Source organism: Camellia sinensis, chromosome 7 (assembly GCF_055761805.1).
Source record: "Camellia sinensis isolate YWXY chromosome 7, ASM5576180v1, whole genome shotgun sequence".
NCBI classification, from domain to species: Eukaryota; Viridiplantae; Streptophyta; class Magnoliopsida; order Ericales; family Theaceae; genus Camellia; species Camellia sinensis.
Genome location: NC_138967.1, coordinates 175,264,974 through 175,337,062, shown reverse-complemented (window position 1 = coordinate 175,337,062; position 72,089 = coordinate 175,264,974). Strand labels below are relative to the sequence as shown.

The 72,089-nt window shown below is 37.1% G+C and overlaps 4 protein-coding genes across 4 annotated transcripts in view; 2 read left to right on the top strand and 2 right to left on the bottom strand.

The window, feature by feature from the left end:
- LOC145795461 (uncharacterized) overlaps positions 1 to 598 on the bottom strand; it is a 10,578-nt gene extending 9,980 nt beyond the window's left edge. The window contains exon 1 of the mRNA XM_082879918.1: positions 482 to 598. The gene's annotated coding sequence lies outside the window, so the exon portion shown is untranslated. The remainder of the gene's footprint in view (positions 1 to 481) is intronic.
- Positions 599 to 13,144: 12,546 nt separating this feature from the next.
- Positions 13,145 to 27,377, bottom strand: LOC114279702 (uncharacterized). Its single transcript, XM_028221987.2, has 8 exons — positions 26,952 to 27,377; positions 26,734 to 26,842; positions 17,558 to 17,653; positions 16,231 to 17,394; positions 15,935 to 15,998; positions 15,512 to 15,651; positions 15,106 to 15,417; positions 13,145 to 13,702 (listed from the first exon to the last, which is right to left on the bottom strand). The coding sequence occupies exons 1-8, from the start codon at positions 26,993 to 26,995 to the stop codon at positions 13,397 to 13,399; spliced, it is 2,235 nt and encodes a 744-aa protein (XP_028077788.2). The 5' UTR covers positions 26,996 to 27,377; the 3' UTR covers positions 13,145 to 13,396.
- An 18,284-nt stretch (positions 27,378 to 45,661) lies between these two features.
- On the top strand, positions 45,662 to 51,472 carry LOC145796301 (protein FAR1-RELATED SEQUENCE 5-like). Its single transcript, XM_082881386.1, has 3 exons — positions 45,662 to 46,033; positions 46,322 to 47,304; positions 51,315 to 51,472. The coding sequence occupies exons 1-3, from the start codon at positions 46,029 to 46,031 to the stop codon at positions 51,470 to 51,472; spliced, it is 1,146 nt and encodes a 381-aa protein (XP_082737512.1). The 5' UTR covers positions 45,662 to 46,028.
- Positions 51,473 to 53,696: 2,224 nt separating this feature from the next.
- Positions 53,697 to 55,759, top strand: LOC145796300 (uncharacterized). The gene is made up of 4 exons (XM_082881385.1): positions 53,697 to 53,716; positions 54,023 to 54,345; positions 54,429 to 54,634; positions 55,568 to 55,759. Exons 1-4 carry the CDS (start codon positions 53,697 to 53,699, stop codon positions 55,757 to 55,759), a joined length of 741 nt encoding a protein of 246 aa, XP_082737511.1.
- Positions 55,760 to 72,089: the final 16,330 nt, after the last annotated feature.

The following is a 72,089-nucleotide window of genomic DNA, read 5'->3' as shown; positions in this document are numbered from 1 at the left end:
CAATATGTCAAACGAAGACTTTTAGCACAGGGCAAAGCTAGCACGTCTGTCAACGACTTACGAGAACGACCTGGCCGCACTCACTGCTAAAGGTCTCACTCTGCGCGACTTGGGTGACGTCCCACTAACCCTAACTCTGTTCTACCCATTATTAAGCACTAACCCAAGAATAACATTGATTATAGCTTGGTTTTATTTTATCTTAATTATGACATATATGGTCTCATAATTTACTGTGCTGGAGGGGGAGGAGGCTTACTAACGGCTGCCCAGGTAACTATCTGCTCCTGAATCTGATTTTGTATTCTGGCTATATGGTGATTACAATCTTCTACTTGCTGGAGACCCCAAGGGTCATTAGGGAAAATAGAAAGATAATTTAAAGTATTATTTTTTCTTTCTATATAAAATTCTAATAATTCATTCAATATAGCAAGCACATAAACAGTCATGCATAAAGGAATACGAAAGGAATACTTACAACCAGTACTGTAATCTTATTATACTTCAAACTTTGAACTATAATAGTACAAGCCTGAAAGAGAAAGAGGGAGAGCGTACAAGCTTATAAACGGGAAAACTAAAAATATTAATGTGTGCCTTCAACAAGGGTGAGGTATCCCTTAAATAGAAAAGAAAAGAAAATGGATAAGGATGAGCGAGACAAGTGGCGTGTCCTGGTTGGTTTGGAGTCGATCGTCTTATCTCCTCGTGATTCCCTTATCTCTTTGTGTCGGTAGAGAGGCAGGATGGCCAGCTGTTATGATAACGAACAAGGAATCTACTTTACCCAAAAGTAGATTTGTCATGACATGGAGATGGAAAGTGATGCTGAATTAGTGGGAGACAAAGAGGCACGTCATCCCTCTTTTCCTTTTCCTTTCTTGTCCTTTTCTTGACTCATTTTGTCGGCAATGAAGCATGTCAGAGAATCCCAAAAATCTCCAAAATTTGGATCGGCATCTGCTAGATCTTGTGATTCACCTACCAATACTGTGAATTCATTATCATCTTCATAAGCATCAGTATGGCCTTCATCTTCTGGATCTCCATGACTGGTACCAAACTTTATGCTAGTATCATCACGGTTAAATGACTGGAGAAATTGTTCTTTCATATAGTCCATGCTTTTGATGACTAATTATTGTTCTGAAAGTGTTAGATATTTTTGTCGTAATTCATTTTGATTTTGGACAAAAGGGTTTTGGACTATAGGTGCAGCTGGAATGAGTTTAGGAGTTGCATCCCAGCAAGCCTGTGTATGACCTTTAATTTTCTGGAGTAGTTCTTGATGAGGTTTTGAATCATCCATTTTATTCCACCATTTATAAAAGAAGACTCTTTTTAAACGGGAAACTTTATTCTGGAAATCACATTGGAAATCCCATTTCCAAATCCATGGAATTCCAAAGCGAATTACAAAATGAACTGTAGATTTGGACATAGAGATGTCCTTATATCCTGGAAGGTGACTATATGCAATTTGCCATTCTTTGAATGCATTGCGAACATCGTCTGGAAAGGCATCGATTTGAATACCAAATTTATCCCACCAAACGAGAAACCAGTTTGGGAGATCGTTTTGCAAAAAATCGGGAAGAACACGAATAAACCAAGAGTGATTCCGTAGGGGATTCATATAGTAAAAAACTTGGGAAAAAAGCATCAATATAATCCCAATAGCTGTAGCGAGACTCCTTATTACGGATCTTAAGAGTTCTGGTAACATGGGAATGCATACCCCAAGCCGTCATAGGCAAAATTTGCTGGATAGTAGCCTTGCTGTAATTAATGGAACTGGTTGTGCGATTTGGCTCAGCAAGAGTATGTTTTCCATAGAAGCAGTATCAACAAGGATCTGCTCATAAATATATCGGTATTGGTCAAAGTGAGGTAAAGAATGTTGAGTAGTCAAATACCTCCTTTTAATTTTCCATGGATCTTTCATCCATTGAATATCAGAATTTTCAATATAGAGGATTGTTTCCTCGATGATAAAATTCTGGACATATGGTACTGGAGGAGCTAGGAGGACATCTTTAGCCGTTTGGCTAGATTCCCATTTTTTACTGGAAAATTCATGTAAGCCGGGAAATGCTGTATGATAGGGATTGGAACCCCTTCCGCGGTCCCGTCTGCCCGGGCCTCGGCCTCTACTGGACATTGGTGGGTCCCTGCAAATATTCGCGAGTTAGAAAATCTGGAAAAGAATTATGTTCTCCTTTGATATATTCAATATCAAAATCAAATACTGAAAGTTGGCCCTGCCATGTGGCAAAAATTTGTTTTTGAGCCAGATTCTTGACATCTTTTTTCAAAATCTGTTTGGCTGCAGAACAATCAACTCTAATTAAAAAATGTTGATTAAGTAAATCATCCTGGAATTTAAAGACACATTTAACAATAGCTAAACATTCTTGTTTAATAGTTGGATAATTTTTAGCAGCTTGGTGCCAAATACCAGAAGTAAACCTTAAAAGTTCTTCTTTTTTACTGTGAGGATTAAATTGTTTAAGGATGCCGCCATAACCAAGGTTGGAGGCATCAGTTTCAACAATTTTCTTCCATTCTGGATTTGGCAAGGAAAAACAAGGTAGAGTTTTTACTCTAGCTTTAATCTTCTGAACAGCTTTTGTATGTTCTGGACTTCATGGAGGAGGATTTTTTCGAAGTCTGGAATATAAAATTACTGCATCGGTAGCAAGGTTAGGATAGTAATTATGAATATAATTTAAACTACCCAAGAATCTCTGTAATTGTGTTTTTTCTTTAATTTCGTCAGGAAATTTAGATGCAAATTCCATGCTTCTATTAATGGGAATTATGGTACCATTATGGATGTTATGGCCCAAAAATCTGATTGTTGTCTGAAAAATTGCAATTTTGGTGCAGAAATCACTAATCCATTTCGAATGATAACATGCTTAAAAATATTAAGATGTTTTATATGTTAGTCAATTGATGAGAAAAAGATTAAAGCATCATCAATATAACAGATGGAAAATTCTGTATAAGGATTAAAAATATCATTCATTATATGTTGGAATTCAAATGGAGCATTTTTTAATCCAAATAGCATGACATTCCATTCAAAATGCCCAAATGATACTGTAAAAGCAGTTTTATACCTATCTTGTTCAACAATTTGGACTTGTCAATATCCTGATTTCATGTCAAATTTAGAAAATATGACTGCATCCTGGACGCGATCTAAAATATCTTTTTTATTTGGAACATGATACCTTATCCATTGTAAGGCTTCATTTAGAAGTTTATAATTAATTACCAATCTTGGCACACCTCTTTCTATTTCTGCATTTTTATTAACATAGAAGGCAGTACAACTCCAAGGAGATCTACTGGAACGAATCAGTTTTTTCTGGAGAAAAGTACTAATTTCTGTTTTACAGAGTTCTAAATACTCTTTTTTCATTTGACTTGGTCGAGCGCGAGTTGATATTTTCCGCTCATCATATCCTAGTTCATAAGAAAGAGTATCGATATGTTTCTTCCTATCCCAGAAAGTATTAGGAATATCACTACAAATTTTATTTTGAAATTCTTGTTCGAGTGATTTGATTTTTTGCTGGAAAGAAGGCTGTTGAAGTCTTTGTTCTGTAGTTAAAAAACTAATTTCTTTCTGTAAGAAATTAATTTGTTTCTCTTTGAAGTGAACTAAATGCTTAATCTGATCTAATTCTTTGGTATAAGGTTCGATAATAAACTCAAAAATAATCGACTGATTATTTAAGGTTGTATGTATGCCAATTGAGTCGATTTTAGAAATTGGCATAAGTAAACACAGAAAAGGTGTCCCTAGGATTATGGCCTGAGACATGTTCTTAATTAGAACAAAAGAAGTTGGAAGGCATAATCCTTGGTTACAAATTAAAACTTCTGGAAGCTTATACTGGATATATAACGAATTACCACTAGCACTTGTAAGTGATTGGGTTGTTTTATGAAAGTATTTAGTAGGAATTAATCTTTCCTGGATACAATTCATATCAGCACCACTATCAACAAGAGCAATGGCATCTTTGATGATAAAATCGGGTTTATCATGAAGGTTATTCTGATATACCATTTCTGGAAAGTAACGGTATTCATGAGCATGAGATAATCAGGCTCTTTTGATTCTGGAATGGATTCTGAGGTGGATTCATTAATAATGATTCCTTTTTCTTTATGCTGTAATTTACTATTAATCTTTTTGATTTCAGAATTAATAGCAATATTGGAAGTTTGTAAGTGTTTAATTTGAACTTTTAAGGCATTAACTTCCATTTATAAATCCTGGATTGTTAAGGGTTTTTCTTCAATAAGAGGTTGAAGTCTTTGAAAGACTTCCTTCATACTGTAATGCTGCGGCGGAAGAATTTCTTCCTTCTTCTGTTGTTGTAAACATAATTCTAGAAATTTTAATTCCATTTCAGGACTAGAAATCTGATCAGTAATACTGGGTCCTCCAATATCAAGTCCATTCATTTCAACTATGGTTTTCCAATAGTTGACTTCATCTGAAATTTGATTAAGGTGTGTTTTACAATCACAAACTTCTGGAGAATGATCAGATTCATTATCAGTATTGGAAGAATATAGTGCTGCAATTTCATCTTCATCATCAGAAGAAGTATGGGATTCATTAGAAAGCATTCTGAGAATCTGTTGTTGAATTTCATTATCGAAAGATAATTCATTAAGCTTCTGTTGTATTTTAGATTTACAACGATTGGCATAATGGCCTATCTGTTCACGTTTATTACATTTAATTGTGGATTTATATTTTTTTCTGGAATATTTTTATTTACCTTTGGAAGGTAATTGCTGCTGGAATTGATGTTTAGGATATTTATGTTTGCGGGATTTTTTTGGAATAATACTTTGAAGATTTTCCAGTTTTATGTTTTTTCTGTTTATGGGGATACTGTAATTTTGTGTCATAGGCAAATTGTTCACAAAATTCGCCTAATTCTTTTCTTCCTGTAAGATGCTGTTGTTTCATTTGTTGCTGTAATTTAAGGTCATTGCATAAAGCAAGTCCTTCATCAGTGATAATACCTTCGAGCTGACCATAGGTATATCTATTATAAGGAATGGCTAATTGGTTATGACGATCTCTTAACTTCTTTCTAACTCTGTCAGCAAAAAGAGTAGGAAGACCGTCAATAAATTTAGCTTTCCAATGGTTTTAATTGGCATCAGCTCTGCGATGTACTTTCATCAATACCTGTTATAGCACCGACAAGGTGGAGAACTATGGTGTTTACAAGAGTGTAAACAGCATCCTGTTCAGTACTTTCAGCTCTAGTGTCTGGATCAATCTTAATACGAGTAGAGCCTAGGATTTCATTGTTTTGGGCTGTACTAAGGATGTTATCCCACCATCCTTTAAGAAGACCAGTAAAGCCACTAACAATAAATCTGGTTACTTGGTGATCAGTATTTTCATTTTGTTTGCACACTGTGGCAAACATGAGCATATGTTGAAGTACTTCAAATATTTGATATTCTGAAAGACCATCAATATTCCATTCATAAATGGTTCTACTGTGGTAAGATTTCTGACTATGGAGAAAATCTTCTTCATAAAGAATATCCATAGGACTAGGTCTGGAATAATAATACCTACTAGGTGCAGTATAAGCAGTTCTGTCTATATTAGTTCCATAATGGACTTTATTTATAGACGATGGTTCATTATGAAAATTAGCCTGAATTTCAAATATTTGATGAGGTTCCAAATTTTGGTAATTTTCATCTGATTCCTGAAAATGATTTCTGGATAACATATTCACTTGTGAGGATTCTCCTGTATTAATATTAAGACTTTTAATCTTATTTATAAGATTATCCATAAATTCTGTATTATCCTTTTTGGGTTTTAAATTGAAATTTGTTCCTGTAGGAGTAGGCTTGAAAGCTACAGGTTGGATATCTGGAGATTTAGGTTGAAGATGACATGTGTTCTTAATGTGATCAACAGTTTCTTTGATTCTAGTTAGCTATTTGCCCATAGTTTGACAGTAAAGGTCAGTATAATTATTTTGTTTAAGAATAGGAATAATTTCCTTAACTGTCAAAGCATTGTTGCTTTTTGCTGGAGGTCCAACAAAAGCTGTGATAACGAGAGGCTGATTGGATGTAGAATCACTTGGAAGTAATTCTAAAGATTTTGAAGGAGGGTGTATAGATGTAAGGATATTACCATCAGTAGTCACCCAATTCTTTTTAATGTTTTCTAAAACATTTATTTGGCAATTCTGGATATGACCATTTTCCATAAACCATACTGGAAAAGGTTGAAGTTTTTGGGTTTTACTCAAATTTTGATAATACTGGATTTTAATTGCTTTTAGCTGTTCTGGAGTATGATTAGCAAAATACCATTCTCTGAATTTTGCATAATCTTCCTTGTAAAAATCCTGATTTAGGATTTTCCTATTTTTACTTTCTGGACTAAAATCCATTAAACTTCAAAATTCATGTCACTGGCGGTAGGACTATAAGGTCCTTTGCTACTGGATTCCCTTGGTTCATAAACTCCATGTGGGATTCGATTTGTTGAAAATTGTAATCCTTGGACTACTGGATCCATTGGGTCTATGTGGTCAGGATTACTTGGTGGTCCTGATGGCATGCCTTGTATGACAGATTCTAAAGGCTCAGCAGTAGAATGTCTAGATGACTCAGGAAAATCTACTCGATAAGCTTCTCTAAAAGAGGGAGTAGATCTAACACTTATGGTTGACATACTTCTGGATAATTGTCTCTGAGGACGCTGGAAACGGAGATAGACATTACCTCCATCAGTTTGGATAACATCATCCAGATTTTGCTAGACAATTGGCCTTGGTGGAACAGCATTAGTTATCTGCCATCTTTCTAGAAAAGTAATGTTTTGCCATTCAATCATTTGGGCATGGCTACTTGGCTACTGTATAAATTTGTGTCAATAAGCACTGTGTGACCTTGATCACTCTGCTTTCTAATATAAGGATTTAATGTTGATAAAACCTTTAAATAAATTCTGGAAATAACTGTGAAAGGTGGTGATCCAGGAAGATACTCATAACCATGAGATAAAACTCTCAATTCCAAAACTTTAGAGAGGTTTTGGTCTTAAAGGGCTACACTCAGGTTTGGATATATATCAAAATATACTGGACCATGAGCTAAGTTAGTTTCTATGGCTCCCATGAGCAAAGCTCTCCAATTGGTACATTTACCATCTCGTAGTGTACACTGGATACTGGTATTTTGATCTAAAAGGGTCAATGGTTTAAAAGCAACCTAGACAAGTCCTATGTGGACGTATTTATATTTCTGTAAGAAAGGGTAGAGATCCTAGATATGTATTAAATACATAAGTTCATCATTATTCTGGACTGAGGCTGCATGCTCAAATGTTTTGATGATCTTCCTGCTGGAAAAGTCTAGCATACCTATCTTATAGATGGTATCTGGTTTAACCTTTGGTATAGTCCACTTATCAAGTGCTTCCACTTATCAAGTGCTTCCTTAACATCTTGATAAGCAACAAGTTCTCTGGCTTCTGATGTAGAAGCTACTGTATTGACCACTGTGTTGGCTATTGTAGATGCTATTTCTTCTGTAGGAGCAGTAGACATATGGCTGTATTGTGACCATATATGTATAATTAAAATGAAATAAAACTAACTATAATCTACATTAAACTTGGCTCTAATACTAATAATGGTGCTTGGCACAAGTTGAGAACTTAATTTTAAGTTTTAAAAAGAAAAAATTACTAAAAAAATATGAATTCTTAATATTTTTAGAGACAATTATTAATTTATGTATTACTAAATTACTTTATACTGTGAGCGAGATTCACATTATTACATGATATATAATATATTAATGTAAATTATTAATTGTTTATATTTTTTTCTTATTAATAATTGGACTTATATGAAGGTGTCAATGTCATGAAGTCAATAACGACTTGGAATAAAAATACTTCGCGATCTATGGACCCAAATGAAACGGCAAGAATATTTATAATAAAAAAAAAAACAAGTGGCTGTGGACAGCGTCAAAGTCAAATGTCAAACGAAGACTTTTAAAAATTTTGCCTCCAACCCACGTAAGGTTCAAAGAAAAAGTTCTCTTTCGAACTTGAATAGTCAATGAATTCCACACATATTTTCTATATTTTATTTCATGGGTTTCGGATTTATAATTTAAATCATTCATCTTATATATTTAATAGTAAGAATAAATTTTATAAAATATTAATTTCATCAGACATCATTAAATACATAAACAAAAGTGGACAATCATTAGGAATTTAAATTTATATCGTTCATTTTATAAAATAAAATGTAATTTATTTATCTATTTATTGATATTCGATAAAGTTAGTTTTTTACACGGACAATTTTTATTACAAAATGTATAAAATAAACAATTCGAATTATCAGTATAAGCCTAAAGTGGGTCACACAAATTAAAATGTGAAATATAAAAGAAAGTGGTATGAAAAAGAGTCATTCATTTATGACCGTGAATAATTTTTTTAATTTGCCTTTGTAATGTTACCTATAAAATCATTACCAAAATTTTGGTGAATAGAATCAAACCTTTCCTTGATAAACTTGTAAGATCCAACTAGAGCAATTTTGTCGTTGGTAGAAATATCAGTGATAACATCATTATAACACAAGAAGTCATCCATTCTATGTGATTACGAAAATGTAAGATGGATAACATGATCGTGAAAATTGATCTTGAGAGGCTTATGACAATATTTCGTGGCAATTGCTGAAAGAAACTCTTCTTGTGTTTAATTTAAATGATAAGTGAGTGTATTTAATTATGTGTTGTGTGACCACAATGCAGACCTTTATTTTATGAAATGGAGAAGCTCTTGATGAATTTAGGCCTATGAAAGGCCTAAAACAAGGTAACCCCCCATCTCCATACTTTTTTGTGCTTTGCATGGAAAGATTGTCAAATATGATTAGCCTCAAGGCGGAGGAAAAGACGTGGAAAGGCATTTCTATTACTAGAGGACTCTGTATTATAAGGTTGGGTATAGAGTTATCCGAATCACACAATCCATCCGACCTAAACCGATCCGTATATAAATGGGCGATTTCGCAGATACAATGCGGGCAGATGCGATTTGGAATATGACATGATTGCGGATTACGGGTTTAACCCGCATCCGCAAGAACCTGCCCGCACTTAGACTTTTTTAAAAAAAAAAAAAAAAAAAACTGGACCGCTGTTATTTTATTATTACATTTGGAATGAATGTAAAAGTTAATGAAGAGTTACTTTTAAGTAAGTTTAGAATTTTGAATAATTTTACTTTAATTGTATTGTTGGGTAGCAGACAGTAAATGAAATTGATGATCTAGTTTAGGATTTTGAAAGATGTACTTGTGTTAGTTTATGATTTGATTTAAAAGTTTAGGATTTTGAATGATTTGTTTGTGTTAGGAATTGATTTTGTTGTGTTTTTAATTTTATAAGTTTTAATTCATTAATTATTAATGTTGAAGCATTTTAGAAAATGGAAGGAAAATGGTCCAAAATAAATATTTACAAAATGGGGAAAAAAAAACTCCAAATTAAATTTTTAAAGAAAAAAATCAAATCCGCAAACCACCTGCATATCTGCGAATCCTATCTGCACAAACCGCAACCCGCACTGCAGGCAGTTGTGGGTTGAATTTTTCCCAAATCGCATACATGCAGGAGGGTCCAAACTGATCTATAAATTGTCCAAAACCGAATTGCGACCACCCCTACTGTATCACCCATCTCTTTTTTGCTAATCACTTGATTTTATTTGCTAAAGCTGACATAAAAAACTGTGTTACTATTACTGAGATTATGAATGAGTTCAGTTTAATATCTGCACTCAAGATTAACTTTCAGAAATCAAAAATCTTTTTGTCCCGAAACCTTGATCTTAGAAAGGCTAGAGACCTCAGTGCTAGATGTGGTATGCCACTAACATCTGATCTGGAAAGATACTTGGATGTCCCCATTTTGAATAAAAGAGTTAATCGGAGCCACTTTAACTACATCCTTGAAAGTTGCAAAATGAGTTGGCGGGGTGGAAAATGAGTGTGCTTTGAATGGTAGAAAGAGCTACTTTGGTTCAATTTGTTAATTCTGCTACTCCTACTTGCACTATGCAAACTATGGAGATACCTAAAAGAGTGTGTAATGATATTCATAGGATTAACATAAATTTTCTTTGGGATGACCCCAGAGAAAAAGAAACTTCACCTTGTTAATTGAAATGAGATGTGCAAAAAGAAGAAACGTGGTGGCCTTGGCATCAAGAAGGCTAGAGACCATAATCTAGCCTTACTTTCGAAATTGGGCTGGAAACTCATGAATAATGAGGGAGGCATGTGGGATGAGGTGCTGAAATCTAAGTATCTGAAAGGTAACCATTTTCTTGACTGGAAGAAGAATAGCAGAGCGTCTCATGTATGAAGAGGTATGCAGAATTCTAGAAGTATCTTAAGAAGAGGTGCAAAATGGTCCATTGGAGATGGTGCTAATGTTAACATTTGGAAAGATTGGTGGTGTGGAGATAAACCTATTAAGGAAGTCATTCCCTCAACTTCTTTCATACCAGCCAATATTAATGTATCCAAGGTAAAGGATATCATTAATGATGAAGGTGATTGGGATGTGAACATTATTAATCAAACTTTTTCCCCCAATTGTGGCTGCCTCTATTCTTAAAGAGAAATCCCCTAAATATAATACCAATCTGGATCAACTTGTTTGGAAAGGGGCTCCTGATGGAACCTTTTCCACTTCAAGTGCTTATGAGTTGGCTTCGAAATATGATGGCAAAGATGAGGATTGGCAGTGGTTGTGGAAAAAGAAAGTCCCACAAAAGCTAAAAGGCTTTCTGTGGACTATCTTGCATAGAAAACTTCTTACAAACCACATGAGATTGAAAAGAGGTCTTTCAGATAACTCTTGTTGCCCTTTTGCAATGAATCTGAAGATCTTAATCATCTTTTTAGATCCTGCGTCAAAGCTAAGGAAGTTTAGATTGTTGTCTAAAATCAGCAATGGTGTTTGGAGATGATCAATGAAGCTTGGTGGCTTACTCTAAAATGAAAGATAAATTTGGTGCAAAGTATGCGTGGCTGTTTTCATGGTTACACTGGAAAATTTGAAAAAACAAGAACTTAAAAGTTTTTGAAAACCAGTTGTCCAGCCAATTTGAGAGTCTGAAATTTATTTTAGATTACTCCTTTGAAATTAATCTTGCTTTCAGTTTATCCATTATCAATCCTAGACCCCCATTTTGACTAATTAAATGGTCTCTTCGTCCTGCAGATACTCCAAAACTAAATACGGATGGAAGCAAATGTAGCAGGGTACCAAGTGGTTTTGGAGGTCTCCTCCGGGATGAGAGGGGAGCTTGGATTTACGGCTATTGTGAGAGAATGGAAAGTTGTACCAATCTTGAAGCAGAATTATGGGTAGTGTATAAAGGACTCACAATGATTCTCCAAAAAGACTTCAACAAAGTGATTGTGGAAACAGATGCCCAAGAAGTTGTAAAGCTGCTTAAAGAAGGCCCTAGTGAGAAACACTCTTACAAAGGTCTAGTGGAAGATGCGAGGATAATCTTTAATGGATGTCAATGCACTGCCCAACATGTGTTTCGTGAAGGAAACCTCTGTGCAGACGCTCTAGCAAAATTGGAAGCTGAACAACCTGAAACTATCCTAGGGAGTTGTCAGTTGCACATACGCAGGGATGGGTAGGGAGTGGGCTTAATCCCCATTTGCTTTGTTTTATTCCGATGTATCCAAAAAATAAAAAATAAAAAATTTAACTTCTGGTATCCCAAAATTATGTCAGAATCGCATAAATCATGACTTCAAATTAGGATTGGAGCTGGATTTCTTTTATTTTTATTTTTATTGAAACTTGGGATATGAAAAATTACAAATTTATGAAAGTGCAAAATAGATTTATATGAATTGACCAAATGGGCTGAGATTAACTTTTGTCTCTCATTAGGTAGCCAGTTAAGTGAAGGCATCCAACATCATCTAAAGTTAATCACCACGTCACACCCAATACCTGCAACGATTACAAAATTTCAAATATATAGAATATATTCGTTTATTTATCAATTTTGCTTTTATTTGCAGTCAACACCACACATGTTCAAACTTGTTCACCAATCTTATTTGGGCATAATTTTAAGATGTTTCAACAAATTCTGTGCCCCCCTCACACATAACATAGAAAATTAATTAAATATTTAATTTATTTAATTAACCTTGAATTATAATAATGATTAATGTTTTGAAAAATATTGATTATTGCACTTATAAAATTTTAAATTAAAATGTATATAATTTTAAAGAAAAATGCTTGGGAGCACTAATTAGTGCTCCCACTAATTAGGTGGCAGTGAGTCCCGCCATTAGTGATGTGATGTTTTGGTCTTGGAGTTGTATTTTTTTTTATTTTTTTTTACTTTTTTAATGCATTAGTGCTATTAGTGGTACTGTTTTTAGTGGGATGAATCATTGTTGAATTTTAAAACACTTCAAATACACAGAATTACTGTGGTAAATTTGAATCTTATGGTGATAGTACTAAAAAAATAAAATATACCCGGCCTAGAATACGCCAAAATATATCAATTTAATACCATAGCATGCTAAAATATAATATTGGCACGAACGAAATAATATAATCTGCTAGGGATGGCCTAACATTTAAAAGTCGTTCAAAAATCACCATATGGATTACCAAATAAATAAGGGCAAATTACATATACCCCTCAAGATTTAGCAAAATTACAGATTCTCCCCTAAGATTTGAGAAATTACAAATATCCCCTGAAGATACTATTTGCATAACAAATTAAGGGGTAAATTGTTATGAAAATATAAATCTCAGGGAGCAATTTGTTATGAAAATATAAATCTCAGGGGAATATCTGTAATTTCCGAAACCCTAGGGAGATATCTGTAATTTAACTAAACCTCGAGGGAGGTATATGTAATTTGCCCAATAAATAAAGAGAATTTGAACATGCATTGCATAACCTAAGTAAATAATTACCTAATTGTATAATGAAAGAAACTACCAAAAAGTTGACAGCAACACATAATAGGATAAGAACCATTCCATCTTGCCAACCATTGACCAATAATAAAACTAGAATGTAAACCCCACCATAAATATCAACACCTATATACATTATCCTAACATATACTAAAGCATTCTAGGGTTATAACATGACAAAATCCATAATTTTAAGTCTCAACTATCAAATGAAAAACTCAAATCTAAATTTGCATAATGTATATGTCTTGCATGCAGAATTATGCATAACCGATGTCTCAAAATTGCCTTCTTATCAGCAATAATAATTTGCAGCCATGGGCGGCACAGAGGGCACCTGACTGTTTCCATTCTCTGCTATGGGAAGGAATTTCTCGCAGTCTTTTGCCCCGATTTGTGAAAATGTTTGCACAAGCAAAGACATATGGCTAGCCAATGTATCCTTGAAATACTGCGAGCAGCTCTTGTCACCTGCATCAAGATCCTGAACCCCGCCTTTCACGAGACACCCCACTTGAGCACCATCCATGTACGCCTTGCATGCCACTAGAATATCTTGAGCACGTTTGAAGAAATGTCCAATGACGAAGTCCTCAAAATGCTGCAGCCAAAAACGATTTCGAATTATGAGATCATAAATGCCCAGAGAAAGACCCAAAAAAAAAAATACGACCACAAGTACTCTATCCAAATGCACATGCGCATTGAATTTAGTGAATTTTTTAAAGATTTTTCTGCAAATCTCAAACAAAGAGCAACTAAAAATAAATTAAGATATTTATAACATAAAACTCAATACATGTTCTAGCATGAAACTATGTTAAGACTATCAAAATGCTGAATGTTGAACAGTCCTGTTTGTCAATTTTGGTAACACAGATTGGAACTTCCAACTATTTTGTCTTTCTAACGAACTATAAGAAAATACAGCCTAATCAAAGCTTTTTAAAGGTTTTCACAAAGCCCTCATTAGCCTGAATATCCTACCCATTGAATGTATGCAAAGCACATTCTTATGTGTTCAAAACATGAAAATCCAAAATCAATTTGTTTCTTCTCCAAACTAGAAACAATTTTATGAGAACTTGTAAGTTGAAAAAAGAGACTGTCAATCAAAGATAACCTTATTTGGTAAACATAAAATGGTTAAATAATGCTTCGTAATCAAGAGAAACAAACTCCAGCTATTCATGGGCATCTGTAAGACTCATTTGCACTAAATGAAGGGATTACACAATTTTGATGTTCCCCAAAATTGCCCTAAGAAAATTCAATTATATACTGTTCAAGAAATTTCTATATTCATGTGCTAAAGAGGCAAATATGGAAACTTCCACTTCTCCCAAAATTCTGCAACTGCTTTAGTTTTTACTTCAACTCCTTTCCAGTTTTTAGTTGTAATAAAATTTCCTGTGATTTTCAATGCACATGTATCGCATAAGCACGCCCTCTTGTGATATATAATTGCTTCATCCAATAATAACAAGCTTTTCTCTTGGAATCTCCAAGAGGAAATGTTATCGGCATGGTCATTATAACATTATCCATGGGGGATGAATACTAAGGGGGTGTTTGGGAAACTAGTTTTGAGAATAGCCTCAAAAACAAAAAAAAGCCCAAAAGCCTTTGAACCAAAAGTTTTTTCAAAAAAAAAAAAAATAGGCCGGCAGGAAACTGTCACTGTGACAGCCTACCACTGTCACAGTGACAGGTAGGGAAATTACAATTTTGCCCCTTTGAATTTATTTTGAAAAATGTGAAGTTAGGGATAAATTTGACATTTTAACTTCAAACATCATTTCAAAACATTTTTCAATACACCAACTCAAATAAAAATCCATCTCATCTTCCCAAACACAAAAACTAAAATAGCCTACTAAAATAGCCAAAAACCTCTAAAGTAGCCACTTCCCAAACACCCACTAAGTAAACCAATCACTGAACGAAAATGGCTCATAACAAGCACAAACTATTGGCAATAAGGAGGAGCAACAGCAAACTAACCTTTGGTGGCCTCCTCATGGTGTACACCATTGTTTTCAGCGATAGTATAAATGTATTTTCATTGTACTGCTGAGAGTTCTTTTCTCCGTTTGCTGATCCACTCATTCTAGCAAATCCAGGCTCATTGAAGTAGGGCTTTGCATTCAAGATTATCCCCTGTATGGACACCAGAACTTGTAGCATGGTCGATACACCCGGGATCCACTTTTCATTTTGACTACCACTCCAGGTGTTAAGAAGGCTGAGGCATACTTTTCCACAATTATACAAATTTGGATTGATTCGAAGACCACCAGAATGATAGTAGACAAGCTGACACAAGTAGTTCCCTAGTTGTTAGAAATATGATCTACTATAAAAATATGTAACCCCAAGCACAAGCACACTAAGAACCTTGCTTACATACCGGTGGGACATTCGGATAACCACTAGGGAAGAAAACATCAAAGAAGAAGAGACCATCATGGTAGGGAGTCCCCTCCGCTCCTACAATTACAGCCCTCAAAAGGTCCATCCTTGATTCGTAAACCCTGACAAATATTGTATCTACTCCAGTGACAATAAAATAAACAGAAAGTGAGAGACAAGTCCGAATCTATAAATCACCACTGAAAAGTTCCACAAAAAGGATGAGCAAAAATGGAAAGCAGTGGAAAAAGAGAGGCTGGGGGGTAGGCACCAGTAATGGTAAACCCCATCCACATGCAAATGAAAACCAATTTATTGTATTTGTCTACCCAATAAACAACAATAGGGGTTCAGTCATAAAAAATAGCCCCAAAATCAGGCAAAACAATTGATTATTAACAATACCAATATAAAAACTTGCCTGGCAAATCTTTCTCAAGGATCCTCCACTCATCCTGTATTTTCTTTGCCCAATTCTTTGATGGCTGTCAAAAGAAAGTAAATCTATGTAAGAAAAAAAAAGTTACCAGTGTCGGTCCCTTTTAATAAATTTGCTTAATGGGGGTTAGAGTGGACTTTGGGAAGATGATTAGCCTTAGCATTATTTACCCAAAGTGGCTGCTCTCAAACTCCAATCCATGTACTCATCAAACAACAATTTGCTACATAAATAAAATAAAAAGAAATAAAAGGAAGGCATCTTTTATGTGTACATGCCTGCTTCACTGAAGAACCTTTGCTAGAATACTGATGGTCCGAATGATCAGGAACGGTATCAAATTGTTTAAAAAGTTCGAATTTCTTCAGAATATCATCTTCATTCCCATATTTTTCGAGGTTAGATGTTGACCCAAGTGGGACAGTTGAACTTCCTGCAGCAGTTACACTCTTTTGATCTTCAGCAGGATCCTGGACCCAGGGGCCATATAACATTTTTCCAGAATAGAGATGCACAGCATCAGATGAGTTATGGATACCATCACTAACAAAAGGTGGTTGGTTCATAAACGCAGGAGAACCCTGCCATCCAGACATATATGCATCTACTCCAGGAGGAAGACTCATTGTGCCCGTTGCTGGAAATGCTGAAAAGTTTGGATTACCATTACCAACGGGCTTCTTACGTCTGTTGCGAATATGAGATCCCCTACTAGATGGGTCCATTCCAGAAGAGAGCTTCATAATGCCCGGTTGCTTAAGTGAGGTATAATTAGTTGTACTACCAGAAACAGGAGGCTTCTTTTTATTGTGCGAAAATCCTGGCATGCACCAAGATTTAAATCCAGATGGAAGATTCATTGCACCCTTTTCTGTTTGTGAACTCAAATGAGTTGAACTAGTTGACTCAGCTGCTTTCTTCTTATTTTGAGCAGATTCTGGTAATGACCAAGGAGGAGACAGCACCACCCCATAAGGGTGACTCAGAGTGTCCATTTGGGTTTCCAAACTGGAACTGCTCATGGAAGACAACTTTTTTCCAGTCTGGGAAAGTTCTGGTAACACCAAAGAATATGATGGGTGTGCCCCAGGGGAATCCAATTGGATAGAAACAGTTGAATGGTTAGAACTGCCTGCAATAGTTGGATTCTTTTTATCCTGGTCATGATCAGAGAACCAAGGAATGGGAGCCTCAACTCCAGGAGGAATATCCATGCAATCAAAATGGGCTTGCAGAAATGTATATTTGTCATCATATGTTAAATCATCATGATACATATCCATATACTCATCATCACCGTAAGAAAAATCATGACTGAAACCTTCTAAATTAAAAGAATTAGGCGGCCCTGGGACAGAGTTCTTCTTAGAAGACTGGACTCCACCCACTGATGCAGGCTTTGCTGAATTACTATGACTATATGAAATATCGGCCAAAGCTTCCTAAAAAGGGAAGGAAAAGTATTACTCAGCGCATTTGCTCTATGATAACTAAATAAGCAAGTAACAACAGCAGCTAAGAGGGGAACCAACGATTAGCTAGGATATTTTACAGTATAACAGAAAAGTTAATTACAGAAGTAACTATTGAAAACCTTTTATTTACCTTCCCTTTGTTATGTGTATCAACTTTCTCATCAACAAGCATAACATCTCCAGAATCTTCATCCATGTCAATATCAATTACTTCATGGTGAAAAACCTACATTAAATCAGTTCCTTCAGCAATTAAAAAATTTCTAAGAGAAACAAACTTCCAGCACATACAAACATCAACTCAGGTACAATACTAACAATGATGCAAATCCAGATGAAAAATCACATCAACAAAGGCAACCATATGTTATATGGCCTCATGTACAGGTGTCGGGTGCGGGTATGTATCTAGAGGTCGGACTCATCAAACCATAAATTTAAAGATACGTGGACTTGGCAAAAAAATGTCATATTTTTATATTTTTAATCAAGTATGTGAGATAAAATGGTGCAATATATAACTTACGGTATCCAAAAAACAGTTATAGCAATTATACAACAATATGTACATATAATCATTGTGTTATATACAATTATATAAGAAGTGTCCGTTGAAATGTAGTTGCCACACATCCCATATCCTTGTCCGAGTGTCAAGTGTTGAATGTCTGACAATGGTATTTGATTTATTTTGAAGAGTCCAAATAACATAATTGAGAGTAAGTGAGACAAATATATATATATATATATATATATATATATATTTAGATAAATACATATATATAATGTTGAAAGCAACAGGCCATCGATTTTCAGTCACAATCTTTCAACACAACATGTTAGTGAGCAATCTACAAGTATCTACTAAATGAGATCACATAAGTAAATAAGGAGTCAAGCAACCAAAGGACCTCAAGGTTGCTAGAGAAAAGAAACCAGGGAGGCAGTTTATAAAGATGTTCAAACTCAAGACATCATACAAATGTGAAACCAATCCCTATTAAGGTTGCGAGAGATTTCCATAGCTTCTTTTTCTTTAATTTTCAAGTGCAATGAGTGGCTCCAGTTTCGGTCACCGAGCTATATGGATGTTGGCCCAAAGGACGTACCTGGAAGTCCAGGCAAGCCAGGAGCACTACTTTATGCGTTAGTATTTGGGGGGAGAGGACAAGTGTACCTTTGTAGATGTAGACCACAAGGCAATTTCCTGATTTTTTTATTTTTTTATTTTTTTTTTGACTACATAGAAGATTTCAACTTTTTAGAAGCATCTTAGCTTTTGTTAGCTCCTATATAGTATAATCCACTAGAACAATATCATCTATGCACAAGATATAACATGGGACATCATCCCAAATGTGTTTAGTTAATTTATCCATGACTAAGGCAAATAAGTAAGGACTCAAAACTTACCCTTGATGCAACCTTACAGTGATTGAAATTCGCAAGTTTCTCCTACAGGTGATCTAATCATAGTCACTAAAATACATGTCTTTTATCGCATTAACATACCCTTTGGTTACTCATTTTTTTCTCCAACACCCACCATATTACATCACTAGGCAACCTGTCATAAGCTTTTTCTAAATAAATAAAATCATATATAGATCCCTCATTTTCTCTATCCATTTTTCTATTAATCTTCTTAATTAAAATATTGCTTCCATAGTTGATCTACCAAACATAAATAAAAACTCATTCTCTGACACTGTTGTTATAACCCTTAACCGATGCTCAATCACTGTCTCCCACAATTTATTGTATAACTTAATACCTCCATAGTATTTGCAATTTTGGATGTCCTTTATTTATATATATAGGTATTAAAATACTTTTTCTCCACTCGTCACACATTTTTCTAGTCATTAGAATCATAAGAATTTTATTAACCAAGATACACCCTCTTTTCCTTACCTAAGCATTTCCAACCCTCAACTGGGATACAATCTGGCCCTAATCCCTTACCTAATTTCATCTTCTTCAATGCAAATTCTACTTCAAACTCTCTTAGTCAACAATAAAATCTATATACTCTAGTTCCAATAACACTAACATATTCCTCTCTTCCTAAGTTTCCTAAATGTTTTTCATTTAGCAGATTATCAAGATAACTTTTTCACCTTTCCTTAACCTCTCTCCTAATCTTTCACTCTCTCAAATCCTCACTTTCTATACAATCACACGCCGTCCTTGCATAATACGCGACAGGTCTGTGTGGCACTTGTTAGACACCCAACTAGTCCATCAAAACAACTCGTGGTATTTGGAAAGGCAAACAAACACAAACAAGCAAAATAACTAACTAACAAGCAAAAACATATGCCAAACAAGTGACATCAAAATGAAACACTTTATACATCTTTACGAGCTATTACAATGCATGAACGAAATACATTTGACACCCTAACACAACCTTGATTGGGGTAAAATCTATGAAGCACAGGTACTAAAAAATGGGCCGCGTACAAGTATCGGATACGGATACGCATCCGATACGCCAAGATATGTATCGGATACGACATCCCAATTTTTTTTATTTTTTTGAATTTTGGATATGTGAGAGATATGTTCCGGGTACTTTTGAGATACAATGGAGCAGAAAACATAATTTTGAAAACTTTTTTTTGGGTCAAACCGTAAATAAAGAAGTTAAATTGAAAATAATACAAATCAGATCCTTCAAATACACATACGCAAGAACCAAAATCAAAAAAACATAAAGAAGAAGAAAAAACCTAACCTCAATCCACAAATCAAAGAAGCATTGAAGCAAAAATCTGGTTCCTTTTCTCTCGATCGATCGACCACAACGACAACAATAGAACAGGTTTCTCTCTCTCTCACTCTCGTTCTCTCTCTCTCTCTCTCTCTCTCTCTCATTTTCCTCTCTATCTCTCACTATCACGTAGGGGTGAGCAGCGGATATATCGATCCGCCAAAACCAACCGAACCAATCCGCCGCATTTTGGACGGATGCGTGATGACGAACGGACGGTTGCGGATTGATTTTCTCCAATCCGCCAATCTGGCAAACGGATGGCGGATTTGAGATTCCTTTGGCCGCAACCAAACCGCCAAACTGCGAGCACCCCTAGTAATTTATAAGACTTTGCGTTTTTAGTTTGTTTAAATATTCTATTTGTATTTTCAATTAAAAAAGAATTTAAATATTCTGTTGAAAAAAAAATTTCAACTTAAATATCTTTTTTGAATTGAAAAAAATAAACGTATTATTTATTTATATTTTTTGGTTTATAAATCTATCTCTAAAAATAATAAATAGAAAATATGATATATGCTGGTTGGTTTTTATTTTCAAAAACAGATATAGATGTAACAATATAGAGACATACAATCTCTACTACTGCTTTGTTCATGATTTTTGTGGTTTGAATTGCTTTTATATTTTAAGAACCACAAATTGTAATACTTTATGTGGATGAGGCATGCTGTAATTGTAGTATGTGGATGAGACGTGCAGTGATTGTGATATTCTAAAGTTTCAAACTTTCTTACTTTGGATGAGGCATGCAATGATTATAATATTTTTTTAAGTTATTGACTGTAATACTTTCTTTTTTCTTTTTTTTTTTAGGAAGTGCACAAGTTGAATTATGTTGAAAATTTATAAAATTTTAAACCGCCAAACCGATTCGCATCCATCCGCCAAACCGTCAATCCGCTCAATCCACATCTGCCGAATTAGCGGACAGGTGCGGATTGATTTTCTCCAATCCGCCAATCTGGCGGACGGATGGCGGATTGGAAGTTCTGTGACCGCAACCGACCCGCACCCACCCCTACTAACACGTTTCTTGATTTCTTTTTTTTCCTTATCTATTACATTGCCGCTGCTTTATTCATTTTTTTTTTTCCCCCCTTATCTAATGGCTTCTGGTTTATCTAATAGGCTACTTTATTTAATTTTTTTTTCCCACTTTTAGTTTTGGATGTTTTATGAATATTTGAAGACTCCTAGTTTAATAGGAATTCCTCTCTTTATTTATTAATTTGCTTTAGGTTTTATTTTCATGCATATACATTATTAAAATTATAAAAAATATTTTTCACAAACGTATCTCCAACATATCCGTATCTTACTTTTTCAAATTTTGACGTATCACTGTATCCATATCGTACACATATCCTATATATGTATTTGTGCTTCCTAGGGTAGAATAAAGGCGCAGGTAGTATGGTTCAGCACTTGAGTACCCCGTATATCAGCATTCTAAGCTTTTGGCTAATTGGCAAGAGAAAACATCGATTAGAACAACTAAGAACTCATAATGTCTCCTTTATTAATCATCCTAATTATGGAAGCTTTAGTTGAATGATGGATAAGGCAATACGAGGCTTCATGGAGGGTTTTAAGCTGAGCAACATGGATAAGTCATTGCTATTAACATCTCTCTACTATTTACAAATGATACTATCATTTTATTTTTGGTCGTATGCAACACAATGTGATTATTATTATTATTTTTTTATTGGCACCATAGTGTCCGAATCAAAGCCTAACTAATCCCCAAGGATGTACAAGCTTTCGGTAAGGAGTTTCCCGCAAGTGCATCACGGTTAATTCAAAAGTTTTCCCCTAGTCCAATGGCCCTAAGAAATTGTTAGCACCTAAGAGATTTCGATCCCTGAACCTTGGAGAGAGCACACCCCCAAGACCCAAGCCCTTGGAGAAATTATTTGAAGTGTGCGCTTTGTGTTTCGAAGCGTTTTCAAGCCTTCAAGTAAATCTTAAGGAAGTCAGAGTTTATTATTGTTTAAGAGGTGCCTAACATTAATTAGTTAACAATTGTTCATGGTTGTTAAGTGGGTGTGGTAGGCTTACTCTAATTAAAGAGTAATTTATTGAGCGTAACTTCACAATTTATGTTTTTATTCACAATTCTAGCCTTTGTTGCTGCGAGGGAATTTATATCGGGCGGTATCAAAGAAGAGTTCAAATACCATTTTGTAGATTGGAATGTAGTATGTACTTTGATTAGGGAAGGGTTTGGGCATTAGTAATTAGAGATCTTCAATCACTCTTTATCAAGGAAGTGGTTGGAGAGGTTTTCTTGTGAGTAGGATAGTTAGTGAAAAAGGTCGTGATAGTGAAGTACGAGTGTAGTTGTAGGGAGTGACATTTTTGCAGGTCAAGATGCTTCATGGAGTTAATGTGGAAAGGGGTCTAAAATGTTAGGGATAGGTTTGATAATTAGGGAGAGGGATAAGAGTTATATTTAACCCCCAACACTAATTTAATGCTTCAAGATGAATAAGGCAAGTAGGCAAATTCTAAGTTAAAATCTTGCCAAATAACAATAATAGGTTGGTGTTGTTTAATAGGGCATTGTTAGGGAAGTGGTTTTGGCAGTTCGCTTAGGAGCAGGATCATTTGTGGCACAGGGTGGTTGCTATCAAGTATGGGGTGGAAAAGGGGGATTGGAGGTCAGGGGATATTGGGTCTCATGGTCGAGGTTTGTAAATGGGGGTTTGGTTGGGAAAAGGGGAGCTTTGGGATAGGGTAAAGTTTCGAGTGGGATCAAGGAAGAAGGTGTTGTTTTGGAGGGATAGGTGGTATGGAGAGGTTTCTTTGGAGGTGTGTTTCCCTTTGATTTTTAGTATTGCTATGAATCGGGAGGCTATGGGTGAGGATTATTTGGAGGTGGACGGTGTGGTGGTGTGGGATATCCAATTGCGCCGTCCTGTTCAGGATTGGGAGGTGGATCAATTGGAGGAGTTGTTCAGCTTCTTGTATGGGTTGGGGATTACCGATAGGAGGGAAGATATGCTAGGTTGGAATGTTGTGGGTACAAAAGTCCAATTTACTGTTTCGTCATTTTATCGGAGTTTGGAGGGGGTGCTAGAGGAGGCTTGTCCTTGGAAGAGTATATGGGTATCGGGTGCTCCTTCTAAGGTGATTTTCTTTTATGGATAGCTTTTTCAGGACGGAACCTTACTATTGATAATTTGGTTCGTCGTGGACATGTGTTGATCAATCAGTGTTGTATTTACTATGCCAATGCGGAGTCTTTGGATTACTTGTTTCTCCATTGTTCAGTGACTTCGAGGTTGTGGGGGCTTATTTTTTCTATTTTTGGAGTTGTTTGGGCGCACCAAGGGGGATTTTGGAGTTATTGTGGAGTTGGAGGGGGTTTCAAATAGGGTGTCATCGGTGCCGGGTTTCGTTGTTGGTGCTATTTTGTTTGATGTGGTTGGTTTGGTTGGAGAGTAATTGGCACACTTTTCGAGAGTTATATCGGAGTGTGTCGTGGCTTGAAAACTAATTATTAGTTACTTTGTATAGTTGGTTGGAAAAGAGGGGGGAATCCGAATTTGTTTGCTTTTTTAAACCTTTTAGATGATGTTATTGGTTAGGCATTTTTTAGATGTTTTCTAGTTGATTTTAGAGAATTCCCATATTGGGATCTTTTGTATTCTTTTACATCATCTTGATACTTTCTCAATAAAGTCTTATTTATTTATCCAAAAAATAAAATAAAATTTGGAAGTAGATTCAACATGGGAACCAAGAATCATCAAGTCAATGTCAAATAAACCAATGTGTATCCTCTAAAATGTGCACAGAGCTCCAAGATAAAGTTATGATTCTTATTTGTTTTTCGCTCTTTCTTTTAATGTTTGTTTTGTAGTATTTTGGTGTGTTTCAAGCTATGATTGAAACACAAACACCTCTCCGAAGGCAACGTATTGGCGTCCGACATGTGGTAGACACATGTCGGACACTCTATGGGAGGTGTCCCCTCTTTTTTTTTTGAATTTTTTGCAGTCGGACACGTTCGGGACACGATTCTGAACAAAACCCAAACCTATTGGTCAACAAAGAGAGAGAGAAGAGAAAGAAAGTGAAGAAGAACTAGTTGAAGCCCTAGAGCGAGGTATGTCCTCCTTCTTCTTCTTTGCTTCGCTTTTCTTCTTCTTTCATCACTTCGAAGATCCTCTCTCTCTCTCTCTCTCCCTCAGATCGTTTCTCTCTCTGTGTTTTTCTTCGTCTCCCCCTCTCTGCTTTTCCCTCTCTATTTTTCATCTCTCTTGCAAATCATCTCTCTCTCTCACTGATCGTCTCCCTCTCTCTATTTTTGTCTCTCTCTCGCTTTTTATTTCTCTATTTCTTTTTCTTCTCATGAAAGATTGAAAATATTTTTTTATAACAAAAACCATACTTTTTTATTTATTTATACCTGAGACCCTCTTTTTTCCCTCATTTTATTTTCTCTATTTTTTATTTTTAATTTTTTTCAATTTTACACATAAAATAAATAAATAAAATTATATACATTGAACGTATCCCCTGCGTGTCGTATCTCGAATTTTTTAAAATTTGCATGTCTGCGTATACGCGTTATGTCCCGTATCCGTGTCCATATCCGTATCCGTATCCGTGTCTATACTTCATAGGTTTCAAGCCTTGTTTGGGAAGAATGGATTTTAGTCAAATAGCCAGAAAGCCATATAAATAAATCAAAGATTCATTCCCTTCTCTATATGTTTTGTTCCTTTTTAGTAAAAAATTTTTTTAAAAAAAAAATTACCAAACACTTTAATTTTTTTCACCTCATATTTTAGCTAAGAAGTCCACTTTCCAAAGCAACTCCCAGTATATTTCAGTGAAAACAGTATAATTTATGTTTTTCTACAAATGTTTTGGGTCGATTTCCTAGGAGGTGAAGCACTTCTGCCATTTCTATGGAAATAAAATTGAAGTTGCAAACTTTAGAAAATTGGGTCTCGCACTGTTGGAAAGTATTTCATGGGATAAGAACATAAGAAAGAGTTTCGTAAGAAGAATTAATGTTAGGGAGGAAGAGCAATGGGAGTTTGCTAGGCCTTATAATCAGCTTTTGGCCCACAATTACTCGAGGCCCTCATGTAATTGTGGCTCGAGGCTTACCACATGTGGCAACCCAGAGAGCAACTTTCTGGGATCGTATGGTCAAGAAGGTTATTAAGCATCTTGATGGAAGGGGAAAACAAAAAAAGCATATTTCTATTTAGGTAGTCAAACACTGCATTTGAACTTCTTTAGTTGAAATTGTCAAAATCTTCCCAATAACACCTCCGTAGTTAGGAGATGATTGCACCCTAAATGAAAGGTGTGTGGTCCCTGACAGACTATAAAGCACAGGTACGGGTACGAGTACTGGTACTGGTACGATATGGGTACGTCGATACGGTAAAATTCAAAAAAAATAGAGTACGGGTACGGCTTGGTACGCTTGTAAAAAAATATTTATTTTTAATTTAGAGTAATGTAACAAATAATTAAATGGTTTAATTTGTTAAGGTCCAACCTATAATTAACATTTAATGCCAAAAGGAAAAGGATAAATCAAAATTAAATATCAATATATTAAACAACTTACAAACCATAGTTTAATTTTAAAATCATGCTAAGCATAAAACAAAAACTGAAAAAGAAATCTAGTGAAATGAGTTTTATCTCTGTAGTAGAAAGAAAATATTGTTTCAACTGAGGTACGGTACGGCTTGGATATATACTAGGTACGTCTGGGTACGTCAAAAATTAAGAAGAAAAAACTTGGATACGTGTTTCGTGTACCCGGTACGTATGCAGAAGTACCATACGAGGTACGGTACGTCGGTAAGTACCGGGTACGGGTACGGCATGTTTTTCGAAGTACCCATGCTTCATAGCTGACAGACAACCTTTTTGTGAAATAGTCATGAAAAATTCCTAAACATCCAAGACCTCTCTGGCATGTTGTGATCAAGAGAAACCACAATCTTCAAGAAACCAGTTTGGACTTTGGGTTCTAGACATGTTGACCCCAAGAAAGCCATTTCCCAGGGATATACCAAATTCCATCTTCATATTCATCTAAAGCTAAAAAAAATTTAAAAAGGCTCTTTGAATCTTCAATTTGTGCTAAGCCAATATCCTGTCAATTGTCAAAGACCTAACCGGTTCTTTCATCATGAAGTAACTAGATAACAGTATTTCAGCCAACAAAGGGGCAATTCAAGCTCCACATCCAAATTTACTCATGGTTATATTTTTAAAATTATAACTTTAACACCTTAATGACCACACAAGCATCAAATGATAACCCTATAAATTATTCCTATAATCACAAATTCATCACTAAACTGAACCCAAACTTTGTAGCATAAAGAATTAATCTCTCATGAAACCCAAATCAACTAATCAAACCTGCGACTACCCACATTCTCTCACTGCGAAAACTCCTCTCACAGTCTCACTCCATGCCATCAACAAAATGCAAATATCATACAGTATATACACACACAAAAAGCATCAATCTTTACCTCCTTCTGTTTAAGCGAATTGGATTTCGAACTCCAAACTCTCGGGGGAGAGATTTCGACAACCTCAGGGTCCATATACGACGAACTACTCCCAGGAAAAACCCTTTTCCTGCACCGATTGACAATCAAAATTGAATACATACATCGATATATATATATATAGAGAGAGAGAGAGAGGGAAAAAAATAGATAGAGAGAGAGAGAGGAGAGAGAATCACTTGGATTTCTGATGGATGTAACTGGGGAGAGGTGGGGACTCCATGGATGAGGAAACCTAGGGCTCCGTTTCGATCGCTTTCAGCGACGAAACCCAAAATCGGAAACGCAAACGTTCTTTCTACGTCTCCAGCGCAAACTCTTGTTACATTAGAGAAAGAGTGTGGTGTTTGTGTTTTGTTGGGGTGTGTTTGTGTGTTTGATGAGTGAGAAAATGAGAATTTATTCACGGAGAGAGAGAGAGAGAGAGAGAGAGGGAATCTTTGCCCTTTTTTTCTTTGTTCCTTTCTTTATTGATCGCTTCGCGCCTAGTTAAGTAGATCGTCAAGGATTGAGAGAGTGGATGGTGATTTCACTACACACCCTCGCTTGCTCAAAAATCACGCCAGAGCCATTGTGTTGTTATGGGAAATATAAATGTTTCGTTTCAAAGAGTGGTGGGTTGATTTCTTAATTATTTTAATTTGGAATTAAAATGTTTTATTTGGATTGAGTTTTTAAATTTTTTTATTTTTGTGAAAAAAAAATAAAATGACAAATTATTTATATGTCCTTTTTGAAAAATATGTATTCTATTTAATCCTAAAACCTTTTAGATAAACTTAAAAGTCCTATATTTATTTATCTTCTCCTCTTTTCCTACAATTTACTTCTTTTCTTTCTCTCTTTTTTTCTGATATCGGCGATGACAATGATGACAGCCACGTCTTCCTTTTTTTCTTTCTCTTTATAATCTACAATCACTGGCGACCGGTGACGACTATTAATTGGAATTCACGAGCAACCACTGAGTACCAACTCCTTACTTCGTACTCACCGACAACGAAAGAAATAAGTTTCTAACGAAGAAGATGAGTAGATCTACATTGAATCTGAGTAGATCTACGTTAGATCCACGTTAGATCCGACTATATCTAAACCAAAAAATAGTTGTTGGAGTACAAACATCTCTCTATATCTGTCTCTTTCCTTTAATCTCTTAGTTTTAATACTTTTTTTTGTACTACACACTTCTATTTTGCCTCCGTTTGGAAAGTGGGTTGGCTTTTTGGCTTTTTGGCTTTTTTGGCTATTTTAGCCTGGGCTAAAAAACTTGGTTTGGGAAGGGCTTTTTGGCTTTTTTGACTTTTTTTGTGAGAGAAGAGTGTAATGATTATGGGCTGGATGTGATGTTTTGTTTTTTGTGACTAAAATAGCCTATTTTGCCTTTTGTGGCTAAAATAGCCAAAAAAGCCCCAAACTCTTCTTGCCAAACGAACCCAAATAATGGATAAAATTTTCAAATTCTAAACAACTTGTTTTTTAATTTTAATTATAGATGGTGAAAACTGTAAAATTTTACAATTTCATTTTTTTTTTTAAATGAATCATTCTTTATAATTGAGAAATTTTACAGTTTCATAACATGTTTTTTAATTTGATTAATAAGGATAAATACTTAATAGAATCATACTTTGAAACTGTAAAAACATTTTACAGTTTCAAAACTTATTTTTCAGCTTGATCAATATTAGAAATTATTTGCTTAAACCCTCTAAAAATTGAAAATAACATATGTTTTTTTTCATTATTACTGTTTGTTGTTCTTAATTTGTTTTCTTTTCTTTTCTTTTTTAAATTTATCAATATTTAACACATTTTACTATGTTTTTCACTTTAATTTGTCAATTTATTCTTCTTTTCTTTGTCGGCAATATTCTAAACATTCCGGTGAGTCTCCGGTGATATTTTTGACGTCTAACGAACATTCTAGACATTTCAACGACTTCCGGTGACGTTCAAAATATTCCGCTGATACTCCTGCTAACTTTCGGTGATATTCCGATAACTTCTCGATAATGTTAAACGTTCCGGTGAGTCTCCGATGACCATCTAATAGGAGTGACAGTAATGGGATGTAACGGCATCTTTAAAAGAAATGTATTTAAAAATAGGATTTTTTTGGTAACAAATAAAAATATATAGGACTAATTAGTGTAAGTGTTTTGTTTTAAAACTAAATGGATTTTGAACTTTGTGTATAGGACATATCAGTAAGTTTTCTAAAATGAAATGATTATGGTTTGGATGTGACATTTTATCTTATTAACTTTTTTGTCTATTTTATCTTTTTTGTGACTATTTTAACTCGGTAACCCCATGCCAAATAAGGGCCAAATAAGTGAGACAATGAATAATTATTTGTACCGCCTAGGCGGTAGCGCAGTTGGCTTGGAGGAAGAGCCTCAAGGTGCTGCTTCGCAACAAATTGGTGTGGGTTCGACTCTCCTTCACTGCGTGAGTCTTGATTTAAATAGGGCTTGTGTTGAGGGGTATGTGCAAGCTCCTATGTTGTAGTCTCTCATCCATAACGGATAATAGGACACCTTGGTGATCTTGTCATGGGTTCTACCTTGGACTTACAGAAGAATGTGAGGATTTTCTATAACAAAAAATAATAATTATTATTATTTATATTTTCATGATAGTGCAATTTTATTAGGAAAATTATCCAATGCTCCTAAAGCATATGTTGGTAGTGCTTTAAAGTAGTAATTATTAGTCTAAATTATGGAATCTATCACTTTTGTGTTAGAGTTATAAGAGATAACTGATGATGTGTCAAATTATTAAATGGAAAGAAGCAATACTCCAAGAGTGTTGAATAATTTCCCACTTTGCTATGTGTAGACACCCCATTTTTGACCGACCTTAAGACTCAGACGCCATTGATTGAGCGCTTGGTGATTGCGCATGCTGTGCTCGTTTCGAGGTTCCGGAGTTTTCGGCTGAGTGCCTTACCTCCAGGCCTCTGAACTCTTTGTGTTTTGGCTCGGTTTGCGGACCAAGCCTTGTTTTCCTTGCCTGAGGGAATGAGAGGTCTTGTGGACCACTCTTTTGTGGTCGTAGACCACTTTTCCTATTTGGAGACTAGTTTTCGATTTTTTGAGCCTTTGGCCGCGCGCCTTGTCTTGGGACAGCTTAACGTTCTCCATTTGGCGTGGTTTTTGAACCACACATTGTTGCCTTGGCCTAGAGGGCCATTGTGGTTTGGGAGACCACTTTTGTGGTCGTAAACCACTTTTGGTGCTCGTAGACTAGTTTTCGGGTCTCCCGGCTGCGTGCCTTGCCTCCCGGACTTTCGTCTTGCATCCGTTTTGGTTTGTTTTTGGTGCAAACCTTGTTTAGATGGTACAAGGGTGGGAGACCAGTTCTTCCCCTTGGATACCACTTTTCTTCCCGCCAGCCAGTTTTCCGGTCGGGAAACTGATTTTCTTGGTCTTTAGGCCACCTTTTCTGGTCGACCACCACACCACCACCTTGGTCTCATGCTGCAGACCACCACTCCCACTTGGCCGACCACTTTTTGCCTTGGCCGACCACTTCCACTGTTCGACCGACCAGTAGAAATAGCTTGGCTACTTTCACCAGCTTCCTGAAGATATTTTCTTTACAGTTGGCACAGCTGGAAGACACCAGAACCATCCTCCATACACGTATATAGAGGGATGGCCTTGGACCCTTAGCTTCTTTAAGAAGCTTGAGCTTTTGTTCTCTATAAAATGGAGGCTCCCCCTCCCTCCTCCAGGTTCAGAAAAAGTTCCATGAGCTATACATACAATCTATATCTATACATCTTGATTTCTCTCTTGTTTTGTGCGTTAAAGTGTTATTTCTTCATACTTTAACACACAAACACACACTCAAACACCATCCTTTTGTTGCTGAGATGCTTAGGAGCTGGTTTTGAGGTTTTTGGTTTGGTTTAAGCTTGGAAAACCTGCTGGAATTGTGGTTTTGAAGGTGGTCTTCAAGGGTGAGCTTCTAACCCTTAAATCCCTTGATTTTGCTTAAGCTTTTAGGCCTATTTGCATGCTGATTTAAGCTTAACTCTTAACTACAAAAAGTTCTATTTTTTCATGCTTAAATTGTTTGTTTAAGGTCACTTTTGTGTTGGGGGTAGTCTGCCCTCTCTTAGGCCTTGTTAGGCCTTGTTGTGAGCCGTCCCTTTAGGCTTTTGTTCTAGCCTTTGCATGAACTTTCTACCACTGAAATCCAGAGGATTTTCAGTGGTGGAAAGGTTATTTTGGGGTCCTAAATAGGAGAGGGTCATCCCCTCTCCTTGTGTCTTCAATACTTGTTTCGTTAGCCTCATGTGTGAGCATGTTTGTTAAGCTTATGTTGGCCATATCTTAGCATGTATTTGGGCTTATTTTGCTGTGGCATACCACTATTTTTACTTGGTTTTGTCACACCATGCATGCCTAATACACTTGTAGTGTAAATCTCATAAACTAGTCTTGTATGCGTCATGAGGTAGCATGTCATTCTAGCTTGTTTTGTTTCCATTTCAGCATATTTTTGGTGATGATTTGCCATGTCATACCTCTGTTAAGGTTTGGTTTGGTTGGACCTTGCATGCTCCATGCCCTTGCAGTGTATTTCCATGAACTAGCCTAATGTGTATCATGCTTTAACATGTCATTCTAGCATACTTTTGGCTTAACTCTAAGAAACTTTTGTCCATATTTTAGCATGCTCTAGCTCTAATTTGTGTTGTTTTGGTCATGCATGCCATGCTTTGTATAGCTATAATGCATTCTAGCTTGTTAGCTTTGTGCATCAAGTCCACTAGCATGCATTACTTGGACTATTTGAATGATTTGGCATCATTTATAATGCGATTTCAATCCATGTTTCATGGTCATGCACTTGCATTCTTTACTCTTTTAATGCGTTGGAGGGTTTTCCCCTTTATGCCTTAACATGGGTCATTGCGTATGCCTTCATGCCTAAGCTTGCGAGCCATCATTTCAATGTGTTTTTAGGGTTATTTTGCGATGATATAACTCTGATTTTTATTGGTTAAGTCATCTCATGCTTGGTCTTAATAGGTGTAGTGTAATCCACCTTATTTGCGTTGCATTCATCATGCCTTATGCCCTTCATGCTAGCTTGTTTTGGCTTCCTTCCATACATGTTTTAGTATCATTTTGACATGTTATAGAACTGTTTTGGGTTGCCTTTGCCATATGCTTCATGCTTTGTATAGCTGTAGTGCAATTAGCCTTGCTAGCTTTGTGTTTTGATGACTCATGCATGTTATCTTTGAGCTATTTAGATGATTTGGCATCATTTAATACTTCATTTCAGAGCATTTAGCATTGCCATGTTCCCACTTCATTCACCCTTTGAGTGCCTCTAAGGGTTGTGCATTGTTGCCTTGCTTGTGGCCTAGCATGTATGCCATCTTGCCTAGGTCCTTGAGCCTCTATCTTAGCATATTTTGGTCTTTGTTTAGACCTAATTAAGCTCTGTCCATGGTTGGTTCATGCACTTGTGCCATGTATTGCATGCCCCCGTTGTAGTCCTCTTTACTAGCTTCATGCTTTAAGGACCTTTGCATGCTATGTTTGCTTTGTTTGAATGATTTGGCATCATTTCATACCTTATTTCAGTGCATTTAGTGTTGTTACACTTCCATGCTTATCACTCCTTGAGCACCCTTGCGGGTTGTGCTCTTAGGCCTACTTGATAGGTCAAGGCATGTGCATGTTTGCCTTGCCCTTTTGTGCCTTTGTTTTGGTGTTATGGCCACTGATTTGGGCATGGCTAAGGTCTGTCCACTTTTGGTTTAAGTCCATTTAGCATTGTGTATGCCATGTTACCTTGCATTGAGTATGCCATGTTGTTGTTTGCATTGTGTATGCCCTTTTGTTGCTTTGCATTGAGTATACATGCCATTTAGCATTGAGTATGCTATGTTACATTGCATTGCATGTTTGCATGTTTGTCCCTCGCATGTTGTTTGCATGCTTGTTTTATTACATTATATGTTTGCATGCTTGAGAGGCATTGCATGTTTGTATGTTGATTCATCGCGTTGTATATGCCATGTTCTTTGCATTGTGTATGCTTATATTACATTGCATTGTGTATGCATGCCATTAGCCTTGTTAGGTTGTTCATGTTGCATTGCATGTTTGCATGCTTAAGTCATATTGCATATTTGCATGCTTATGTTGCATTGCATTTTTGCATGCTCCATATTACATAGCATTGTGCATGCCATGTTGTGTGTTGCATTGTGTTTGGAATAGGTGTTAATCCAAACAAAAGAAACGAGGGACATTTCATACTTGAAGTGATGAAACGTGCCTCAATTCTTGGTCGCCGATGCTCTTGATCATACATGATAGAGCTCTAGGCATTTATGTGTTTATTTATGTGTTCATTTTATATTGAATTGTGCAACTTCGCCTCTCGGCCATCATGCATCGAGATGCGTGATTGATGGCCCGAGGATCGAGAACCACACTCCCTTGAGCTTATGAAATGATAGGGAGGATGGTTGTGCACACATATCTTGCAAATACATTGCCATGCCCTTTCTTGCTTTTTGTTGCAGCAAATTGAAGAAGTGCAGCAACAACTGGTCGGCTAGCCAGAAAAACTAGCTGGCTGACCACTTTTTCTGGTTTGCAACAACAAAAAGTGGTCGGTAGGTGGTCTCCCACATCAACAACTGGTCGGCCACCCTCCCACAGGTCCCAAGGTGAGTTGGAAGCTTTCTGGAGCTTGGTGCAAGTTTCTGAGAGCAGTTGCAAATAGAGGCAAATTGGGGCATCGCGACGGATTTCCAAACGAGGTAACCGGGCATGCATGCATTCTTCTTCCTCTGAGGACCTTGTTTTACTGTTTTACTTAGCTAATTTGCTTAGCCAGTTTACGCTTTGGGTTATGTACCTTAATTAGTTAATGCGTTAACTATTAATTTGTTTTGTAATAGTTAGTTAACTAGGATTAGTTAATTAGCTTCGTTATGTAATAAGTAGTTTAATTAGTTTAGATTAGCTAGTTAACTTCTTTTCGGATCCTCCGTCGAGAGGGCCAATTGTTGTAATAAGCGTACATGTGTGTGATGCATGTCTTCCAACCCCCATTTCTTTCTCCCTTTTACTTAACCGCTTACGATGGTTAGTTTTAGGGCATGTTTCGATTAGCATACCTTATGCTTTGCATGCATGCATCCATTCATCTGTATTGCATGCACCGGGCTCGGCGCATCATACAAACCAACATTGTATTTCAATACATTTACTTGAATACGTGTTCAACAGCATGTTATCAAGTTGCATTGCACATGACATTCTAGAATAGCCGAGCCTGTTTTAGTCGCATTCTTGCATGTGTTGCATTAGCCATCTTAAAATGAACTAGGATCATGCTGATTTCTAACTAGTTCTTTATTTTGGCTCGGAGTACACTGTGAGTGTTTACGCTTTAGCATACTGCATGTGTGTTATTGACTGCCATGTTCAGCATGCTTGCCATGAGGCTAACTGATTATTTGATATAATTGCCTGAATGCCTGTGGGTGAAGGTTGGATTACTTGAATTGGAACAATTCATTAATCCTCGATTTAGCCTACTTGCGAGTAGCAAACTCCAAATCATTTTCACAAACGAACATTCAATGTTTTGTTCCAAATTAGGCGATCTAGTCTATACTTGTATGCTGTGCGCATCACGTAATAAGATTAGCTAATTAACCGAAATAAGAGCACATGTGTTTTCAAAAACAAAATATCATGCTTAGTACAGGCCGATCTTTGATCGGGCAAGCGGGGGTACTCATTGCATGACCTTCCCCTCTCGTACCCAAGTTCCCGAGCCGAGGCAACTTTGGTGATGACGGACACGTGGCCTTAGGCACGAGTCAGGGTTTCCTAAATTTCCCTCCAAAGTAAAATATTTAGGTGGCGACTCTGTATCTGGCAAAGCAGTCCATGTTTGGCACTTCTTGATAAAAAATCAGTTTTCCAAAACGATTTGCCGAATTTGGACTCTTTGGTGATTTATCGATCTTGCATTGCACTTTGTGAGATTATATTCAAAACCGTGACATTGAGTCCGAACTGTAGTAGCCTAGAGAACAAAACAAGATTTGTGCCCATCGCGCGCGGATATCGAAGAGTTCTCGCAGGGGCACGTCTGCACTATGTGCCTAGTACAAATCTTTAATGTACATAGTGTAAGTTCTCACTGTGTGTCAGAGTTGTACCATAAAAAAATTTCATTTATAGTGCAATAATTTATCTACAATTTCACTTATTAGCAATGGAAAATGACTGAGGCCCCCAGTTGGGGTGACCCCCAGCACCCCCACCTCTACGTGGGGCTTTCAGCCAATGAAAAAACAGTGGGGGTGCTGGGGGTCACCCCCCACTGGGGGTCCCCAGCACTGTTATATTGGCAATTTCCCCTTGTGTTGTTAGCAAAAGTAAGGATGTTTATGAATTTTGACCATTTTCATTCTATATATACTAGTGGTAACCCGTGTGATACACGGAAAAAAGACAATATACAGTTTGTGTGATAAATGAATAATTTTAATTTTGAATTTTGTTTTAATTATGACAAGCCATGATGTTAGGCCATCATGGTAGATGTTAACAATAATTAACTCACAAAATTTCACAATAAAATTTGATACGCATAAAAATTTGTTAATTATGAAGATTTTTGGGGGTAATAGTATCACAATCACTTGATAGCATAAATAAATTGTATCAAACTATAGCGTCAAGCGAGAAGATGAAAAAAATAAAAAATAAAAAAAATTGAAAGAGATAAACTCTATAAACTCAAAAAATTGATCATAAATTTACTTAGACTTTTAAATCAATGGTGTGTATTTAACCTTATTATTGTGAGACCAAATTATGGATAAATCTCAACTTTTAATTATAATTTCTATGTAGTTTTTTGAATTTTTTAATATGAGTTTGCTACCTATGCTCGTAGAAAAAAACTTATCAAGCAAATGAATAAATCATCAATTGATCATGTTAGCAACTCTCTGCCTTTGATCTCCTCTATCAATGACACATGCATATCATATGAGTATAATTCCTTCTCCATAATCATTTTATTCATTACTTGAATAATACTTGCACAATTCTTACAATATTTGAGGGGGGAAAAAAATCAAAATAAGAACTTAATAGGATTATAAAAATTATAGTTTTAATCCATTTTATTCATTAAAAAAAAATGACGACAAACGATTTAAATTGTATTTGAAGAAATATAATAAATGATAGCTTTAATCATTATATACTAACAAATAAATTATATAGGCTACTCAACAAAACAATGGTCGAATGCAACTAAAGTCGTGGAAATTAAATTAAATCATATGAGCTCTAAATTGATAGTATAATCTAGAAAATAAACTAATAATAATAAAGAGAGATTGACAAATATGTGGTATCTCCCTACCATCTTTATGTTCTATTCATTAATTTTATATGTCGTATGAAAGGAGCATTTTGGTAACAAGCTAAAAAAGTCAATTTTTTTAGTTTTTTAGCTTTTTTAGCCAAAAGAACCTAGTTTTTGCCAAAAAAAGTCAAAAAGCCAAAAAAGTCAACTTTTTACTAACTTCCCAAAACATTCCAAAGTGTTACTTGTATGGATCCTTCAACAAAATAAGTATCAAGAAAACAAATTTGTTAAGAAATTAATTCTAAACTTCATTATTAGAAAAACGAAATTTTCAAAGAGAGACTAAATTGAAATGGGATTGAAGAAATACTACAACCAAAAAAAAAAAAACACACACACACACAGAGAGCAATGATCCAATGCAAACTATTTAAACAATTAAAATAAATAACATCAAATTATTACCTTGAATAAGTATAGTGATGAAAATTTATTTTGCAAGATTTTTGTACTGTCTCCTTTCATGTAGCCTTCGTCATCCTATTATTAATACTCTTCTTATTTGGAGCCAACATTGTCTTCTTTTTCATCTGTATGAATTCATAACAAATTCTTAAATAATTTTCAAACAATATGGAATTACATTCTAATAATATAATTGCTTTGCACCCAAAAGTATGCAATCAACAACTAAATAGAGATAATCTAACCAAATCTAAATACAATTTATTCAAAACATAAAATGATTTGAACATAAAGGCACATATAAATAAAATCCTAAATCATTTGAAAATATGGACATTCAAAGTGCTCTTGTGCGTTTTGTGCTTCTTCATCTTAAGGAATTAAACTATGGAAAGTTAAAGATAAAAGAGAAAAAAAAAAAAAAAAAAAAACCAAACAAAAGGGATAAGTATTGATTGCGAAAAAATATATATCTTTTATCTTTATCATTTAATCAATAATAACGAATAATAAAAATTACGAGTAGGAGATTAAGAATTTAAAAGGAGATACGAAGTTATAGATAAGAGCAAATCATATCCTTATTTAAATTTCATTATTTCAAATTTTTTAATTTTTAATATATATGATAAAGGGAGAGAAAAATAGGAGTAGATAGATTTCATTATTTCAATTTTTTAATTTTTATTTGAATTTTTATTATATTAAACGATTAGAAATTAGGGAAATGCGGTAGGGAGACTTCTGAAACTGTCATGTAAGAGAGAGAACTTTGAGATGTTAGTATTGGGGTCTTAAAGAATTTTAAGAATACATTACATTTGCTTATATATAGTACTAGCATTCACCTGTGCTATGCTATGCACGGGATAAATATTTTTTGTCCATATATATTATACTCTTTTTTTTTAATCATTTTGTTTCTCTTATATAAAATTTTTGATTTAACTCACTTTTTAGAAAATTAAGTTTTTATATTTTAGTAATTTTTTTAATATTTTACATAGTTTTTTAAAAAAAAATTAGATATACCTAATATAGATACACTAAAAAAGTATAATATTTATATAATTTTTTTTAAAAAAAAATTCACCAAAAAATAAATAAATGAATAAATAATAAGAAAATTCAATACATTTTCGGATTTTTGTTGTATTCAATAAATCTTTTAAAGATTTTTGTACAAATTTTATACCTTTTAAGTATATCAAGATTAAGTGGATCTAAAAATATAAAAATACGAATTGAAAACTCAAAAAACTGTTTTTGAAAATTCCAAACCAAATAGAGTATTATTTGTAAATTTAAAAGTTGTGTAAAATTATTTAAAAAAAAATTTAAAAAAATTATGAGTTTAATGCACAAATAACTTAATACTTGTTATGATTTTATAATATACATAAAATTAATTAATTTGCCCTTACTCCACCCAAAATAAATTTAGTTGTATTATGTGTAAAATTATTGATTTTATTTTTCATAACATAAAATAAAAATAAAACTAACATGTATGATTAATATAATGGTAAACTTGCATTATCTTATTGGTAGAACACTACAAATACCTATCGAAATATACTTTTAACCATCTTAAACTTTATTTTTTATTGAATTATTTATCCACTAAAATTATAAACAAAATATAGTATTAAATTTAATGGATTCTTGCACTCTAAGAAATTAAAGAAGTAATGAAAATAATTAAATTTTAATCTTAAATTAAAAACTATAAAGAAAAACAAAAGAATTGAAATCATGTTTAATATGATAGAATTTTCATTTCAAAACATAATATTTCCGATTTTCAAGCCAAGTATGTACATATATATTTTGGATTTTGTAAAATAAAATAAAACATGAAAGATTAAATTTGGAGATTACAATTTTCTGCAATCTTTGTAGTCAAAATACAAAATCTCAAATGTTTAGAACAAAAAATAAATTATTAAAGAAAAAGAAAAACCATGACTTGCATTCGATGGCGGATTGCGGGCTGCTGGCATTCACTGCTGATGAAGGAAGTTGATGAAGTATATGTATTTGCAGTAGTGGATTGTTAGAAGTAATGGTTTAAGGGGATATGGATAGATGTGTTTTTTTTTATATATATATCAATCTGTTGTGGGATAGTGAGAGAGTGGGATTGAAAGTGTTTGAGGGTAGGAGAGATTTGTTTGAGGTAGGAGAGTAACAGATTTGTTTGGATAGGTTTTGTTTGTTTTTTTTTTTTTTTTTTTTTTTTTTGAGTTTGGATAGGTTTTTTTTTTTTTTTTTGTTGACAACTTTTTATGGATAGGAGTTGTGGATAGTGGAAGAGTAGGAGTGAAAGTCTTTGAGGGTGAGGGACAAAAGTAGGGTAGGAGAGAAAGGTGGAAGGATAGGAGTTTTTATTGTTATGAAAGTCTTTGGGAGGAAAGGAAAAGAGCTATAAACTCAAAAGAGATGTGCCACGTATTTTTCAAATTTATGAGAATTTTAGAATAGTATTTTGAAGCCTTTTAAAACAGCACTACATTCTATTATATATATAGTATAGATAGATAGATAGATAGATAATGGAAGATTTTTATTACATATTTAATGGTTACAAAATAGAAATGTAAATTTATAATTAGTTTGAATTAAAAAAGATCATTATGTCACCATTCGATGACATAATAGAATATTTTCATAACAAATATGCAATAGAAAGGATCATAATCCTTTGTAAATCGGGTTAGGTCAGGTAGTCTCTTATCTGTCATTCATTTGTTCACTTAATTACGAAATGCAGATTGAGCGTGCCGTATGAATTGATATGTGGATATGAATCGATTTTAGGAGTGGGCGCGGGTCGGTTGCGGCCACAAAACCTCCAATTCGTCATCCGTCCGCCAGATTGGAGGATTGGAGAAAATCAATCCGCATTCGTCCGCCAATCCGGCGGATGTGGATTGAGCGGATTGGCGGATGGATGCGAATCGATTTGGCAGTTTAAAATTTTATAAATTTTCAACATAATTCAACTTATGCACTTTCTCAAAAAAAAAAAAAAAAAAAAATATTACAGTCAATGACTTAAAAAAGTATTACAATCACTGTATGCCTCATCCAATGAAAGAAAGTTTGAAACCTCAGAATATCACAATCACTGCATGTCTCATCCATATATTACAATCACAGCATAATTCATCCACATAAAGTATTACAATCTGCGGTTCTTAAAATATAAAAACAATTAAAACCACCAAAACCATGAACAGAGCAGTAGTAGAGATTGTATGTCTCTGTATTGTTACATCTATATATAGTTAGATTTAAAAACAAAAAAATATAAATAAATAATACGTTTATTTTTTTCAATTCAAAAAATATATTCAAGTTGAAAACTTTTTTTCAACAGAATATTTAAACTCTTTTATTAATTGAAAACACAAACCAAGTATATAAACAAATTGAAAACACAAAACCTTATAAATTATTAGGGGTGCTCCTGGTTTGGCGGTTCGGTTGCGGTCAAAGGAATCTCAAATCCGCCATCCGTCCGTCAAATTGACAGATTTGAGAAAATCAATCCGCAATCGTCCGCTCATCATCACGTATCCGTCCAAAATGCGGCGGATCAGTTCGGTTCGGTCGATTTTGGCGGATCGGTATATCCGCTGCTCACCCCTAATCGATTTAGTAGTTTGAATTTTTCCAATTTTGAGTTTTTTTCGAATTATTTTTCTAATAATTCTTTACTATTTTGAACTTTTTTAAATTTTTTTTTTTATAAATGCTCAACTTTCATTCATAAATAGAAAATATGATTACTAAATAAAAGTTTTTTTTTTTAACATACAAAGTATAAAAGTATAACATAATGTTCTTAGAGATGTTGGCGAATTGGGTAGGGTCGAGTGGCCTTTCATTTGCTATCCGTCCAAACTTATGCGGATTGAAAAAATGTATCCGTATCTTTTTGTTCAGACCATTAAAACTTTCCGTATCCCCCCCCAAACCCTTAAACAGCCTAAGAGTCTGTTTGGGAAGAGCTATTCTAGGCTTTTTTGGTTATTTTAGCTACAAAAGACAAAATAAGCTATTTTAGCTACAAAAAACAAAACATCACATCTAACCTATAATCATTACACTTTTCTCTCACAAAAAAAGTCAAAAAAGTAAAAAAATATGATTACTAAATAAAAGTTTTTTTTTTTTTAACATACAAAGTATAAAAGTATAACATAATGTTCTTAGAGATGTTGGTGAATTAGGTAGGGTCGAGTGGCCTTTCATCTGCCATCGGTTCAAACTTATGCGAATTGAAAAAATGTATCCGTATCTTTCTGTTCAGACCATTAAAACTTTCCCGCCATACGTCCGCCAAATTGACAAATTTGAGAAAATCAATTCGCAATCGTCCGCTCGTCATCATGCATCAGTCCAAAATGCGGCGGATCGGTTCGGTTCGGTCGATTTTGGCGAATCGGTATATCCGCTGCTCACCCCTAATCGATTTAGTAGTTTGGATTTTTCCAATTTTGAGTTTTTTTTGAATTATTTTTCTAATAATTCTTTACTATTTTGAACTTTTTTTTAAAAAAATAAATGCTCAACTTTCATTCATAAATAGAAAATATGATTACTAAATAAAAGTTTTTTTTTTTAACATACAAAGTATAAAAGTATAACATAATGTTCTTAGAGATGTTGGTGAATTGGGTAGGGTCGAGTGACCTTTCATCTGTTATCCGTCCAAACTTATGCGAATTGAAAAAATGTATCTGTATCTTTCTGTTTAGACCATAAAAACTTTCCGTATCCACCCCCAAACCCTTAAACAGCCTAAGAGTCTGTTTGGGAAGAGCTATTCTAGGCTTTTTGGTTATTTTAGCTACAAAAGACAAAATAAGTTATTTTAACCACAAAAAATAAAACATCACATCCAACCTATAATCATTACACTCTTCTCTCACAAAAAAAGCCCAAAAAGTAAAAAAATATAATTACCAAATAAAAGTTTTTTTTTTTAACATACAAAGTATAATATAATGATCTTAGAGATGTTGGTGAATTGGATAGGGTTGAGTGGCATTTCATCTACTATCCGTTCAAAGTTATGCGAATTGAAAAAATGTATCCGTATCTTTCTGTTCAGACCATTAAAACTTTAAACAGCCTAAGTAATGTTAATACTCCGTTTGGATCAAGCAATTTGGGGAGAAATGATAAAATAATATAAAAATAAGAATAACTTTTTCATCATTGATTTATAAATTGGGCGATAAATTCTATGAAAGGGTAGAAAAATGAAACCAAAGTGATTTGTTTCGTATGTGATAATAACGAAAGGATTACATCATAATAAAATTTTAAAATTTTAAATTAAAATAAAATTTTATTCAAAATAAAGAAGTTGATGGTATAATTTACTTTTAAATTACAATAAATAAAAAAACTGCTATTAACTTTCGGGTGATCATTTTAATGTGTTTATTAAAATAATAATGCTACGAATGTAGACATAAAAATTAAAAAATTATCTAAAATTTTACATTAATAATTCATATTTATTTATATGTAAATTTCATACTATATTATAATGTTTTGAAAAGTTAGTAAAAAATTAATTTTTTAAATTTTTTTGATTATTTTTCAACTTTTTTATATAAATTTTTTTAAAAAATAATGTAACTTCAAAAAATTAAAAAATTGATTTTTTACTATATTGTCAAAATGCCCATTAATTCAATTAGTGACAGTAGTACAATCGTGAGCATAGAGCACTGATCATAACCGTCGAAAAAGTGTACGTGCTTGAAGGGTCGTCGACTCGAAAGTGGGTCCCATTATGCATAACGCCACGTGTAAAGAAGTAAAGGATAACGTTTTATGCTTTTTTTTTTTTTTCTTTTTTCCTAGATAAAAATAAAAGTCCCATTTTCTTGGCGTGGGCACCAAGATTGGTCAATCATTATTACTTTTATACATATATATATATATATATATATATATATATATATGTATTTTTAAAGAGTAAATTACAAACAAACTCCTAAAAGTTTATTTAAATTAAGATTTATAATTTCATAATAGGTCTTTTTATTAATAAATTATTAAGTTAATTAATAATTTTTAATAATATTAAAATTTTATTTTAATTAATAATTTAGATAATTTTATTATTGTATAGGTGAACAGTTATAATTTTCACTTTTTTAATTAATTATGTTAAATAAAAAATTTTGACAGGGATATATATATGTATATATAAATTTGAAAAAATATATAATAAAGACAAAAAAAAAATGTTAAACATGTTTTATTTTTTTAGTGAATTCTTTATTTTTTTTACTTTTTATATTTTTATACAGTATACAAATTAAAAAAAATCCTAAAAATAAAAAGTTAAAAAAATAATTGTTAGTTGGTTGTTTAATTTTGGGGTTTTTTTTTAAGGTCACTCGTATTAAGATTTTATAGTATGAAGGAAATCTAATATTTTCATAATGTCTAAGGTCCCTCAAGTTGATCTAGAGAAAATTGGTCTAGAGAAAATTGATCCAGAGAAATTTCATCCAGAGAAATTTTGTCCAAAGAAATTCTGGACCAGAGAAATTCTGGACTTCCAAAGAATTTCTCTAGGTTGAACCCAAAGAAAATTTAAATTTCTCTGGATTCAGTTTGACCAATTTTCAAACCAGAGAAAATTGATAAATTCTGGACTTCCCAAACCCAAAGAAAATTGACTTCACCAATTTTACTCAGTTAAAGACAGAGAAAATTAAACAAATTTCTCTGAGTTTGTTTTATTGAAATTTCACTGAGTTGTCACAATAAATTTCACTGAGTGTACCAAACAAACAAACAGTACCAATACATACATATGACTTCATCAATTTTACTCACTTAAAGGCAGAGAAAATTAAACAAATTTCTCTGAGTTTTTTTTATTGAAATTTCACTAAGTTGTCTCAATGAATTTCATTGAGTGTACCAAAACAAACAAACAGTATCAATACGTATATATATATATATATATACATATGACTTCACCAATTTTACTTAGTTAAAGGCAGAGAAAATTAAACAAATTTCTCTGAGTTTGTTTTTTTGAAATTTCACTGAGTTATCTCAGTAAATTTCACTGAGTGTATCAAACAAACAAAAACACAAACAAACAGTATAATATATATATATATATACATACATATATGACTTCACCATTATCAGACCTGTCTAGATCAACTCTTGTTCCTCACCCTTGACTTCATTCCCCAGCTGATTGAACTCCACCTTCACCGGATCCGACCCGTGCAGCAAATTCAAGAACTCATTCGCGTCCAAACTTGGCGGCCTCTGCGGAGCTCGCCTCCTCGAACTCTTAAACGATCCCGACACCGTCAACTGCGTCGCCGCAGCCGCCGCATTGCCGCCGTTCTCGCCGTAAAGTTGAGAGACAAGTCAGGCCAATCACTTCATTTACCGATCCATTGGTCAAGTACTAGTACAATTGAAACCGTAGGGTTTCCGAATTGTAAAAGCCTACCATACAGAGTGTCCTTTGAAGATGATGAGGAACTCACGATCTCGGTTTCGGTCTCGATCTGAGTGGTGTAAAACAAAACCCTGAAAACCCTAGAAATGCTACATTGATTACCTAGTGAATTCCATGTACACAGCTTGAGAAGCTTCATCACCACGAGAGAGAGGGACATAGATTTTCTAATCCGAATGTTGTCGACCGTAATTCTTATTTTTTCTCACTCAGGTTTATGTTGGTTTGGGGACACAAACGACCTTCGATAGTTTATGGACAAAGAGTCAAATTTCTCTGATATATGTTTAGGGATCTTAGACATCAAAAAATAATTTTGTGGATCTCTTCCATTACGAAAAGTGGGAGAGGGACCCTAAACTAATTTTCCCTTTAATTTTTTATGAAAAAATATATAAAAAGTAAAGAGAGTAATGTGATTGAGTGTTTTGACTTTTTAACTGTTTTAATAAAAAAAACCAACATACTAGGACGGGATGGATTAGAATTTAGTGAGAGAAACAAAACTCATGCTCACCCCACCTCATCGTGCTGGAAAAAACTTAAGTAGTGCAAGATAAAGGATGCGGTACCAAAATGGGATAGGAAAAAATAGTCATTCCTAATATAGACTAATATAGACTTACAAAATGATGAGACTTATTCATATGAAAAAATTATGTCCAATTTTTTGTTATCTATTTATGTGGTTTTTACATTTTTTTATTTGTTACTTAAAAAAAAAACTTGTTGGCTAAATATTTTTATCTTTAACTAGTTTATGTCAATTTCTTCTAGTAGTGTGTTTTTACTTTTCTTACATTTCTTCTGGTAATTTAAAAACCTCATAAGAAACTATTTAAAGATGGTGACATAGTGTGTTTTTACTTTTCTTTCAAGAATGAGGATAATTCTGATAGCAGGATCGAAAACCTTTACAAAAGGTGCCGTTCAACAATAATTTAAAATTGAAAAGTAAAGTTATTAAAATAATCTATTGTTGGTCATGAAGTCAACATACGTGCTTTCAATTCTCTAATCCTATGTTTGTATAGACGATAAACGAAAATGGAATATATATTAAAAAAAATTTCATTCTTTAGAGAACAATTTTTACTTTGATTTAAAAAATAAAATAAAAATTCACTCACTCTTTCTACTTTGATTCAAATTGTAATGAAAGATATACCTTTATCAACAGTGCTACATGCCCACAAATTTCTCCCACAATAAATTCTTATTGTAGGGTGTTTTTGTGCAAATTTTTTGTGAGAATGAATCATTTTTCATACGTTTATGATAGAAATATAGTAAATTACACTTTATCTTTATTTTTATATTTTGTTTTTAAAGAAAAATATATATTTTTATTAGATATAAAGTTGATTTTTGAGATTGAATGGGTTTGGGAAGGGCGATAGTTTTGAGATTAGAATGAGTTTGAATTTATGGACCAAAGTGGAATTATTTATTTACTTATTTAATTTTTTGAAACGAACATCAGAATTTTTTTATGGGTCCTGCTTAAGTGTGCAATCCCCTTAAGGTTGCACACCATATGCAACCCAATTGTTAGCCGTTAGATTACAATAATTGATCAAGACCATTGAATTGTTTAATCGTGAAAAAGTTGAAACCGGGGCAACCGGTTAATGCTTGTATTTGCATGATTGCATCCCACTCACTCTCTGTATTTCGTCTCTATCTCTCTCTGTTCTCCTCTCTGTGTAAGGTTGAGTCAGTGTAACTGTTGATTTCCATTAACAGGGAGAAGCCCCTGTTGGGTTCGTTCCATTGACGAAGCTCTGTAGGGAACAGTATAACGGGCGATTTCCAACAACAACGTAACTACAAGGCTGTGTTGGTTCCATTGCTGAAGTGAAGCCCTTCTCTCGAACTAGATATGAGGTATGGAGCTGTCTTTCTCTCTCTGTCTCCCTCTCTGTCTCTCTGGCCCGTTCACTTCAGCTATTTTCCCTCAACTAAACCCCCATCCTAACTTCAACCGCTCTACGCTTCGCTCCAACGGAAACCCCTCCATTGGCAGCTAACCTTTCTCTTTCTCTTTCTCTTTCTCTTTCTCAAGCAAGTGTTTGTGTTTGTACAAACAGGTAAACCATGTGAAAATGTCATGTTTGTGTTTGTGTTAACAATTTTCGGTCATCAAGTAATTGTTTGTAGTAATGTCATGTGCAGTATGGCCCCAGCGGAAGTTAAAAGGGAAGGTGATGATTATGACATTCCAAATGAAGCAGATGACATTCGTTTGATGAATGAAAGTCGGGCAGAACCTGATCATGGTTGTGAAGCTGGTCCGAGCAATGAAGAAGCAACCAACATGAACGTTGAAGATGGCGGAGCCGATGTGAAAAAAGAAATGGTTGACGATGCTCATCGCAATGACATGGTTGGTGATGTTGAACGTGCTATTCTGGAACAGAAATTTGATTCGGTCGAAGATGGAGAAGATTTCTACAATGCGTATGCTAAAGCCAAGGGATTTAGTATACGAAAATCCAAATTTAACACAAATAAAGAGGGAAAGGTCGTTAGTAGGCTGTGGTTGTGTTCAAGGGAAGGTCAGAGATTACCAAAATACTTGGACCGTGTTGCTGAGAAGAGTAGAGCTCCCAAGGCACTAACAAGAGTAGGTTGCAAAGCTCAATTTCGCATACGGTACGATGCGGATGCTGGTGAAGGGGGAAAGTATGTTGTGACTCACTTCGTCGCAGACCACAACCATGAATTGGCGGAACAACACTGTGTGATGTATCTGAGGTCATATCGCAGTTTAAACAGCGCTGACAAAGCTCAAGCAATGGCTATGCGCAATGTCGGTGTGAAGACTAGCCAAATCATGGACTATATGGTAAATCAGTCCGGGTCTTATGAGAATGTTGGTTTCATCCGTACGGATCTGCACAACCATATTCAAGCCGAACGTAGAGCAGAAGTTGAAGATGGTGATGCGCAGGGTGCGCTGGTTTACCTATGCGCAAAACTTGATGTTGATGTACGTTTTTTTTACAAGTATGATGTGTGTAACGATAACAAGTTACAAAATCTGTTCTGGGCAGATTCGAAATCGCGGGCTGGCTACGAAAAGTTTGGTGATGTGTTGATATTTGACTCAACTTACAGAACCAATGCATACAAGAAACCTTTTGTCATATTGGCTGGTGTGACTAGCCACTTTAGGACCACGATATTTGCATGTTTTTTGCTAGCTAATGAGACAATTGAGACATACACATGGGTTTTGGAAACATTTATGGAGGCGATGGGCAATAAAGCACCTGTGTCTGTACTGACAGATGGGGATAAGGCGATGCGAGAGGCAATCAGAAGAGTATTTCCAGACGCAAGACATCGATTATGTAATTGGCATCTTGGGAAAAATGCTGTTTCAAATGTTCACATAAGTGGCTTTGCACATGCTTTCAAGCAATGCATGGACATGGAAACGGATGAGACAAAGCTTGAGCATGGCTGGACAATAATGGTCGAAAAATTTGGACTTCAAACCAACAGTTGGGTGTTGGAGACATATGAAAAGCGTCATATGTGGGCTGAGGCATATATGCGTAGACATTTCTTTGCTGGGATGAAGAGCACTCAGCGCTCAGAGTGTATGAATGCTTATTTCAATCCCTTCCTCCAACACAAATTGAAGCTATATCAATTTGTTAGGCACTATGATCGGGCTCTTGCAAGGATAAGGTATAACGAGGCTGGAGATGATGCTGAAACAAATAACACTTTTCCGGTATTGATTACCCCATTGCGAGATATAGAGAGACATGGAGCTGAGCTATTCACCCGAAATATATTTAGAATGTTCCGTGATGAAATCTTAGAAGAGGGGAAGTTGAATGTCAAGGACGTGTTCCCTTTGCCGGATGGTCAGAAATGCTACTATATTCATAAGTACAAAGTGAAGGACAGATCATGGATAGTAACACACAGTCCAGTGGATGCTGCAATGAGATGTTCTTGCATGAAGTTTGAGTTGTTGGGGCTACCTTGCTGCCACATGATATGTGTTATGAAAGCTGAAAATTTAACGCAAATTCCCCCAACTTGTGTGCTGCATAGATGGACAAGGGCTGCAAGCAAGGATGGCCAGTAATGGCCTCAACCCTCAATTGATAGCACTACAACAAAGACGGCCCGGTATGGGATATTGTGTTCTTCCTACAACAAAATGTGTTTTTATGCCTCGCAATCAACGGAAGGTTTCAAAGAGGCTAGGGATGCATGTCTTCCGATGACGAGCCGGATGAAGGAGTTATATGAGAGGAATTTGAACGGTGGGAATGGAGACAAAGGAAAACATTCATTCCGTCGACAATTTGGAGTAGAAGATCCTGATGTTGTGAAGACAAAAGGGAACCTAGGACGGGCCTCGTCCAACTGTCGAAGACCAAGAAAATGTGGGAATTGCAAATGCATTGGGCACACAAAGCAAACGTGTCCTAAGGTTCGAGTTTAGCCGAACAATGGGTACTAACTCAGATGCAGATACACCCCACATAACTGACCGTGAGTACAATGCGGAGTCATTGCCTGTTCGCTGCAAAACTGGGTTGGTGGATCCAAGTACACCGCACATTAAGCAACGGCGACTATTTTTCGATGTTTCTCCTGATTCCAAGTAGCCTGTGGACCAATACGGTAGTGTTGAAGCAGCAGTGTGGAAAAATGATTCGAACACAATTGATGAGGTGAATCAGGTAATTGTATAATTTGTATGATTTACTTATTCCCTTAATTTATTAGGTAGACAGTACTAGCTATTGAAAACACATGGAAATAATGTATGTAGTTTTCATTTTGCACGGATTGCTGTACATAACGTGTAAATAATTGGTTATGTACAATGCCAGGAAATGGCACAACGTTACTTATGTACAAGGCCACGAGTTGTAAATTTCCCATATTGTTTAGAGTGATGTTGTCATTTGTGTTTGCAGTGACTTGTCATTTTCAAAACTAATTGAAGGTGAGGTGAGATATATATAGGTTGTCTGTGTATTGTTTTGGGTGAGAAATTGGCTTATGTCTGTATTCCAAGATTCCTATTGCGGGTTGCTTGTTTCTGTTCCATATTTGGTTGGATCTAACTGAAGGGTTTTTTGCGGTGTGGTTTATCAACTAACGATGTGTTTCACTTCGTATTGATTTGTTATGACTTGTGTCGGTAAATTAGTATTATATTTCGAGTAAAATAAGAATTTTATCCAAGTGGGTTTGCAAAATTACATACCAGCACATGCATTTTGTATATAATCCAAGTGGCAGTTAATTTTGGGTGTTACTTGGAGAAAGTAACCCAACGAACTCGTTACTTTATCTCCATGCCGATTGGTATATGAATTACGAGTTACGAACAGGAGTTGTGAAATTATTTAATGTTTACTATGGAAGTATGGGTTTATTGTTAGTAAAATTATGGTGGGCCTATATCGACAGCAACGAAGCAGTAATTTAAAGTTGACAAGTTCAAGAAGAAAATCAAGCAATTGGTATTGGTTCAAATGCCTGAAATGGATGAAGACTTCTTTCGATGAACTGATGGTAACAAAGTAGAAAGTAACAAAGTAGAAAGTAGAAAGTAAGTTGTTGTGTTGTTGTGTTGTTTGTATCAAAGTAGAAAGTAGAAGGGAAAAAACTACACAGAAGTTACAATGTAGAAAGTAAGTTGTGTTGTTGTTCATGTCCTCTCTCTCTGCAAACATTCTGCCCTTTATAGCTATAAAATTCCCACAACCCCATGATCTGCCAATTCTGCAACTGCTTCTGTGCAACTTCTGTAACTGCACGGTCATTTCCGTGTATTGAAACCACATAAAAGCTTCACTTGTACCTGTCGAAGTGCATATAATTGAAGTTGCCACCTGTGCCCAGGTCCTTTTAGCATTTCCTCGACAGATACAGACTCCCAATTCGTTCATGTTTCCTCTTGGAGGGTGGCCACTAAATCCATGAGCACTGCCAGTAACTGCTCCAGCGTGTAAGTCAGGTGGCATGCAAGATTCAATGTTAGTTGAATGGAGCAGCTGTTGGGAGGATGTGGGAAAAATAGGTGCAAAGAAGAATTTTTAATCTAATATCCAATCAGAATGTAGCTGAAAATATGAGTGAACTTTTTTAAAAAAAAAAGTAGTTCCCATTTTTTTGATTATAAACCCGAGATGTATATTTTGTTTTTGATATAAATAAGTTGTGTATTTTCGTTACGTAAAATATAGGACAACAATTGTGTTTAAGTCATTACAATACAGAAAAAGGTTATTTCAAACATATTTTCAAGTTTACTGACATTGAATATATTTTGATTAAATTACAGGGAAAATTCAATATTTGGCAGAGTTTGATGATTCATAGTCAGGGGCAGTAACAGTGAGTGGCCAAGTGTTGCGGTTCATTGGCCCAGTTTGCAAGGATTGTGGTTGTGTTTAGTGGACAATATTCTGTCGATTTTTGTCTCATAATGATGAGGGACATGCCCCACAATGGTGAAAAGGAAGGTCGACAGGGAAGAGTCAATATTTGGCAGAGTGGACTTGAAGATTCGAAGTCAGGGGGCAGTTACAGTCGCAGTTATGGTGTAGACGTGTGGGATCATGCAATGATGGGCCACAAAAACAGTATACGGATATCGAAACCAACGATCTCCATTCTAGGCATTCCAAGTATACTAAACCTCCATTTCTATCTGTCGATCTCCCTTTTCTTGTGTTTATTTCATGGCCACCAACTGTTTGAAACTTCTGTCGACAGAGCAAGGCTCCTACTTTGTCTCATGCTTCCTCCTGAAAGTATGCCCACTAACTCATAATGATGAGGGACATGCCCCACAATGGTGAAAAGGAAGGTCGACGGGGAAGAGTCAATATTGGTTTTCAGGGGACTTGAAGATTCGAAGACAGGGGGCAGTTACAGTGGCAGTTATGGTGTAGATGTGTGGGATCATGCAATGATGGGCCACAAAAACAGTATACGAATATCAATACTAAACCTCCACTTCTATCTGTTGAGCTCCCTTTTCTTGTGTTTATTTCATGGCCACCAACTGTTTTAAACTTCTGTCGACAGAGCAAGGCTCCTGCTTTGTCTCATGCTTCCTCCTGAAAGTGTGCCCACTAACTCCATGACTGGTGGTAAAAACTTCCCCTATCACTTCTAGGTGACCCACATGCAGAGAGCCCACTTTCAGGTCGTGGACATTCCTTCAGACTTGGCCACATGCCCTCGATTAAGTGGACCATCTGTCGACAGAGAATGGCAAAATTTGGTGCAAACAATGGCCCCCATGTTCAAGTTAAATATTGCGGAAGTGATTGAGACCCCCTCCAATCACCACCTGCACCATCCTCACCCCCCCCACACACACACGTGAGGGCTGCTGATTGGAGAAGGAAAAAAAATAAGAAATTGAAAAAAAATAAAAAAAAAGTGGCCAATCAGAGAGAGAGGGGGTCATGGGGGTCCCCCCTTGTGGGGGTCCAAGTCATATGATATTTAACTTCAACGAGGGGGCCATTGTTTGGGCCCAATAGCAAATTTCTTAATACGGGCCCAAAACAAACATAAACTACAGCGCAATATAAGAGCTTTTAAATATACTAGCCCCATCATAAGCTATAAAAGACCCACCCTTTCAACTTCAAACCACTTCATTTCCCTCTGATTCAAACTCCCCAGACTGTACTCCTTCTTCTTAACCATTGCCGTTCAAAACCAGAGCACCACAAAACCCTAAGCCATGGCGCCGAAAAAATCTCAACCATCTCCATCTGAGGAGAACAATGAAGACCTACTCCGCTTCCCAGACCCTATCAGAGCACGTATCGCTCCTCTAAAATTTGCTGCAACCCTATTGCCCAGCACAAGCTCTGTCGCTAAGGCTACTCTAGGCCCTACCTTCGCGTCTTACTTCCCAGACGAGCTAGCTCCATACTATCCCCTTGGTAATGGTGAGAACCTTCTTTTCAACCAAGCTGGACTTAAGTGGACCAACTAGAATGTCAGCAAAAACCCACTCAGAGGGTGGAGGTCACCAGACTCTGATTGGCGAAGCTGGGCCAGGAGAATTGAAGATCACGACGCTGAAGTATGGAAGCACCAGGGCATTGGTGAAGCAATTAGACTGTCAACTAAAATTTATGACGTGGACAAAGGGCTGATTGCTGCTGCTGCATGCTTTTGGTCGCAGTCTAGTAACTCCCTACTCCTCAATTTTCGTATGAATTCCCCTACCATCTTAGATGTAGCTCACTTGACTGGTCTCCCAATCTTGGGCAATCCAATTCATGCTCTCCTTGAGCCTCCAAAAGTGACATTTAATTTAAACACTGACATGTGCTATACAGATTTTGCCAAAAAGTACCAAGGCAAGCCTGGTTCCCCTGTCGATGACAAAGAAAGAACTGCTTTTTACTTACTTTGGCTTTGTGAGTTTCTTTTTTGTGTCCCTGGGTACAAGATCACGAAAGAATACCTCCCCCTTGCCTTGTGTATGCAAGATGGCCAACTTATGGCTTTAGCCCCTTATCTTCTTGCCATCCTTTACAAGGCCCTATTTTCCTTTGTCGACAAGAAGATTTCTGGCAACTGTGGTGGCCCCTTCTGGCTCTTCCAGGCCTGGTTGTATGCCTATTTCCCTGAGGCACGACCCCCACCACCTAACACCTTGAAACCTGTTTGCTACTCCTATGCTGAGCAACTGCTCACTTATAACAGCCAACCCATCCTCACTTTCAGAAATCATCTTACCATGTTTTACAACCTTCCTTCGCAGAGACCTTCCAACCTGTACATGCCATTTCAAAACTTTGAATTCTCCTCCAGTAGACTTCGCTTCCTCTTCACAGACCCTTCTGATTTACACAATGAGCAAGTCCAAGAACAAAATGAGAGTTGGAGACACATTCTCACCTCTAGACATGTCTTGGTTGGCTGTTCCATATTCTCCGCCAAGCTATCCAGCTACAGTTTTGAGACATACTGTCCCAATCAATGGTCCAGGCAATTTGGTCTTTCCCAGGCTATCCCTTATCCTTATTTCCACCCAACCATCCATGAGGAGATTGGGTCCAGAATCCACTTCAAAGATCCTACACAAGCTGAATCCATTCTGACAGAGAACACCAAACTTTTCCAAGATTTTGGCCCATTCTTCTTCAAACCTGCTTCGGACTGCTCGGCTGCTTTTGACCATTGGTGGGGACTTATGTCTGCCATTATTTTCTGCAAGCCACTTGAAAGCTGCCTTAACGATACTTGTATTCATATTCAGGGCCGCATATCCTCGCCTTCCAAGCTTAAGGCTACAGGTATCCTTCCTTCATATACTTCATATCCCTGATTGTGTCATGCAATTTGTTTTGTTTTTTTCTCTACAACACTAACTTGTTTAACCTTTGACAGCCAAAATTGGGCCTGCTGCTGAACCATTGGTTAGGGACCAACGTAAAGGCAAGGATCCAATGGATGCAACTACTCAGAAAAACACCCCCTCAGTTCCGAAATTAATGGCAGACTCTTTCGCAGCCGCGCAGACACAAGCATGGAGAGGAACTACCACCCGTACCCCTGCTGAGACAGAAGTCACGGCGAAGAAGAGAGAAGAGCCTTCCACTACTTCTGCTCTAAGCACAGACCCAAGTGAGTGGGATATCCCTCTCAGCCAAATGGTTGGCCAAACAACATCAAATCCTTCAGGGCAGCTCTACCAAGTAAGCCTTCACTTTACATATTTACAGCATCTCAATTTCCATTCACGCCCGACTGATCACTTACTTTTGTGCAGAGAAAAAGAAGGAGATTACTCCTTGCTGCTGTTGATGATGACGATGTTTCCACTTCTCCTCAACACATTCATCAAATTCCCAGTCCAATCAGCAATGTACCCACAGAACCCACTGTACAACTAACTCCACCACAACCTGAAGCATCGCAACAAACTTCCTTACAACCTGCTTCACAGTCTTCGCCACAGCAATCTACACAGTCTGCATCACAACATCCTTCCACTTCTCCTCAACACATTGTCCCTTCTGTCTCTAGCCCTCAACCATCACCATCCAACCCCTCCAATTCCCAAACTTCAAACAAAGAATCACAGAGGATTGAATTTGACATTTCAATCAACAGCCAATCCTCTCCAACAGATGACAACACAAAATCCCCTCAACCAGAAGTTCACCACAACCAAGGTAAATAGAAATACAAATGTTACTGTTCGTTTGGGAAAAAAAAACTTCTCTTTAAGTAACTGGTATTGTTCTCCAATTTACAGGGATGGACATAATACAGGACTCATCTCCACGACCAATGGGCGAGACAGAACTTGAAGGTCCTCATGACTTTCCCCTGTTAGCAGAACCAGAGAAAGAGCCTCAAGGCGCTGATGCTGCCATTTCATCAGTACCAGAAACAACTCGTCCTGATGCCACAACCACAGTTGAACAAGGCCAACTGTCTGTGCGCACGTTATCAAGACAGGTACTACCATTTCTAACCTCATCCTATTTACTCTTTATTACTTGCAAGCATATATTCTCACCAAACTATTAATGTTCACAGGCCGTCAGTCCATGCCAGGATATTTGGGCCGACTTTCTATTCTTCAACAAGATCTAGACGAAATATCCCCATTGCCTCAAAGGCTACATCTGTTTGATGCTGAAACTCAACAAACCTTAACCACCTTCATCAACCTCATTAACACCCCAGTTGAAGAAATCATTCTCCACAAACCTGATGAAACCTTGGCCTGTCTTTCTGCTGTTGTAAACCTCTCCCCTAATCCTTTCAACCCCATTCAACTAAAGCAATTGGCCAAGATCATCACGGAATGGCCAACCCTTTCAGAGATGGTTCAGACTTGCTCGAAGGATATTCAAATCAATAAGGATTTCCTAAACGAAGCCCACACCATATCTACTTCACTCAAACTCAGCCAGCAAACCTCTGCAGCCATTCTTCAGCAACACTCAGCACTTGAACTTGAGGAAGCCAAACTCATGGCAGAACTTGCCTCTGTCCGGCAAAGAAAGGCTCATCTGCAGTAACAACATGACCAACTTAATCAAGAAGCAAGGATGATGCTCTCCCAAATTAGACATCGTTCTACATCCATTTAGATAATTAAAGCTAAGTTGGACCAAGCCCAAGCCATGTTGGCAGATGCTTAATCAGAGTGGGGTGTTCTAGCCGTTCTGTTCCCCAAATCCTAGGCTAGTTTATATATGTATTCTTTTGTATTGCACACCTAGGAATGATTTGGAAAGGTAGGAATGATTGCCTTTTTAATGATAAGATTGTTGATGGGCCTGAATTTGCTGAGATGGTGAAAGTGAGGGTTGCACTTTGCTGTAAGCAAAGTTATAGAGGCCTACAGTATTCATTGGACGACATATATTGTATTCTGGATAGTATCAAAGTCTGATTGAGGGGGTGGTGTTTGGTGTTTTTTGCTGCAAGGGTGCAGGAGTTTGGTCAATCTGTGGTATGCAGGATTTTGGTCAGTCTGTGGTATTACCATATCTTCTTGGTGGCTACTTTTGCTCTGCTGTGCTTCAATGTTGCTACGCTTTGCCTTATTTTTGGCTTGTTGCTCTGGCTTAGTTTATGGGGTCAAGCATGCTCATTTCTGGTTGCTGCTCTGCTGTGTTTCAACTCTGCTCTGCTATATATGTACTCTACTGCTGCTATATGGGATCAATGAATAGGCTTAAGTCTGCTGCTGCATATTGGCCTTTTTGCAATTGTTTGAATGATGTTTTGGTGTGCTGTATTGGAAGTCTGCTACTGGATTGGGGAAAATTATTGGAGGTCTGCTGCTGGCCTTGTTGTAATTGTTGGTCTGCTGCTGTAGTTATTTTTTTTTTTGGAGGTTGAAGGATCAGGCTCAAGTCTCAATAGAGGTTGAAGGTTCAGGCTCAAGTCTCAATGGTGGCTGTATGGTCTGAAGTTTGTTCATGCTGCCTTGGAGTTTCATTTGGTTGCCCTGTTATGTGGTTTTGTGAGGATGGGCTTGGAGTTACATTCTTATTGTTTTCCTTCTGTTTTTATTTCTCTTCGTTGGTCTCTCACAAGCTCCAACCCCCTCTTTGTTGATGTATCATTGACACCTTGTATGTGCTTTTTCATCAATACAGGTTTTTGTTTTGCTGAACAAAAAAACAAATTGAATATCAATACTCTGTGTTTTTAATGGTCTGTTGTATGGTTGTTTTTATTTTTTGTGCAATTTTTCACCGTTTGTGCATTGTTATGAAGTAATCAATTCCCCTTCAAAGTGCATTATAGTCACCGCTATTTGTTTGTTCTGTGGGCTTTTTTTTTTTTGCTTTGTTTTGGACAAAATCATGGCATTCAAAAAAATCGAACAAACATAATTCATGTGGTAAAAGCGAACAAACATTACTACTTTCAACTTGCATTGTTTGTTGGACAAATATCACATTGCACTGGACAAACATTACTATAGTCATTTGGGCAAATGTGACATTGCATTGTTTGTTCTGTACCCATAACATTGGAATTATGTGTATCACATTACGTACAGGCCACGATAAAAGCAAACAAACATTACTACTTTCCCTCGTTTGTTTCAGTCCCAAACATTGGAATTATGTGTACAATCAATACGCGTGGGAAATTAGTATTATCACAGCTGCGACCTAAAAAGGTGTCACGACAAGCTGATGTAGTAATCCAGTTGTGGTTGGGCATCGAAATTACACTCGTACTGGCAAGCCATGATAAAATCGCTGCCCTATTTGTTGTAATTGCAATCAATCACATGCACGAACGATACTCGACCATCTTTGTATTGTTCACATCCATAACGAAGTCAAGCACCAACTTTCGGCGCACAGAAGGATGAAACTATGTACAGAAAGTGAATAACACAAATCAGGTACAGTTACAGCGGTAGAAAATAAACGGATTTATTTCGTAATTAGAAATTAAGCGGTACAATGTACCTTGTGTGGACCACTGGGTATATCAGGCCGCTGCATGTACTTGATCACAAACATCCCACAGTCGAAAGTGCTACAAATGAAATGTAACATTCAGTTTCTCGTAAAATATAAATAGGTTCGTCAAATGAGTGATTCAGGAGTGAAGTCAATGTGACGCAGGGTTTGTGGATTACTCGTCCAGCTGTTGTAATAGCCTTTGTTCTAACATGCGGACCTCAAAGGTACGCACGTCTACAGCATATTCATTTCCAAACTGTAGTTGCAGTAAGGCATGCATTGTTTGAACCTGTTGCAAAATGAGACGGTTAGTTTATGTGAAGGATGTGACAGTGTAGAAGTAGATTTGTGAAATTCAGCACGACATACCAACATTTTTGCCGCGTTCAGCTTGTTGGTGTCCAGTGTGGTAGATGCCAATGAGTCAAATAGGTACGCCACATGGTCTACCATATCTATTTTTAGGCACACCCAATGTACTCCTCTATAATTGAAAGGCATGTAAATCTACACATAAACACAAGTGAAGACATTGTTTAGAGGGCATGCGAACATGTACGCACTTTCATATTTACATTGACATTCATGTAAATGGGATCGACATTCATATTACCGACGTTTATATTAAATCTACTCGCTTCAATGGGATGGACATTCATATTACCTTCTGGCATGCATCAAGCACCCCAGTATATCTGTCATGTCCAAAATATGATTTGACGATATTTTCATGATTCAGAGGTTGAGTTTTTTGATTTAGTATCAAAGTCTGCATGTTTAGTGTGTAAAGTTCAGTCAGCCAAAGTTTTCTGAAAATATGTCTTCTGCAATACACAACCGACCTAAAACACTTACTTACCGACACATATACTGGAAAGAACCACGCAGTATGCCTCCCGTCTTTGTGTACTTGCCGTTGTCCGTTAGTTAATTGAACCGCGACCAAGTTGATTGGCTGGAACATTGTAACAGACCAGGCAACTTACGAAATAAGGTTTGCCATTTGTTTAAATGTAATACGAAATAACAATGTCCCTACATGGATATGTACATTATGCAAATATAGTGGAAATAACATTGTCAGATGCCACGACTTACAGTGTCGGATAGCCATGCCCCTGGTTTCAGCGTGCGCATGTCACGTCGCGTAACACATTCGCAAGGCATTTCATGCAGATTCATAGACACGACAATGTCCCTACATAAAACGTATACGTCAACTAGTAAGAAACAACCTATAGCCTAGTAAAACTTAAACGTATCTGGCTTAACTCTACAACATAAGATTAGTTTTTTCTGTTGTACAACTATGGCAGATATTCCTGATTCTACTAGGCTCCAATCCAATGACGATTAGTTTTAAGTTTTTAAAAAACAAAATGAAAAGACAAAGTTTTAGATATTACAACTTATGACATGTCCAATAGTATTTGCTAAAATAATATGTGAAAATTGAAATGCTCATTTACAGGTCAGCAAGTTAAAAAAAAAGAAACACGTTTTTTACAAACTGGAGCCAACAATATCCCAAAATGATCAAAATGGAAAATGTAAGCAGAGTAGAAGAAAATAGCTAGGGAAAATTGCACTTCATTATAAGTTTTCAAAAAAATTTGCAAATCATTGGTAAACTTTATTAAGTTTCATAATTAAAATTATAAAGGTTTCCATGAATTTGTAAATATTTTTGTGAAAATATCAGTGGTTTGCAATTTTCCCAATAGGTACATGTGTGCAGGATAAGACCAAAAGAAGAAAACTTCAGACAGGAAATTTAGCCACTGATCTTTCCGTAGCCCACTACATTAAATTCAAAGAAAATCCTACATACGACATGGATAAACCCATCATAAACCCATCAAAATCATAGAGAATGAAAAATTAAAGAACTGATACCTACAAGAATCAAATAAACATAGCACGACACATGAAAATTATGGAATTCAAACTTATTTCACAAATACTACGGAACAGGTTAATTGCGAGTACTAAACTCATCTGTACCTTTCATTGTTTCTGTCGTCAAGTACAGAGTCAACAACTTCGTGTTCGGCCGCTGATAAAACCTCTATGCTCTCCAGTGTTATCAAGTCCTTCTATCAATATAAACAATCAAGTAACATCAACTCCTCCTATTAATATAAACAATTAACTAACTCACCACTGTTCAGAAATTTAATTTGCAAAGTACATAACACATCCTTATGCATCTAAAATTGGTGAAGCGATGTCTAACCTCTGAACGGAACCGCTTGTCCAACCTGTGCAGTTTGGACAGGACTTTGTCCGAAATCTGTAAGACAATTGTACAACATTTGTTACTGCAAACTTGCACTAGAATGACAAATATTAAAATACAACACAAATAATGGTTCTATTATGATCAGTAATGCTGTCGGCATCAATTGGTAATGAAACATACGAAAGGTGAAGTGATGTGGCGACTTGGGAATTTTTTGGCAGTAAACCGAGTACTTATTTTGCTATCGTTGCACGAATGCATATCCCCTACGTCTATCGCTTCAACACCTCTTCCTCTTCCTCTTCCTCTTCCTCTTCTCTTTCGTGTGCCTATTACAATTTGTCCCGCTCCCAATGTTTGGGCAACCTTACCAGCAGAAGGATGCACATTGTCTGCTTCTCCTCGCATTGGTGGCAAGGTTTGCAAATCATCAAAGGAAGATAAACTCTGTTTTGCAACGTTCTTCATGGCTAGAAACTGAAGCGAAAGAGATTTGCTTTCTTTGCTTGCGTATGTTTCCTCCAACGCAAGGCCACGGTTGTTGTGCATGTCCCCAACTTCTTAGACGGTACGCAACTGTCCAACGTGCATATCAATTATCTCATTGGACAACATTCCATTCACATAATTGTCCTCCCAATCCACCCCCTGTAAATCTTGAACATTATCCTCATTTGAGCTACCATAATAATTTGGGAAGACCACGCCGCCATCATGCAACTCGACTTCCATGGTAGGGTCAACACCCTTTTCCTCTGAGTGAGGCAATTGTACTGTTTCCGATAAACCTGCCAGCACTTGCTGCATCATTTGCTTCATTTCAGCAATATGTGTCTGTTCAGTAAACGGTTGTTTCCCAGACAATATAGCTACAACCAGTTCGTTCAGCATTCCTTTCAGTTCACCAATGCTGGAGGATATGTTAATGTTACAATTTCTTTCAGTCGACTCCACCTAATCACACAAACACATACATTAACCTGCTACGATATTTCATCTTCAAGTAACCTCTGTGAACTGTGTGAAGCATGTGTACTGATTGCTTTTCCTTACCTTTGCATTGTCAATAGCTTCCTTTCCTCAGAAATTGAGCAACATGTCCCTTATTTCTGCATTACTGTGAAGCACTTGCTTCATGGTTTCCTTCAGTTCACCAATGTCGGTCTCAACCTTGCTTAAACAAACATCATCAATCCGTGGTTTCTGTTTGTTATTGACATGGTGTGTGTCAATTGCGTCATCAATGTCGTTGCTTTCCGCTTTTGTTGGATGAAACTCCACCTAACATAGTTGTCAAATCGGGATTCAAATCATAAATGAAAATGGTAATGCACTGAATCGTTAATTGATCTCAACTGTGAATCGTAAAGTTTCGGTCTGCTTTCTTAAGTTGCACACTACATATGTGTACACAGTTTACATATTAAATATATCTAATAAAAATTAATTACTCCATTTGTCTGAAATGAAAAAAAAAATTTGTTGTAAATGATGCTCATCTGGTGTGGATAAAAACTGCACAGTCGATCCCATGTTTACCACTTTACCTTTTCCCAATTACATAAACAAAGAGAAACTTTCAATTACAAACTAACTAACAATAGCTGAACGACAATGTTTTGACCTTTTTACAAGGTTAAAAAACCAAAATCTTCAAGCTTTTCCAAAAATCTGACTTCAGGGCTTAACCAAAATTCATTTCGTAACGGAAGTAGTACATAAAATTGAATTTGTAAGGCTACAACATCGTCCACATGGAAACTTCATGTTTTCCCCCCAAAAGTTCGAGTATTTCAGAGTAAATAGGGAGGGACAAGCTGAAAATATGACGTACGCTAAGGAATGGGTCACTGCTTGTCACCTAGTCATAGGAACACAAATTCTGTCTGTCACCGTTATCCATAACACAGGTGGGGCAATGCTGTCAAATGTGCAGAACGAATGGGTTGATTACCTCATGTTGCTGCAACATTTGCTTCCTTCCCATACGTCGCCTCGTCTCCCGTATTTCGGCATCACCCCAATCATTTAGCCGAGGGATGGAGCGTGTAGTAGCCGACGTACTCTTACAGGGAGGGGCAAAACGATCCAAGTAAAATAGCTGCATTATAAGGGGGAAAAGATATTTACTATACACTTCTGAGCAAAATAATCCGTATTCGCTAACAATGCATACAACTTACAACACAATCATATGTATGTGTTCATGTGTCTCGATGGCAGAATCCCTATGCAGCTTTCCGGTTAAAAAGATAAGATTTTCGTGGTTACAAAAAATGTGGCCCGTACAGGTATATTTGTCATGCTGTTCAATAACAGGTAAGTTTGTATTTCGCAACGACTGCCATTTTATTGAACCATATGCACAGCAATGGATGAAATATGTAATCGGCATGGTACAAACAAACAACGGTCGATTACGTTACCATTAGAAGGAAAACACATCCAGTTGCCTCGCGCTGAACTTTCATCTTATACTTCCGAACACCTTTGACAAGGAATTGCAGTGTCACCTTTGCCCAATTGCATGCCCCCATACCGGTCACGTCCTTCACGGCATGAACGAACGACAGGCTCAACGCGGTCATTGTGGTAGGACACAACATGGCCCCCAACACGTACAGCGCAAACTTTCGCCGAAACTCGTCATCCGCACCATCACTCTCAGTCAGATAAACTCTCAACTGGTTCAAAGGAATGATTCCCTTAACAGCTCCAACCTCTTCGTAGATATTGGGATATGCGTTTATTGAACCAGTGAACTGCACGTCATTGCCTTCTGACCGTATACCTAATAAGACATGCACTTCCTTACAGGTGAGCCTCAGGTGACGGCCATGAACAGTCAACGAACACGTGTCGGGATCGAAGTTCTGTACCAACCATTGGCACATGTTGTGATCTATACGGGTACACTTTAACCCGAGGAGGCCACCAAACCCAATATCAATGACTGCCTGCTTTTGTGCTTCGTTACACCGGTTCACGATATCAACAATTGCCTTCAATGATATGCGGACTTGCATTTTACTCTGCAATGTTATTAACGTGAACATTAATACAAAAAATTAACCAACATTGTGTCGATAGCAGGTCCTCCTCAAATGCAGTTACGAAAACACTAAGCACGTAAGTACCTTTGCAGATTTCTTTGCAACTTCTTCGCCCAGTTCCTTGGCACTTGCCTTAGCCATGTCCTGAAACCTCTTCTTCTCATCATAGGGGAGTTCCTTCCACCTTTCCCCAATATCCTTTCGGCTCTGTAAGTGTTACACCAACGTGACGCACATACAGGACAAATAGGAGCTGTAAGTCCAAAATAATTGTCACCAAAAGTTGTATCACTCGCAATGTGTGCACATTTTCTAGTATTTACATATGTTTGCACATACAAATTACTATTTCGCACACAGTTGAAATAAAAACGGACATGGAATTTTACAAATAATCGGAGTTTATAAGAACATGCAATATGGCGTCTATGACTGCTGGAAATCGCTGAATGCGACACAATAGAAGCACATGACTGGTGTGCGCATGGAATAGAAGTCCATACTTTGCTATCACAGCAGTCACGTGTTTCCATCACGGTACTCTACTTACTACATGTCTGCACACTAACCATATTCGGTCCGGGGTTGTCTGCTTCTCGTCTTTCCTTGAATTGTTCCTGGCAGCAACCATTGTCAATTTCGGCGCAAGTATATGTTAGATATGGATGGATATATATACATATATGTACACAATTTGTGACACAAACAAATTTGGTCCCAACTACATAATAATGCATCCGTAATGTCCAATTTTGGTTGCTAAAAATACAATAACCACATCATTTCTGCAACAACAATTATAAATGGTCCAAATTATTTTGGCCCTTACTTTTGGTCTCTAAAATCTTAATTTCTTGTGAGTACAAATTGAAATCTGCACAGGCGCAAGCTATGAGTTCAAAATATGTAATGCAGAATTGTGCAAAAATACTGTCACACGTTTCTGACGAGAGGGATTCGTACTGTGAGCCGCTTTGAAGGACACGGATCGAACCTGTAAAAAATAAATGGCCCAAGTGGCCGCTTTCGACGAGGGGGCTCGGTAATGTCAACCCTTTCCATTCGTGAACCTTTGCCACTTGCTTTCAATGTTTTCCTTTGCCTGTAACAAATATCAGCGTAAATGAAATTTTGTTCAAGGCCAAATTACATCGGTGGTATGTACGTTTTGTGCATTCTATCATCTTCGTCGGTTAACTTTAAAGTTAGTCAATCTTGCCTTCCCATTTCAAAAGTTGTGCCATTTTCGTGAAATTGGTAACGTCGTTTTCCGTTGTCACCGAAAATTATGAACTGAAGTGGTTTAGTATAACTCAGTGAATTATGGATTTCACAAATTCTCTCCACAGAATACGCGACATGTGCCGTATGTGCACATATTCTGGTAAGAAATCGACACAGTTTTAATCTATTACACGAAATTCATGGTGCAATTTGAGGCTATCGCAAATGTGTCAAACTCAAATCGCACAACCTCCTGATGGCAGTACATAACGGCACAATATGCCATACACGAACAGATCGTGGTATTTAGTAGGTACAGGAAACATAACCTTGCAAACCTAACTGTATCAAATACTGAACGACATAAACTCACAGTTGCTTCGCATTGTCTGACATGTCGCCCATATCCAATTACGATAATTCCTGCAAAGAATTTCATGCAATATTCATAAGGATGCAGAAAGAACGTTACTCCTAAATTGTAACAAAACGAAATTGACTGTTAACAACTTACAATCAACGGACCATTGAGTCGTACGTGCATTGTACGAGTGGTACTTTTCGTTTATTTTCAAGTACGATATGTTGTCGTTAATTTATGCAGATATGGCATGCCACTGTTTTACGAAAATTAATTGGCCATATGTTATACTCGTTTTATAGTATTTACGACTTCAAGCCCGAATCAACAACCAATGCGCACACTTGAAACAAGGCCACATCGGGCATTCAACCCAACAGCACCCATACGCAACTTACTTTCATGCAGAGAAATAAAAACCCGACTACACTGCTCAACGAAGACCGTTTGTCACTTTGGAATTCCTCAATAGCAATATCAGTTTGTCACCCGTGTAGTTTGTATACCTAATCGTACGTATGGTTTCAATGACCTAAGGAGGAGCAGTTTAATAGTTGAGAAATGGTAATGTCGTGCGAGTGGAACACAGTAGGTCATAATAATAATGTGCTCCGAAATAAAAGATAGACAGACTCACACATGCTTGAGAAAATGGTGACTGTTACCGTTGGCGACCTGGCACAGTCGAAATGGAGAGACAGAGAGAGAATGTGTTACTGGAGGTGGACTGCAAAACCGAAATGGAGAGAGAATGAGGGACAACAAAGTTGCCGAAATTTGTATGTGGGAAATGGAAATGAGTTGGTGAGATTAGAAAGGCTACGGCATGTGGGTCATCATGAAAAGTACTGCATCTGTTGGATTTCAAAAGCGCTGTCTGGCGACTTTGGTTTTTGTTCCAAATTTGGGAGGGAAACGGAAACGTACGTGACACTACATATTAAGGCTAAGTTTGGCAAGTTGGGAAAAAAAACCAAAAAGTCAAAAAGTTATTACTATTCACAAAAAGTCAAAAATTACGCCCACACAACTCCGAATTCTAATTTTTCCTTACACATTAATTTATACAATTTTGTAATACACATTTTTTCATAAAAGTCAAAAAGTTAACCCAAACATCCATATTTTTTTCCTCATTTTTTTCATCCACAAAGACAAAAATTGCACTTTTTTAGTCCAATTTTTTTCCTCACTTTTTAAATATAAATAAATGTACTTTTTCACTTTTTGTGAAATATGGGTTCCGTTTGGGTTGGGGGTTGAAATGATGTGTGTGAGAGGTGATGTGACTTAAAATAATGTGATTCAAGTCAAAATAGTGACTTTTTGACTTTTGGCTTTTTGTAAACATGCCAAACCAGCCCTAAAAGGTGGTTAGGAAGTTGCTATTTTTATGTTATTTTAGTATTTTCATATTTTTTAAATTTAATTTTTTGTGTTTTCAAAGTAATAGATTTTGTTGTACTTGGATATGATGTTTGTGACAGGAAATTTGCACTGATTATATGTGTTAATGCTGTTCGTCCCAGTGAATGGATCAGACAGGTCTAAGCTCCTCCAGCCCGTGTCCAAATGATCAAGCCCACCAGATAACCTGCAGGTAAGTTCAACGGGGAACGGAGTAGTCCCCCAGCGAACTCTCCGACGAGAAAGTTAGGAAGAGAAGCAGAGTATATGGGAGAGGATTCGAGATAGAGAACTTAACCTTTTTCTTGTCTACAACATTTGCTTATATCCTTTTGTCATCATTTCGTTGTCCCTTCCGACCAGCTCTCCTTGCCGAAAGCCTATGCTGTAGCTTACCTTGCTCACGGTAAGGGGGTCCTGTTCCAACGGAGAGGTGTTGTCATAATAAATGCTGTGATGGACTGCATTAATGGTGATGCGTAGTGGCAATAACTTTGCAGATCTTTGTCTGCTGATGTGGCTCGTCCTCCACCCGCCGCGTGTCTGAATGCTGTTGGTTCTTGGTGCCATATTGGATTCCAGCTATTCCGGACTCCATCGGCAGGGTTATGCATTGGGCCCCGAATGATGGGCTCTGGTTATTTATAGTGGTTCATGGCCTTTGTGGGCCTGTCTATGTCAGTAGTCTCCCATTCCCGAGTGCAGCTTCAGACCAGCGAAGGGAATATGTATGAGGAAGGTGGGTCCGACAGGGATGGGCGGCCGAGTTGGTGAGGCGAGCGTAGGATTGTCCGACCATAGGGAGGGTTGATCGCGCGAAGGCCGAGCGGAGGGCCTGCCGGCCGAGCTAAAGGGCCGACCGTGAAGAGGGGCGATTGTGCGAGAAGGCCGACCGTTGAGGGCAGGCCGGCCCAAGGGGCCGACCGTGAGGACAGGCTGACCGTTGAGAATAGGCCGACCCAATGGGGCCGACTGTGAGGACAGACCGATCGTGCGAGAAGGCCGACCGTGAGGGCAGACCGACCCAATGGGCCGACCATGAGGGTAGGCCGACCCAAGGGGCCGACCGTGAGGACAGGCTGACCGCGCGAGAAGGCCGACCGTTGAGGGCGGGCCGACCGTGGGGAGGGCTGATCGTGTAAAGGACGGGCGGATTGGCACGAGGCTCAAGGGGCGGCGTGGAAAGTGGTGATTGGAAGTAGAAAAGACAGGGTAAGGGGGATGGATAGTGCATCGTGGCCGTACACGTGGCCACATCCCGCAAAAGCGAGGAAGATTACGCGTTGGATCAGAAACGAAACGTTAGGTCATTGTGGGTGTTGAAGAGACGGTTTTGGCGGATGATTTTGAAAAGTTTTGAAACTGGCGAAAATTAATTGGGACCCTTGGAATACGGGTAAACTGTAGGCTTTTGGTATTATTCGATTCACCTACCTGTGTACGAAAAATCAAAATATTCCAAGTGTGAATTCCTTTGTTGCTCACAATACACCTCTACAACACTTTTTCAATTTCCTTGTTCCTGCCGCCGAAGCGATTCGCAGACATACCACAGAAATGGCCGAAGAAGGGAGTGCGATTGTCAGGGTGGACCCGCTTGGAGATGACGATGCTGTAGAGCTAGCGATGCAGTATAGGACAGAGAGGGTGGGGGAGCTGGTGGTACGATCCCACGGTTCCACCATGATAGCAACTCCAAAGCCAATCAGCCAGGCGGAACCAGATCATTGGCACACGAAGGCTGACAAATCCATGATTACTGAGGCGGAGTTGGAGGCTATCCGCGAAAAATACCAGATCCCTAGGGATGTGGAGTTGTTGCTACCGACAGCAACGGAAAGGCCGTCTGACGCCAGGCCAGAGGAGTTTTCCCTTTATGAGGAAGCTCTGAAGAGTGGACTGAGGTTACCACTGCCGCAAGTGGTGGTGGATGTGCTTAACCGTCTGGAGGTAGCACCGGGGCAGCTAATGCCTAATGTATGGAAGATCCTGCTTGCCTGTGCCAGTGCGTGGCCGAAGGCAAATGGAGGGGAGGCCATGACAGTAGACTAATTCTTTGCGTGTTATAACGCGTCGGGGCAGCAGGAGACGTGGGTCACCCTGCAGGCTGCAGTGGGGAAGGGGTTGGTGGCGGGTCTACCGTCGTCAATCAAGGGGTGGCGGTTGCGATGGTTCTATGTGTCTGCCAATGGGGGGCTTGGAGCGCGCACCGTGTGGAAAGTGCCCATTAGGTCTGTGGAGCTGAAACTGGGGGCAGCTGCGGAGGGGAGGGTGAAGGAGTGGAGGGAGAGAGAAAAGGCCAAATAGGACGAGCTCGTTCAGCCGTCGGCATTGTTTGAGGCGGGGTTGGGGCCAAAGCCAAGTAGTGGGGATCTCGACCGAGCGGAGTTGGAGGCGAGGAGAAGGGTGTAGGAGGCAGAGGATCAGGCCATTCTTGCCAAAGCCCAGCAATTCAAAGAGTCCCAGGCCGACCGGCCACCAAAACCTGTTGCGAGGGAGCAGATTCGACCTCGCCCCAAACTCTTGGGATAGAAAAACTTGGGCGATTTTGTGCCGCGGCCGCCCCCAGCAGACCCTTTGAAGGAGAGGTCGTTGAAGGAGATGGAGGCATTGGGCGTGGGAAAGAAGAAGAAGAGAGTGAGTCAGAGTGAGGAAGTGCCTGCCCAGAAGAGGAGGAGGGAGATGAGTGTGAAAGAAACCAGTGCGGTCGTGTTGTCTGAAGGGAGAGAAGTGAAGGGGGCCCCAGGAAGGGTAGGTGGCCCAGAAGTGGTGGATGTTGCCTCAGAGGTCATGGAGGTGGTGCCAGTGGTGGCGGCGATCGCCGCAGGGGTCGCAAAGGTCGTCCCCGAAAGGCAAGTGGAGGATGAGGTTGTTGGCCCTGGGCCAAGGAGGGAGGGGCAGCCTCAGGGGGGTCTTGTACCTCAAGAAGGAGGAGTCGGTGGGACCACGGCGATCTACCATGCTCGTGCGGTGGCGGGGCGGCTGGAGGGAGAAGAAGGCCCAGCCAGAGCAGAGGCAGATCACCTTGTAGGGATTGTAGAAGAGGCAGCCCTGCGCTTGGCCTCCAGATTCAACAAGGCTGAGCTGCTAAGGGGGTTATACTCCACTTAAATGGAGGTAACCACCTTAGCAGGGGCCCTGCTGAGGAAGGTGGGGGCTGCCAAACTCAAGGCAGATGAGGCCAAGGCCCAGCTTGCAAAGTTAAAGGAGAAGAGTGCAAGTTGGGAGAGTGCCCACACTGAGCTGCAAACGGTTAAGGCGGAGCTGGAAGACACACGCCGCCAGGTTGTGTCGCTCGAGTTCCAACTTGCTGGCGAGCAGAAGAAGTTGGACGAGGCCCAAAGAGCCTGCGCTGTCGCGGTCGAGCGACATGAAGAGGCTATGAGCAATAATGAGGAGCTGGTCAGGCAAAAGGACGAGGCGGATAGCAGAGTGGACGATCTCCAGAGGGAACTGGAGGGCGAGCGCGCCAAGGCAGGGGAGGAGAAAGGGAGGCTCTAGAGGGAGTTGGAAGCAGAGAGAGTGAATAAATCAACTTGATTTTTTACAGGTATGATATACTGAATAAATCATAAAATATGAACGGTTCGGATTATCAAAATTGGGCCTAAAAGTAGGCCTGAAGGCTCTACAAGGACGGGCGCAAGGAGGGGCTTGCAAGGAGATGATCCTCGTACGGGGAAAGGGGGTCCCAATCTTAATTCATACTGTCTTTTGTTAGTGATTTTTTGGCTTATGGACTAAAAATTAAAATAAAGATTGTTTGGTTTGTTTTTGGGAGAGTTGTTTTTGAAAAAAAATTTGGGGAGAGAGTTTAAAATTTTTTTTGGTTTGTTTGGTTGTGTATTTTGGGAGAGTTATTTTTTTGGGAGTTTGGGATGATTTGATATTTTGGGAGAATTTGAGTAGATGTGTGTGAGAGAAAAAGTGATTGGGAAGGAGAGAGGAGAGAGAAAAAGTGATTGATTGATGTGTAAGAGAGAGAAAGTGATTTTGAATTTTTTTTTAGAAAAACTCAAACCAAACAATTTTTTAGAAATTTTTTTCTTTAATACTCGTCTCCCAAATGCAAACCAAACATAAATTTTCGTTTTCCCGCTCTGCTATACAGGTTATACAGAGTATACACCTCAATCTCATTCTCACTCCCCCTCACTGTCACACTCACTCCTCCTCCACCGAACCCAGCCTCACCGGCGACCACTCCCGACGGCCACCCACTCGTAAACCCAACCCACCGCTATAGCCTTCATTTTCTCTGCTTCGCGAACCATAGCTCGACCGCGACCACCATCGGCTGTAGAGAAGGAATTTGTTGACGATAACGTGGGCTTTCAGGCCATAGATGAACCAGGTTTGTCCTCCAAACGCTGAAATAAAAAAGTTAGGGTTGTGATTCACAAAATAGATTTGAAAATTACTGTTATGCAGATAGATAAATGGTATGCTTGAAAAATGTGGCACATATTGTGACGAACATTTATGCATTTACCTTTTAGAGTTAAAGTATAAATTTTGCAGAACGTAGTATGAATACGCAGAAACTGATCCAACATAAAATGAAAGGATCACATCTTTGCAGAACATAGTATGATTATGCAGATTGATAATTAGTTGAACGAATGCATATAGTTGTGTAATTTTCAATGTATGATTGATAATGTGATTTTGCTGAATTTGTTGTCAATCACGCATGAATTGTTGTAATGAACTGCTATAAACTAATGTGTTAGCTACGTGACTTGAATTAACTATTATCAAAATTGATAACTATTATCAAACTGAACTTAAATGTTCATAACTATTACTGATTTGTTGATAAGTATTTCAGTGTGCTTTGTTGAAAATCACATGTGTCATTTGTTGATAACTATTTCAGTTTGATAACTACTGAATCACAGTCTCCAACAATCTGCCCCTAATCATTTCACTTCAGCATGATTTGTTGATAATAGTTGTTTAACATGTGTGATTGATAATTTACTTGACATTGAACTGATATGTTTGTAAAACTGCCATGTTTGTTCAAATTGAAAATGCTATGTGTGTAACATGTGTGTAATTAATCACAAATGCTATGTTTGAAACTGCTGTATTTGTTCAGTTTCAAAATGCTATGTGTGTACATTGAGCTACGATGTTTGTTCAAATGCTATTAACAATTTAGTCTGTGTAACCTCTGTGCAAATGCTATTAAACATGGCAGTTTGAACAAATAGATGTTTTCAGTAAAGACACACTCTGTCCCTCAAATTAAACTAGACCTGCTATTAACCCCATCAAACAGAAGCATAGCAGAGCACTACAAATTTCTTATGTATGCAGATTTAAAAAATGGCTTCTTCTTCTAACATTAGCAACATAAGATTACAAACGAGGCTGTACAATTGTGGAAGAACCGCTGCCATACGTATTGTCAGAACAATAAGAATGGAAATGAAGGGCGTTTGTGCTTTGTTTGCCTATCAAAATATGTAAGTATGTATTGGAAATTTTAATCCTTTAGTAGCCACAGTAATATTTGTCGTATTCAACTAACTGATTGTCATACATTGTAGAGTACCACTCCCACTCCCCATTGCAATTACTTCAAGTTCGTGGCTGAAGATGATGAAGGCGTTATGTCCACAATCCCTTCCAACACTAGAGCTGGTGATGCTTTAACAGTAGAACACTTCAACGATGTAAGGACGAGGCTTCATGACTTGGGAAATGACCATGGTCGAAGGCTTAAAAGGATAGAAAATATTATCAAAGTGATGGTGTATTTCATTATATTTTCTAGGGCCTTGCTACATCCCCCTAATTTTTGGCCTCCTAATCCCCCTAAATTTCAAACCAAGGCAAAAAAAAAAAAAATGCCCAAAACGACGTCGTTTTGGGCATTAGGGGGATTAGGGGGACAAATCAAAAATGCCCCCCCTAATCCCCCTAATGCCCAAAACAACGTCGTTTTGGACATGTTTTTTTTTTTTTTTTTTGCCTTGTTCTGATTTTTCGGGGGATTAGGGGCCCCCAAATTCGGGAGATGTAGCACAGCCCTTCTATCATTTTGTACTTGATCATGTAACTTTCGTACTTCTTTGTATTTTGAGAAATTGAATGGAAGTTTGTACCAGTTTTTGTTGTATTGTGCTTCATGATGTAAGTAATGTTTATGGAATGAATTTTATTATGATGTAACTTATGTAACTTACTTAATAGCTTTGTGGAATGAATTTTATTATGGAATGAATGTACAGAATAAATTTTATAAGTTATTATGATATAACTTATAATGTTAGTCTGTAATGAATTTTGAGAAACGTTGGTGTCATTGTAAGAGCTTTGTGGATGCTATTTGGCAGATCTGTGGACGAATTTTGTGGATGGTATGTGGATTCATTTTTGTGGATGCTATGTGGATGAATTTTGTGGATGCTTTGTGGATGACTGAATTTTGTCGGTGCATTGTCACTTATCTGTGGCCTGTTATCTGTTGCAGGTTCTCTTATCTGGGTGCATGAATTTTGGTTGTAATGAACAACTTCTGTTATGTGTTGCAGGTTTGTTTGTAATTAACAGATTTGGAAAAATCTGTTATCTGTCAACTAGTATCTGTTTGTCACTTATCTGTGGCCTCAACTATTATCTGTTAGCAAGTTGAAAGCAGATATAGAATGCGTGGTACATTTCTTCACCA

Coding starts and splice junctions, on each gene's coding strand:
- LOC145796301 (XM_082881386.1), top strand. Junction 47,305..51,314: donor ACCTTTTGTCATATTGGCTG/GTGTGACTAGCC, acceptor TATCACTTCTAG/GTGACCCACATGCAGAGAGC.
- LOC145796300 (XM_082881385.1), top strand. CDS start 53,697: ATGGAGAGGAACTACCACCC. Junction 54,346..54,428: donor AGAAGTTCACCACAACCAAG/GTAAATAGAAAT, acceptor TCCAATTTACAG/GGATGGACATAATACAGGAC. Junction 54,635..55,567: donor TGCGCACGTTATCAAGACAG/GTACTACCATTT, acceptor TATTCTGGATAG/TATCAAAGTCTGATTGAGGG.
- LOC114279702 (XM_028221987.2), bottom strand. CDS start 26,995: ATGGAGTCCCCACCTCTCCCCAGTTACATCCATCAGAAATCCAA. Junction 17,654..26,733: donor ATTCGCTTAAACAGAAGGAG/GTAAAGATTGAT, acceptor GATTTAATGTAG/GTTTTTCACCATGAAGTAAT. Junction 17,395..17,557: donor ATACACATAACAAAGGGAAG/GTAAATAAAAGG, acceptor TTCCCTTTTTAG/GAAGCTTTGGCCGATATTTC.